Below are 72,089 nucleotides of genomic sequence, written 5' to 3'. Positions count from 1 at the left end.
AGAATTTATCCAGTAAGAAAAGCTGCCAATGGTGTGGGGAAAAAGGAACCCTTCTCCATTGTTGGTGGGAGGGCAGGCTGGTGCAACCACTGTGGAAATTGGTATGGAGATACTCAAAGAACTAGGCTTAGAGGTCCCATTCGACCCAGCTATCCCCCGGCTGGGTATCTTCCCCAAAGAATTAAAAGAATCATACTACAGCAATATATGTGTACCCATGTTTATAGCGGCACAGTTTGTAATAGCTAAAGCTTGGAAACAGCCCTAGTGCCCATCAACTGGAGACTGGATAAAGAAGATGTGTTTTTTTGTGTGTGTGTTTAAAATGGAGTACTATTTCTCCATAGAGAATGAGAAACTAGAGACATTTATAGCTAAATGGATGCATATTGAGGCCATTCTCTTGTGAAATAAATAGGACACACATGTGTAAATACCAAGTAGTTTCTCTAGTGTGAGAAACTGAAAGTGTAATTAAGGATTAAAATGATTAAAATGAATAATTGATAATTTGAAATAGGAAGAAAAGGCTCAAAGTGGTAGGGGTGGCAGGAGGGGAAGGGGAGAGATCAGACTTACAGGCTGGAATCTGGAAAGAATCCATATATAGATTGTGTTTAAAACTATAGGAAGAGATGTGGATAGAGACTAGGCTGGAGCTCATCAGTGGATTGGGAAGGAAAAATCACTGAGATCAATGGAGAGAAGGGTATGTTTCCAGGAGAAGCACATACATCTATGTACAGGACACAGTACTCGATAGTGTGATTAATGACTCTTACTGTTTTAGGTACTTATCACAACATGCTGTGCTTTTCACCCTTTAGAGCCTAATCCTACCTATATAAAAGAGTTTACTGTAAAACAGTGTGCTGCTATGCCAGTGGTAGTCTCATGTATCTCGTGTTTAACTGTGTATTTGGATAATATCAAGGGGCCATCACAGATGATTAACATATACCTTTTCTGTTTGCACTTAGAAGTTGGCACTCTGTGCGGTACTCTGTGATACACACGGATGAAATTGCCTAGTAACATATTTCTCAGATTATATTTCTATCACGTGTCATATGGCTGTATTGAAATTTAAGTTTTAAAAAAATTGGCCTATATGGAGTCTACTAGCTAATTAGAATTATTTTTCAGACCACTATTTGTTCAATATTAGTTTTGAAAATCATTCTAAAACAAATCACATCCTCTAAAGTCTTGTTAATGCTTGAGATTTTACAAAAATTATATGGAAAAATGTTTAGGTACTTTTCAGATTTGCTTTGGTTGAGTTCTACTATATTTGAATTTTTTTTTTTTTTTTTTTTTTTTGGTACCGGGGATCGAACTCGGGTTCTTGCGCTTGCGCAGCAGGCGGCGAAACCACTGAGCTAAATCCCCGGCCCCCGCTATTTGAATATTATTACAGATTTTTTCCCTTGCATTGTTTTTCCTTGAATAATTTTCATTTTTGTATATGTGTGTTTGATAATAAAGTTATACATTTAAAGTAAAAAAGAATGAGAAACTAGAGACATTTATAGCTAAATGGATCCACACTGAGGCGATACTCTTAAGTGAAATAAATAGGACACACGTGTAAATACTGAATAGTTTCTCTAGTGTGAAAAACCGAAAGTGTAAATAAGGACTAAAAGGTATAATACATAATGTGAAATAGGAAGAAAAGGTGCAAAGGGGAATGGGAAGAGGGAGGGGTAGGGGTAAGGAAAGAAGGGAATGGAATTAATGTGAGAAAAAGAAAAAATGGAAACAAAGTCTTTGTAAATATGGAGGGATAGAGGGGTTGAAGGGAGGGCAGGAGAATGGGGAAAAAATAAGAACCAAGATGAATTATGTAAATGTGCAGATTTTCAATGATGAATGTCATTATATTGTATACCTTAAATGTACCAACAAAATCAATTTAAAAACTCAAAAAAAGTATAGTGTATTACATTTATTGATTTACCAATGTTGAACTATCCTTGCATCCCTGGTATAAATCTGACTTGGTCAGGGTGTATGATCTTCTTGATGACCCTCTGTATTCTGTTTGCCAGTATTTTGTGGAGGATTTTTGCATCTATGTGCATTAGGGAGATAGTAGTTCTCTTTTTGGGTTGGGTCTTTCCCTGGTTTTGGAATCAAAGTAACACTTGCTTCCAGGAATGAATTTGGAAGCCTTGCTTCTCTTTCAATTTCCTTGATGAGTTTAAAGAATAATGGCGATAGTTCTTGTTTAAATGTCTTGTAGAATTCAGCAGTGAAGCCATCAGGACCTGGGCTTTCGTTTGTTGGTAAATTTTTTATTACACTTTCAATTTCACTCATTGTAATTGGGGTGTTTAGAATATCTATATCTTCTTCATTTAACTTGGCAATTCATATGTATCTAGGAATCTGTCCATTTCTTCTGTGTTTTCCATTTTATTAGAGTACAGGTTCTTAAAGTAGGTATTGATGATGCTCTGGATTTCTGCTGGGTCTGCTCACCTTTTTATTCTTAATTGCATGGATTTGAGCCTTTTCTTTCCTTTTTTGATAAGGTTGACTAAAGGTTTATCGATTTTATTTATTCTTTCAAAAAACTAATTCTTTGATTCATTGATTTTTTTGTATCATTCTCTTAGTCTCCATTGCATTGATTTCTGCTCTGATCTTTATAATTTCCTCTCTTGTACAAACTCTGGGTTTGTTATGGTCTTCTTTTCCTAGGAGCTTGAGGTCCAGCATTAGGTTATTTATCTGAGTTCTCTCTGTTTTCCTAATATGGGCATTCACTGCTATGAATTTCCCATGTAGAACTGCTTTAATTGTGTCCCATAGATTCCTATATGTTGTACTGGCATTATCATTTACTTGTAGAAGCTGTCTAATTTCTTCTTTAATTTCCTTTGTGACCCATTGGTTGTTCAGGAGGGTGTTATTCAATTTCCATGTGTTTGTGGGGGTTTTGTGGTTTCTTATGCTATTGATCTCCAATTTTATTGCACTATGGTCTGATAATATACAGGGGGTAACTTCAATTCTTTTACATTTACTTAGACATGTCCTATGAGCTAGCATGTGGTCTATTTTGGAGAATGACCCATGTGCAGCAGAAAAGAATGTGTATTCTGATTTTGTGGGGTGGAACACTCTGTAAACATCTATTAAATCTATTTGTTCAATGGCTTGGTTCAGTTCTCAAATTTTGTTGCTAATTTTTTGTCTAGATGATCTGTCTATTTGTGATAGTGGGGTTTTGAGTTCCCCCACTACAACTGTGTTAGTGCTTATTTGGTTTTTCATGTCCATTAATATTTGTTGTGTATAGTTGGGGGCATTTGTATTTGATGGATATATATTTAGGATTGTCATCTCTTACTCTCGGACTGTTCCCTTCACAAGGATGTAGTGACAATCTTTGTCTCTCTTAATTAGTTTTGGTTTGAAATCTACTTTGCCTGCAAATAAGATTGATACCCCTGCTTTTTTTTTCTGGGTTCCTGTGGCATGGAGAATTGTTTTCCAATCCTTTTACTTTTAGTCTATGAATTTCTTTTTGAGTTAGGTTTGTTTCTTGTATATAGCATATTGCTCGATTTTGCTTCTTAATCCATTCTATCAGTCTATTTCTTTTTATTGGTGAATTGAGGCCATTAACATTGAGAATTATAATTGATAGATATTGGCTCATTCTTGTCATGATGTTTTGCTGTTGTTGGCTCTTTTATTTCTTATTTTTCCCCCTTTCCCTTTAGTTTTTTTCCTTGCCTGGTGGCTTCCCTCTGTTGAGCCTCATGGAGTTGTGACCTTCATTGTCTTTTTCTAGGATATTGCTTAGGATTGTTTGGAGTGATGGTTTGGTTTTCATGAAATTTCTCAGGTGTTCTGTGTTGTGGAAGTATCTAATTTCCCCATTGATTTTGAAAGATAATTTTGCAGAACACAACAGTCTAGGTTGGAAGTTATCTTCTTTTAGGGCTTGAAATCCTTCACTCCAGGCTCTCCTTGATTTGAGGGTTTGTGTTGAGAAATCTAATGTGATTCTGATGAGCTTTCCTTTGTAGGTGATTTGTTCCTTTTCTCTGACTGCTTGTAGGATTTTGTTCTTCTGTTGGGTTTCTGGGATCTTGACTATTATATGTCTAAGTGTATATATTTTTTTGATCATGATCATGACTAGTTGGAGTTCTATATGCCTCACTTCTCTGTGTGTCAAATTCTCTACCTCTGTCTGGGCAGTTTTCTACTATTACTTCTGTGAACAGTTTGTTAATGTCAATTGTACTGTCTCCTGTTTTTTTGTGGAGTCCTATCAGTCTTATGTTATTCTTCTTTGCATCATCTAGCAGCTGCTGGATTGATTTCTCATGGTCCCTTACTATTTTTAAGAAATCTCTGTTTTCATGGTCCTTCACCATAATCCTGTCTTCTATAGCTGATATTCTATCTTCAGATTCCCTTAATCTGCTCTGCATGCTTTCAATGGAGTTTTTAATCTCCTGAATATCTGTTTGAATCTGTTTCATGGATTCCACTTCTTTCTGACATTGGGCAATCATGGTTTCCATTTCTTTCTTATGCTTGGCATTCATGGCTTCCAGTATGTTTCTGAGCTCATCTATTTTTTTATGTTTCTGTTCTAGAGCCTCTAATCATGTCTTTCACTCTGCTCACTATCTCTGAAGTTATCTGGGAGATTATTTCTGCTTTGAATTTTTCTAGAGCCTCATTCATCTGTTTTGTTACTTCCTGTGCTATCAGTTCAGGGTGTTCAGGTGGTTGATTATCAGACCTCCACCTTGTTTCCCCCAGATTTTGCCTTTTGTTGGTTGGAAGTCTGAGTTTTTGCCTTGCTCAAATGTCTTCTCATTTTTGCTTTTGGTACTGTCCTTGGTTTAGTTATGGGGTTGATACTTTGAAGTTGCTTATTTTAAGTATCTTTGTTGATGTATTTAGAACCCTTATGGAATGATTGCTTCTCAGATGTGTCTTCCAGATATAGCCGGTCTTTGGGTTTTGAGTCTCCAATGGCTCTGAGGCTGTCTCATTTTCATTATACCAGGAAAGACAACTGATTAGATCAATCACAACACCTTAGCCCAAGTGATACAATCAGCAACAGAATAGCATCAAGTACCTCTTAGAAAATGACAATTCATGGTAGTTATTAATCTATCACCTTTAACTGTGTGAATTAAGTAAAAATCAAGGACCAATGCAACATATGTTTATCGTGAATAAACTCTTCAATATAGCAAATTTACTCTTTGGGACAGGGAGTTAGAAGGGGTTGGGGAGGGAGGAATATGTAGGTAGAAAGATAGGGGAAGGTTAGCAGTGAGGCAGGAGGCACAGGTGAGAGAAGGAAATAGAAGAAAAGAAAAATAAAGAAGAAATATGAATTAGGGGCAGAACAGGAACACATAAGGAGATGAAGAACAATTTTGGACAGCAAGGGAGTGAGGGAGAGAGAGGGAGAGAAAGAAAAGAGAAAAGAAAGAAAAAATAAAAAAAATAAAAATAAGAGTAAAAAATAGTGGTAATTTTGAAAATAACAAATAAAAGATACAAATGAAGGGCCTCCTTCAGGGTATGTCTCTGCTGTCACAATAGACAATGTGGGCAGCAGTGTGCAGTTATAAGTAATGAGTCTGAGTAAGCCAGTCTGTAATCTCACAGACCTGTGAGATTCAGGCAGATTTCTGGCTGCAAGTCCCAAGTTGAGCTCCCTGTCCTCCTGCAGGATTGAACTCTGTAAGACTGTACTGAAGGTTACAGCTGCCTCTCCTCTGAAGATAGTCCAGGTTCCGATGCGATGTGATGATCCCTCCAACTTACCAAGTATGGTGGTCTGGTGTGCCTTTATTGCAGAGATTCTCTTCACTTTTCCACTGGGGTTCAGTTTTCATCAAGGAGCCTGAGAGAGGCCCTTTCTCTGTTGTTCACTTCTGCAGCACAGGACAATGGCCTTTATGTCCCCCTGTGCCTCTGTAATGTGGAACCAAGTAGCTGCACAGCTAAGAGGCCAGAGGTGGGGGGGGGCGCTGTTGTTGCAGGTGCCCATGCGGCTATGCTGGTGGCTGGTGGGCATGCCCGGGGGAGTCTTCACCATCTCCTGGTTGCAAGTGGGCATAGCGAGCCAGACTGAGCAGGTCTCAGTCAGCCCGGGACCGCTCTGCTGGTGGGCATGCCTGGGGGGTCCTCACCTTCTCCTCAACCTTAGGATAGTTTTAAAGTATTCTCCCGAAAGAAAAAGCACCTATGAGAGGTGATAGAGACTTGCATATGGTAATCAGCTTGGTTGTGTTGGTCAGTTTAAAATGTATGCATATATCAAAGCATCACATTGTATACCTTAAATATAAACAGTTGTTATTGGTCAGTTATACTGCAACAAAAATGGAAAAAAGAACAAAAACAAAAGTAAGCAAATATTATAAGCAACAAAATTCCAATAAATTTGAAAACCTACATGCATGGTACCCTCTACCCCCCAAAATGAAAATGTTCAAAATTAATTTAAGAATAAATAAAAATCTAAATATAATAACTATCTGCTTTTTTCCCCAACTTTCACCAAAAGGGACCAGTTTAGGTACTTTTGTGGAGAGGTTCTATCATGTCTGTAATGAAAATACAATGACCAGATCATATCAATTTCTCCAAGCATTAAAAAATGAAGTATCTTCAGTTTAATTTTTTCACTTTGATAATTAAACTTAACAAAGTATCCCTGATTAAAAATACAGTACAATTTCACTTTAATAGAGATGTAAAAATTCTGAAAAATATTAACATTAAAAATATGCCATAGCCAAAGAGGTTTCCTTCCAAGAATGAGAATGATAGTGGCTCAACATTAGAAAATTTATTAATGTGATTTTAAAATGTTATATAATTCACTCCATTCATAAGTTAAAAGAGGAAAAATATATATGGTCTTCTTGTTCAGATTCCTACCTTCAGTTTACACAATTAAATAAAAAATAGTAATTTAGAAAATTTTATACAATAGGGTCATTCAGTGTTATTATTGGGGACTAGCCAATGAAATAAAAGTAAATATAAGATAAATATTGGAAAGAGCCCAAACATTTCGTTGTTGATTACAATATTTGTATAAACTTAGAAAATCTAAGTTAATAAAAAAAACCACTAGATATGATTCTAGTAAACTGGCTAATGTAAGACAAAAAACAATTTTCTTATGCATTAACAACTACCAACTGGTGGCTGAGAATGGAAAGAAATCCTGTTCATAAATGTGACTAATTTCTTGAAATGAACAGTGAGAGATCTAAGAACATTACAAAATACTATGGAAAGAGTGATGAAAATAACTGAAAACCTTCAGAATTATACCATGTTCTTGCAGTGAATATTCATTTTTGTAAATGTGTCTTTTTTATTTTCCCATGATTACAGTACATAATGATTTCATTCATCAGGATGGGTAGGTACACGTAAATAATATAGTCTTAATTCATTCTATTCTTCTTCCCCTCCTCTCCTTTTCCCACTCTCCCCATCTCTAGATACATTGCCCCTTCTTCTTTGCAAAAGATCTATCTCCCTGTTTCCTTTTGTTTGTCTTTTATCTATGCAGCACACTCTAAAATTATAGTAATCAAATGATATTTTATTGGCACAAGAACTGATAAATTAACTAATTTAACAAGTTGATTATTTGGATGTAAATGCTATTATAAAATATCAGTAAACATTCTTTAACCTTAGGCCAGGAGCAGATCTTTCTAAAGATCTTTGAAGAATTACATCAAGGCTGAAAATCTTTTTAAAAATGAGCAGATTGCTTTACATAATAATTGTACGTTTTTCCACATCAAAATACATTACAAAAAAAGTTAATAGATGAGCAACAAAATGGAAAAACATGTATTATATATAATGGGCAAAGAGTCAATAAGCATAATATATAAAGAACTTATACAAATAAATAAGAATAAGGTAAATAACAAAATGATGCTAATGTATAAGCCACAGGAAAAGAAACACTCATTTCCAAAAAGCTTAAGAAAAAAAACTTCCACAAGAGAAAAGAAATTCATATTAAATCTGTGAGTTCCAGCTTCTCACATCTTAGAAACAGTGGTAATACATGTTTTGAGAGTGTGTAGAAATATATTTTATTAGTGGGGATACAAATTGGTACAATTTAAACTGGGAATGGTAACTTACCCATTTGAATCAAATTTTAAATAAATATTTCTTATGACCTAGCAAACATAGATGATAATATAATTTATAATAGCAAAGAATTTTAACTGTCCTAATGGTTTACCAGTTAGGGATTCAGTTTAATACTTTATGACTGATTCAAATTTGACCAGTTAGGATCAAAGATTACCAAGCCTTTGCCTAATGTTTTAAGGAGGAAGGGAAGAGCACAAATGGAGAGTTACATATCTTAATATATAAAAGTAGAGATTAATGAATTCTAAAGTAATAATATTCTATTTCTATACCTTGATAAATATATCTTGAAACATGGGTGAAACTGCTTCATTTGGCTAAAGGTTAACAAATATCAAAGACAACCATATTTAATTATCATATTTAGCAACAATGTTTAGTTTATAGCTCAGTAATATTTGGATGAGTGATAAAACAAAAAGAGAACTCATTATTGTTATTTATTATTATCATTTTTTTTTTGAGACAGGGTTTCTCTATGTGGTTCAGACTGGCCTTAAACTCATGGCAATCTTCCTGTTGTCAGATGGCACTATGCCTGGTGATTCCAGGCTCTTTCTGTCCCACTCAAAGAATTGGCAGGAACAATTGAGGAACAGTTAAACAAAACTTTTAGTTAAAGTAAAGGAAGAAAAGGGGAAAGTGAAGAAAAGAGAAGAAAGAAAGAAAAGAGCAAGAAGAGATACATCTTGCAAGTAGGATGGGCTGGTGCAGACACAGGACAGCAGAACAGCAAGATTGCAGTGGTGGCTTATTCAAGGGTCACTGCCTTCTATATCCTCCTAGATCTGGTCAATTGGAAGTTGGGTCTGTCCCCCTCCCCCACAGCCTGGCCATGATTGACAGGTCACATCCAATCTAGATCAGGTTACATGGTTACATCTTGTCCCCAGGCTCTGCTCTGGATCTTTGTGATTGACAGATTAATCCTGTCTTCTAGCCACCCTGCCATATCCTAATCTCCTACTTCACTCCTGCCTCTACTTACCCAGTGTTGGGGCAACAGGTGTGTACTACCACACCCAGCGAAAACTCTAATTCTTGGGGTTTTTTCGGTACTAGGAATCAAACTCAGGTCCTTGAGCTTTTGAGGCAGGTGGTGGAACCATTGAGCTAAATCCCTGGCCCTAAAACTCTAATTCTTAATTACTATATATCTATTCCTTAAAATTTACTTTTAAAATTTTAAGTGAATTACTAATATGTTGTTGAGATTTTCATGCAATTTGTGTTTTATTTTTATCTATGATAAAACAGACAAATTCTCTGGAATAATTATAGTTCTTTCACATGGGAATTTAAATTTGGAGAAATTTTGCTTAGGTGAGGCAACAGCAAGTGGAACTGTCAATATTAACCTTAAAGAAGTACGTAGATTCAGAAATGCATATGAATTTTATATATGGTATTTGAACACTAAAATGGGTCAAATATGATAAATTATTCTTAGTTCAGAAAATACTAGAGCATATCAGTTTCATCACATACATTTCTATCACTTATATCTTAATGTTCACCGACTTTTAAAATAGTATCTCAATCCATATACAAATGTGAAGAGTTAGAAAGCTTTACCCATACATATTCACATACACACAAATAAAGTGTGGTCAGGAGTTGCATAATGATGTTTCAGCTGAAAATGGATTATGTGTTAGTTTTCTGTCACTGTGACAAAATACTTGAGAAAATCAACTTATAAGAAGCAAAGGTTTATTTTGGCTTAAGGTTTCAGAAGTTTCAGTCCATGGTTGGTTGGCCCTGTTGCATTGGGCCTGTTGTGAGGTAAATTGTCATGGTGGGGGAGCATATTGTGGAGGAAGTGGGTTCAATTCATGGTGACCAGGAAGCAGAGTGTGTGTGTGTGTGTGTGTGTGTGTGTGTGTGTGTGTGTGAGAGAGAGAGAGAGAGAGAGAGAGAGAGAGAGAGAGAAAGAGAGAGACAGAGAGAGACAGAGAGAGAGACAGAGAGAGAGAGAGAAATCCCCTTTGAGGGCACCCCTCCAGTAACCTAACTTTCTTCTACTAGGCCCTGTCTGCTAAAGATCCCATCACCTCTCAACCAACCCTTTAATGCATGGTGTTTGGGGACATTTAAATTCCAAACCATAATGGACTGCATTATTTATGACAGTGGTCTCATAATATTATAAAGAAGCTAAAAATTCCTTTCTCCTAATGGTGTCACAGTCCTCATAACATCATGGTGCCACATGGTACTCATACATTTGTGGTGATAGAGGTGTAAATACACCTACTACACTGCTAGTCGTGTAAAAGCATAGCACATGCAACCAACCATGCATGGTACAAAATACTTGATAATGATCCTAAGTGACCATGTTACTGGTTTATATATTTACAACACTATATTTTATAGTTTTTTAAATTGTAGTCCAATGCATAAAACAAAGTTTTCTATAAAATCATATGCTACGTGAATACTGGCAGCAGTTATTATCTTGTGTTTATCAGATTTCTTCATTGCATCATTTACTCTTGTGCTTGACTTAATTTTACATTTAAGTTCACTCTGATCTCATGAGAAATCACCTAATGAGGCATTTCTTACAAAATATCTCATCGTTAAGTGACACATGACTGTAATGTGAATTGTTTAATAACACAAAATACACCTCACCCACTATGTGAAGCTCTTATACTTCTTGAACACTCGAGTTAGAATGTGAAAAGTAGCAAGTGGCCACTTGTCTCAACTGGGAAAGAGTCCTTGACTGTTCAAGACTATAGCATTCAAACTACTGAGAGAAAAGACCACGCTGGTTACCTGTTCCCTCCTGGCTCAATCCCTCTTTTACTGTAGCCACTTCTACTCTTTAGGGCAGTGGTAGCTTGTGACATTAGCAGCTGCACAACCTGCAAACTTCCTGACATTTGGCCCCAACTTTGTAGCATTTAGAGGACAAGAGATAAAGAGAAACTTACATGGAGCCAGAGTCAGGCTGGTCGTGAGCATGAATGCTCAGGGTGATGGGTCAGTTTCTGTCAGCGTCAAAGACTGGTTTCTGAGACACATGCTGTTTAACAAATTGAAATTTCTTGTGTATTTATGACATATGGAGCCTTTAAGTCAGTTAAGCTGTCTCTAGTGGCTAGGGCAGGGCTGATAGTTGTTAGGCCCTGGGCAGGGGTTCTGCCAGTAGTTGGGGTTCAGCAATGGGCCAGATTCAGGGAAGGTGAGGAGCAGTGACTAGACAATATGTGAAATGGCACCCAGGAAAGAAGTGCGGTCATGGGAATGGGGTGGCAGATGAGGATTTGGGTAAAGGGGGCAGCCTGGTGAGCTTATGGCTTAAGAGCTCCAGACTCACCCTGCTGAAGGTGAAGCTTCTAGAACCTTCTCATCTAGAGTAAGGGTGAGCCTGAAGATACCTGGACACTATCCAGGGAGGATTTGTCCATAGAGAGACTTTAGTGGGCTCCTGAAGATGAGAGCATCCAATGGGACTGTGCACATGGGAATGAAGATATTATCTACACACCAAAAACATGATTTGCCCTCTTTACACATTAGTATGGAAACTTGATTAGGTAATCAAAACACTGGGTGATAATAAAACAGCCACTATAATTTATTTGGAGTCTACTGTGCGAGTTGGTACACCAGACACTAAGTCCAGTGGACAAGCTGAACAGGATGTCTGACTGAAATGCTTTCCAAGATGTTTTGGGGAGCACAGATTCATACAGAGCCGGCCTATGCAGGGCTGGCTTCATGACATGGGGCACAAAGAGACCTGTGCTTGGTTTCATGTGCTGTTGTCACTGTTGTAAAATTCTGAATAAGTATTGGGTGAGGAGACTCACACTTTTGATTGGCACTGGGCTCCACAAATTACGTAGCTGGTTCTAGGTGTGGTCGTTTAGCCCTGCTCAGCTTCACCACTTGTGACCTCAAGGGTGAGAGTTCTGCATGTTTTCTCTGAGCTACTCAAATAGCACAGGTACACTTCAGCAGAGTTCTCCCTTTCCCAGAGCCTCCCATTAGGCAGCCTGATCTGTAGTGTTCTCAGGCTTCTTGCTTGGTTTCCAGTGGGAGTAGCAAGGGGAGAGAGATGGGTACTGCTTGTATATCTAGTATGGAGCACATCTCTCTATGGAAGGGTCAGCACCCAAGTGGCAAGCAGAGTTGAGATATAGTTATGTTAGGGTCACTTACATTTGTTAGTAAGCCAAATGCTCCTGGGAAATGGGCTTCATGTTGATCTGCCATTATATTCTCAGTGCCTGGCACATAGTAGGTATTGACAGATGTATGTTCTTTAAAGAACACTTCATCGGTAGAGGTAGGAAGTGACTGTGAGTGGTGGAGGTAAAAAGACTGCTTTTGTATTTTTGAGGGGAGTGAGGCTCAGAAGAAACATCTAGAAATTAGAAGTCTGGAGAGCCCTGCGCCTCCCACATTCTGACTTCTTGCAGGTGAAGTCAGGTTGCAGTGTATTTAGACATGGGGAGATGGATAAACAGTGGTGGGGCAACTTCTGGGAAAGAGGGACCCATAGAGTTTCCCACTGGCAAACAGGCTAGAATCTCTCCTGTGCCCTCACTTTGAGGGACTCAGGAGGTTCTCCTGACCCATCCCACAATGCAGTCTCATAGACTTGATGTGTCCATTTGAAGTAGGCTGGCTGTGGGGATCATTAAATCCACTTTATGGAAAGAAAAACTAAAGCAGATGATGAAGTAGCAACTTGCTTAGGACATCTGCACTTAGGCAGGGTCTCACATCTCTGGCCTCCTAGGGAGGTTAATTCAACATGAGGAGCACACTGCTAGCCACCTCTGTTTCTGACTCGAGGCATCTCAGTGAGTCTCCTTCACTGTGCAGAGCCTTCAGGAACATGTATGAAACAGGGATTTCATGTCTTGACAAAGACCTGCAGCAGGCCACCCCTTACCACATTCTTGATGACAAGGTGCATCCTCCACCTCCCATCTACCAAGCATTTGGCTTTGAACATGGTGGAGCTTGCAGAGGGCTCAGAGATTCCTGAGGGTGGCAGGTGCTGGATATTAATGTAACATTGACTTTTGTCAAGCAGATCATTTGCTCATACTGCTGATGTTCAGAGCTCCCCAAAGTTTTGAAAATATGCAAAACTGACTCACATCTTTACACCTGGCCGAACCTCTTAATGGCATCTCTCCCCCTCGCTCTGCCCAAAAGCAGGCCTGCTGCACATGCACAAGCATCCTCACTCTTCCCTCCTTCCCTGCTCCTCTTTTCCTGTCAGTTCCTTCCTCCCAGGCTTTCGGCACTGACTCATTTTTCTAGAGTTGTCATGCACTGCTCCGCCTAACTGCTACATCTAAGCATAGCTGAACTAATGATGTGGCAATTAAGAGTGATTAGGGTTATTGATAATAAAGAGACTGCATAAACTTGATTAAGTGCATTCATTAATGAACATGTTGTGGGTGCTCATGTGGGGGTGTGGCAAAATGAAAAGTGGGAGAAGGAGGAAAAAGAAATTCACTCCATAACTGTCCCTGTGTGGCTCTGAGAATTACTAGGGGGCCTGAGATATTTGGCATGAAGATCAGGAGTCCACAAGGGCTTGGGCTCTGAAGAAACTGTGGCAAATTGCTAGCCAGGCCACTTCATTTACTTCAAAGTGGGAGAGGGACAAAGTCTAGGAGATGGTGTAAGGGAAAAGCACCTAGAATCACCTGAAACACCCCAAGCTGAACATCCTGCGATCTCACTTTTTCTGGGAGTAAGTGGTGAGGTTGTTATTGATGAACACAAGCAAAGCTTTTCTCTTGAGTGCCTTGCCAGCTCTGTCCATGGGGACAGGATGGCTGCTCACTCATGTGCTTTGATCTTCTTTGTGCTGAAGACAACAGCACCACACGAATAGCAGCTGATTCCCTGGCTCATTCTTTCAGCAAGACTTTTGAGTGCTGGGGGACCTAGCTTAGGGACTCTGTTCCCAGTGCCACACTTGGAAACTGGGAAGGGAAGACCTTCCAATACATTTCCTTCAGAAGCTTAGAAAAACCTCATTAACTCTGACCTCATCTCAGAGCTATGATAATTCAGAGAGGAGCACTTTGAAGTTTACCTTCATGCAGTGCATGCAAATTGCAGGTGGCACAAACAAACTTGAGTTTAAAAAGATTGAAAGGGGGGGTTAAAAAATAAGAGGCTTTAGAGCAATGGTGGTGAAACTATGGCATGTGTGCTGCAGAGGGGTGTTTGTATGTTTGAAAGCTCTAAAAGGGTTGCCATCACTGATCTAGGGGTATAGCTTAGTGGCCATCACTGATCTAGGGGTGTAGCTCAGAGGCCCTGGATTCAACTCCACACCAAATATGTCTTTAAAAAGGAATTAACCTCGACCACCACCCCAGAGGGCCAAGGAGGTGAGCTGCATGGACACCAATCCCCTTCCCCCAACCCTCGGCTGTGCCGAGCCATTACCTGGATCTATACCGAAGAGTTGCAGAGGTTGTAAAGGACATTGTTCTGAGCTTGAGAAGACAGAGTAGAAGTGAAAAACAGAAAGAGGGCCTTTCTGAGGCCCCTTAATGAAAATTAAAGCCCACTGGAAAAGTGAAGAAAATCTGCAATAAAGGCACACCAGACCACCTTAGTTGAGGGAGCAGTGGTATGGACAAGAGTAGCATGGCTGCAAGCAGATCCCAGCCAGGGCTCCACCCGACCCCAGAGGCTGGGGCATACTGGCCCAAGCCAAGGGCCTTCCTGGAAAAGAGCTGCACAGGCACACAAGCAACAGCCAGAGATTCGCCTCAATACTATAAGTAAGTGCATGAGACTCTAGCCAGAAGCTTGCTCACACAACAGGAACTGGGGTGCACAGCCCCTAGCCAAAGGCTCTCACAAACAACAGTTACATAGGGCCCTAGCCAGTGGCACACCTAGATATCATCCCAAGTGTGCACAGGCCCCAGCTGGAAGCCCACCCAGAAAACAGGTCAGCTCAGGGATCCAGAAGGCCACCTTTCTGAACCCAGGAATTAGTGTACTGGTGAGCAGCAGAGAAAAGGCAGCTCTGTGGCTTGCTGAGAATTGAAGACCATTGGGAGAGCAAAAAGTCGCCTCAACAAAGGCACAGCAGGTTGCATCTGTTGAAATGAGAAGACAAGTAAACAAGTCTCATAACCAGACTTCCAGATCACCTAAGGCAACTCCAAAGGGAAACAAGATGGAATAACCTGATACTCAATCACCTGGACTCCCTGAACTGGCAACAAAAGAGGATCTGGAAAAAATGAAATCAGAAACAATTTCTCAGATAACAGCAGAGATTGTACCCACAGTGCAAGACATGATTAATAAATTTAGAGAGGACACAGATTAAAAAAAAATAGAGGAGCTGAGGAACATGATGGAATCCCAATATAGGAAACAAATGGAATCCATAAAACACATGCAAACAGATTTCCAGGAGATTAAAAACTCCATTGGAAGTTTATGCAGCAGAATGACTGAATTTCAGATATAGAAGATAAGATTGCAATTAGTGACCAGGAAAAGAAAAATTTCTTTAAAATAGTAAGGGACCACAAGAAATCAATCAAGCAGCTGTTAGATGACGCAAAGAAGATTAATATAAGACTGATCAGAGTCAATGAAGAAAGAGGAGAGAGTTCAGGTGACATAAAAAAACTGTTCAGAGAAGTGATGGCAGAATACTTCCCAATCAGGGGGAAAGAAGTTGACATACAGATAACTGAGACATATAGGACTCCAACTAGCCATGATCAAAAATAATCTACACCTAGGTATATAATAGTTAAGATTCCAGAAACTCAACAGAAGAACAAAATTCTACAAGCAGTTAGAGAAAAGAAACAAATCACATACAAAGGAAAGCCCATCAGAATCACAGCAGACTTCTCAACACAAACCCTCAAGACAAGAAGACCTTGGAGTGATGTACTCCAAGCCCTAAAGGAAAACAGCCTCCAACCCAGATTGATGTATCCTGCAAAATTATCTTTCAAAATTGATGGAGAAATAAGAAATATTCATGACAAACCGCACCTTAGGAACTTCATGAACAATAAACCAGCACTCCAAAAAATTTTAGACAATATCCTAGGAAAAGACAACGAGGATCACAACCCCAGGAAGCACAGCAGAATGAATCCATTTGGCACGACAAGAAATTAAATGCAAAGAGGGAGAATCCAACAAAAAGAAAAAGTCATGACAATGATAAGTCAATATGTATCAGTTATAACGATCAATGTTAATAGTCTCAATTCACCAATCAAAAGAAATAGACTGGCAGAATGTGTCAAGAAGCAAGATCCAACAATATGCTGCATACAGGAAACACACTTAATTAAAAAAGAAACTCACTGACTGAAATTAAAGGGTGGAAAAGAATGCTCCAGGTGACAGGAACCTGAAAAAAGAGTTCTTTATATATTCTGGTCATAGGTTATGTTATATTTATTATAAATATGTTCTGGTTAAGGACTACTTTTCATTTTCTTAACAGTGTCTTTTAAAGTTCTAAATTTTGATGGAATCTCATTTATCAATTCTTTTCTTTTATACATCATGTTTTTTGTATCCTAGGAAATTCTTGCCTACCCTAAATTGATGAACATTTTCCCTTATAATTTCTTCTTAAAGTTTTATAGTTTTAGTCTTTCATATTTAGGTTCATAGATGCTTTCAAGTTATTTTATGTACGGAAATAAAGGGCTGAGGTTAATTTTTTACATACGGATACCAGGTGTTCTAGTACCATTTGTTGAAAACATTATCTTTTTCTCTGCTCTTGAATTGAGTTTATGTTCTATAAAATGTTAATGTTAAATAATCTTTGAAAACTCAGTGGACCATATATGTGTGGTTCTATTTCTAGATTCTCTGTTTTATTCCATTGATCTATATGTCTTTCCTTAGGCCAACATTGCCTTTATTACTGTAGCTTTAGAAGAAGTCTTAAAATTAGGTAATAAATGTCTTCCAACACTGTTATTTTTTTTTCTTTTTACTCTTCGAGGTCTTTTGTACTCCTACATAACGTTTAAATTTCAATGTCCAATTCTTCATTTATAGGAAGTATACACAGATCTGAATTTTTATATATACCTTGTGTTTTCTAATCCTGCTAAATTCAAATACAAGTTCTAGGGGCTCCTAGAGATTTCTTAGTATTTTCTCTGTAGATGACCATTTCATCTACATATAAAGATTTTACTTCTACCTTGCCAATCCTTTGCTATTTGTTTATTTTTATTGCCAGACTATTTTTAGTTTGGGCCTATGTTTCAAAGTTTAATGGGCAGACGAAGAGTGGGCATATCTGCCCTTGTTCTCCACCTTAGGGAGAAAGCATTGTATCTTTTGCATTCATATAAGGTGTTTTTGCTGGAACTATGGAGTACATGTTTTTTATCTGTTGAGAAGGTTCTGTTCTACTTCTAGTCCCCTGATAGCTTTTACCATTAACAGCTGTAGAATTTAGTCCAATACTTTTTCTGCAACTAGTGACAGGATCATATGGCTTTTTCCTTTCCTCTGTTAAAATGATGACTTATGGTGGTGGATCTTCCAATGCTGAACCAACACTGCCATCCCTATAATAAAACCACTTACTACATACTGCCAGATCTGACTTCTAATAGTTTGTTTTTATTTATGTTCATACTTTTCTCTTCTATTATCTTTATCCAGTTTTAGTATTAGCACGATGTTGATTTCCTAAAATGAGGGGAGATGTGTTCCTTCTTTTTTCTGCTTTAAATGTTTGATACAATTTATCAGTTAAAATGTATATAAGCCTGTTGTTGTCATATAGATAGGTTTTCAAGCTAGAAATATACTTTCTTTAATAGGTGCTATTCAAATTTTATATTTCTTCCAGAGTCAGTTTTATTAATTTGTCTTCTAAGGTACTTCATAGAAGTTGTCAAATATATTTCAAAAAAGATTTTTGTAATATGCTTTCTATATCCTCTAAAATTCTGTAAAATCTGTGGTAATGTCCTCAAATCTTGATAGTGTAATTTAAAAAATGTATAGTATTGTGTAATAGGAAGAAAAGGTCTAAAGGAGTAGGGGAAGTGGGAGGGGTAGGAGAAAGGCAAGAAGGGAAAAGAAAAAATATGAGAAAAGGAAAACAATGAAAACAAAGTCTTTGTAAATAGGGAAGGGTGGACGAGTTGAAGGGAGGGCTGGGTAATGGGGAAAAAATAAGAACCAAGATACTCATGTAAAGGTACAAGATCCCAATGATGAATGTAACTGTATTTTATACCTAAAATGTACCAAAAAATTAATGGAAAAAAAGGAATTAACCTCTTTAGCTCTTCCTTAGAGGAATCCTGAACACACTTCCAAAGCACCTCCTTAGCTAAGGGTGGTGTATTGCTTGTAATACACTTCTACTTCCCATCCCCCAGCAGGCTCCCTTGGGACCTCCCAGTCAAGTAAGCTGTTAACTTGGCTCTTATTACTGGTCCCTCTGAGTAGGCAGTCTGAGCTTCTTTTCAGTCAGTCAATGAGTTTCAAACAATAAATTGATAGTATCTGCTCATTTTGGCTTTAGGTAGCCTGAGTTAGCGAGAGGACTGTGATAACTGCTGTAAATCCCTTGTTCGCCTTACCAGAGGAAGCATCGGCCCCAAACTGCCCTCTGTGCCACGTTGCCTGCCCCTTTGGGCAGTGAGGGCTCCCAAGGAGGGATTCCAGCAGGTGGAGGGATACTGTACAGCACTCACTTGTTTGGGCAGCTGCTCCTCGGCTGAAATAAAATATTGGAACTGTGCAAAGAGATTTACATGCCTATCATGTACTTGATGCTGAGCAGGAAGATTCAGTCTGCCCTTTAGGTTTGTGAACACCACTGATTTTGTCCTCAAACCGCTTCTACTGGTTGTTGAGTTGGTCAGAGGGGCTGGCATTAGTCAGCAGTGTTTATTGGGTGAGCCCTTGGTGTGGCCTCATCTAGGGGTTAGGACAGTCATCAGTCATGGAAAGAATCCCTGGATCTTGGATTGGATGGTGCTTAAGTGTTATCTCCTACTGAATCCCTTCAGGAGCATCCCTGCCACAAGGTCCTCACTCATCACCTTTCAGGAAAGCCCGTTTTATTTTGGAGAAACTTAGGAAGGTTTGCTTTAGGCCTGAGATGAAATCACCAGGACCTAAATGTTTTGTTGTGAGATTCTTTTGTAGGAGAGACCAAGTCATAGAAAGGTCTGTGGCACTCATGCAGCTATACTTTCTGGGCTGGATATCAAAGGGAACCCTGTGTGATGTTGTACTCTGCTGATAGCAAAGTGACTTGCCTAGATCTAGTGGTACTAATTGGTTCTGCTCATCACTCAAGGTGCCTCTGGGATAACTAGCCTTGCTTTAGAGGAGCTCAAGGTCTGGCTGGAGAAATAGAACACATTCTCATGAAGGGTAGTGTAACATTAGCAATGTCATATGAGCAAGTTGGTGAACTGGAGAAGAATGCAGTATCTATTAGTAGCCTTAGATTATATAGGCATTATGACCAGAGTCCATTTCTAAGACTTTGTCTTAGTTACTTTTCTCTCATTGCTGAGACAAAATATCCAACACCCAAAGTTAAAGGGGGGGAAAGGTTTATTTAGCTCACAGTTCATAGAGGTTTCAGTCCATAATCAGCTGGCTCCAAGGCAGGGAGGCATGGCAGACAGATTTTGCAGAGGAGAAACAGTCCATGGTAGGCAAAAGGTAACAAAGCAAGAAAGCAAGCAAGCAAGAGACCTGACAAGCCTCTTTCTGTCCCTTATATTCTATCTAGGCTACCAGGATTAGGGCGATGCCAAACCTATCAGTGGATTGATTAAATAATGACACACCCTTAATTCTAGAATTGAACCAGGAATCAGTCACACACTCTAGATCCAGCCACTTCTGAAAAAACCCCATTTACAACCACATGAGGCTTTGGGGAGGCATCTAGACACAACCATAACAAATTTCAACCTTAGAAGAGAACCTTATGAAAAGGTGTATGTACAAAGTGTTCATTGTATTTATTATAGTGAAGAATTGGAAATAGCCTTAATGCCTATTAATAGGGGAATGTTTAGATCATTTATGGTTAAATCCTTTTAATAGAATATTATATAGTTATTAAAAACTATGCTTTCAACTAATATTTTCAGGGCACAGGAAAACACTCATGATGAGATCTTAAGTGAAATCAAAATGCGAAGCTGTATATTTGGATTTGAGTATATATATAGCTATATCAACATTATCTATATGTATACCAGTCTATGCAATCCTGGGAAAGGAACCCAGGGCCTTCACACTGAACTACATCCCCACTCCTTTTATATTTCGAGACAGGGTCTTGCTAAATTGCCCAGTCTGGGTTTGAATCTTCAATCCTACCTGAGCTTCCCAGAGTGCTGGGATTATAGGTTTGCCCTATGATGCCTGGCTTCAGGTTTTAGTTCTGATTTCCATCACCTCTAAAGCAAGGACCCACCGCTAGGTAGTGACAAAGCCAGAAATCTGAAATTCTTGCAAGAGAAAAAGAACCTTCACAAGAAAAACACAGACCTAATCACCATAGACACAATGCTTAAAGCCTCCATGACCCATTATCTTTAAGCCTTATTTTTACCAGCAGACAAGGCAAACACAGTTTCCCACTTTCATAAGTTAAGCAGTCTAGCTTCCTGCGTTTGTACTTGCAAAATTATAGGGGTCAGCAATCCAGAGTACCATGGATGCACCTCACCCTGGGAGACAACCTGCCTGACTATGGCATCTCCCTCCATGTAGGTGTCTCATTGTATTTAACACTGATAAGTATTACTCTTTTTTTAAAACTGTATATCCTTTTATTGGTACATTTTAGGTGTTCAATATAATGACATTCATCATTGGAAATTTGCACCTTTACACACTCTTTCTTGGTTCTTCTTTTTTCCCCCTTCCCCTGCCCTCCCTTCAAGCCCTCCATCCCTCCCTATTTACAAAGACTTTGTTTCCATTTTTCCATTTTCTCATATTAATTCCATTCCCTTCTTTCCTTTCCCCTACCCCTCCTACTTCCCCTTCCCCTTTGCCCCTATTCTTTCTATTTCACATTATCTATTATACCTTTTAGTCCTTATTTGCACTTTCAGTTTCTCACACTAGAGAAACTGTTCAGTATTTACACATGTGTGTCCTATTTATTTCACTTAAGAGAATCACCTCAATGTGTATCCATTTAGCAATAAATGTCTCTAATAGGTATTACTTTTTTAAAAAAAAATACTGTTTATATATCTCCAAATGTACAATGAATACCAAACAGTTTTTACAACCAGAAAAACTCAATTTATCTATTTTGCTTGTTGATTTTATGGGAGAAAGGGTAAGGTGACACCTGCTTCTAAACACCACGCTGGATGGAAAGAGGTGGAATTTGTGATCTGAGCAGGAAGTAAGACTGGAGAGAACCCACCTGGTACTTATGGTTGTCTGGGGCTGGAGGAGAAGCTGGGCAGCAGAAAGACTCACATTGGCAGGGACTTCAGAAAGGCTCCATGAAGAAGAGGGAAGAGTTCAGTAGGGAAGTCAGAGGGGCAGGCTGTTGCTGAATTTCAGGTGCTGTCCTGGCAGGATGAGGGCTGCAGGAGGCCTGCTAGGATGCCCATGTCAGGCGGGGAAAGCATACCGCGCAGGTCTGCTCCCAATACGTGGACTAATATCCTATGATTTGACTTCTAACTTGCCTGAATTTAACTGGAATTTCAGGGAATTGAATCATTTTAGCTAGAGCTGTATGTCAGTGTACCTCATCAGAATACTACTGCCTTGCCTCCTGCACCTGTATGACCCATCTTTCCCCACTTCCTCAAATGATCATCCAGCGTGCTCTTTTGCTTCTAAACACCTGTGCACCTGCCCCTTCCTTGACTCTTCACACACTGCCTTTGGTTACTCCCTGCCTTCCTGCAGGCATATCTGACATCTTTCATTAGCTCTGTGTTAAGACTTTGGAGAGCTAGAACTCTGGCTTGTACCTCTTTCTGCTTGGCTCTTTCAGCAAAAAGTAGCAAAAACAAAGTATCACCTATCTTTATTCCTGCTTTCATCCCCTCACATAGGTTTAAGTTTAATTTCAAGGAGGAGAAGGGGAAAGCTGAGGAGGCTTAGTAATTGGAGTGTGATGGCACAGATAGAAGGTAATAGACCTAGAATTCGAATCCAGGGCTTCTTGCTGCACATTCCATGTTCTTATGGCCTCCTGAAATCCCTGAGTGTCTCAGATCTGGGGATCAGGTTGCAAGTAAAGTCTCCCATGGCAACTCTGCTTTCAAGGTCAAAGACTATCTTTAGTTATCCAGTATAGCTGTGGCCAATTTAATGTCTTCTTATGAGCTGCCTTTAACATCATTTTCTTTTCACACAAGGAGCTGTGACATTTGATTTGGTGTAGAAACTGGGTGGGGCTTGTTCTTCTAGGGTGGCTTTGCACCTTTGGCAATTAGGTCTGCAATCTCAAAAACAACGGCAGTCAGGCTGCAGAGGGAGAGAGAAAGAGAGAACATTCTATCATGTCAGAATAATGAGATCTGTGATTTCAGCACTTACTGGGTCAAAGACACACACAGTGTGTTATCTGTAATGCTTTCCTCCTGACATTTGGGGAAATTGCATTTATGCAGAGGACACTGGACGCTGGCACGTGCTACTCCACTGATGCCACTCAGAGTTGACAGACTGCAGTCTCTCCTGCCAGAGCCTGGACCTTGCTATTCCTCAGGGAAGATGAACCATGGCTGAGGCAGGGACACAGTGGGGGTCCCAAGGACCTGCTTTGTCCACCCCTGGTCCAGTTAAGGGAACAGCCCAGCATCCACACACAGAGTACTTGGTCAGTTTTCGAACAGGTACAGTCATGCATTGCTTAATGACGGGGACACAGTCTCAGAAATACATGATTGGGTGATTTCATTGGAGAGTGTGCTCACAGACAGATGACTATAACATTGCCAGACCATATATTCTTAGGGGACCACCTTCCTGTCATCTTTGACCAACCACTGTTGCAAAGTGCACGGTTGAACCTACAGGGACCTTTTTGGGGCTCCCTATGCATGCAGAATGAAATTCTCTACCAGTTCAGCATCTCTCAGACCTTCTTTCCCTTTTGTTCTCTCCTGGGTACTGCCTTTTTGGGAAGGGCTTGGCCTGCTTCTTTTGGAATACATTTGAGGTAGGGAGTTTATCATCTCCTCTATGTGCTTCTCCATCCTTTCCCTTTCTCCTGTCTTGCCACTCTCTAGCTATAGTGGGAGTGTATCAATCAGTGTTTACTAGAGAAACACATATAATACAAGATATACAAATATATAAGAAATTACAAGATTGGCTTACAATGGCCACCCACAGAGTCAGATGAGGAATAGTGCAGAAAGTCTGCACACTGAAGGCTAAAGGATCCGGTGTGTCAGTATCAGCAGGCTGTGATGGAAGGCCGAAGCATCTTCGCTGGAAGCCAGGAGATAACATCCAAGATGAAGGTGAAGACTGGAGCTGCTCTGAAGAAACAGAAGCAGATCCTTCCTTCTTCATTTCCCCTTTATACCATCCAGGCTACAAAGCTGCCCTAGGGTGGGTCTTCTACACTCTAGGGTGTGGAATTGCTGAGCCAATTTAGTTGAGCTTCTCTTACTCAAATTGACACAATCACAAGCAGTGATGAAGGGATTGATTATCCTGCCTCAGATGTCGTGTGGAGTCTTGAATTTAACCCTGCCACGTAACACATAGACAGATGGAGGGGAGACACTTGTGTGCACCTGCTCACTCCCACACAAGCACTCACACACACAGAGAAAAGCAAAGCAGGGAGTGATTCTCCTGGATGATGATAGTGGCCAAATCTCTCCTTTGGAGATAACATTTCAAAAGTTCCTTCTCTGCTCTCCACCTAGGAACTGAGACTCTCAGAGAGACTTGAATTTGTTGAATGGGTCTGACACAGCACCCCACATCCCTGCCCCAGGAGTCTGTAAACACTCATTTGGAAGCCTGCTGGACAGGTGGTGAGCTCTTACCAACCTTAATCAGAGACACCAAATGATTACACACAGCAAATTAGAAGCTGAGTTGGATAGTAAGCTGAGTTTTCTACACTCACATCCATGAAACATATTTATGTCTCTGTAAAGAAAGTGGAGTAGAAATTTGCTTATTGTTTTAGAATCAGTGATCATAGCCCACAGCTGAGTAGAGGAGGCACTAACCACCGTAATTTAGAGAGAGTCACTAGCAATTGGGCCAGCATTTTCTCCCAGGCTTCCTGTGCAGTGGTAGCATTGCCACTACATCACAAAACCCTCTCCACCACTGACTCTCAGGCTATCTAAAGAGAAAACTGTGGGCTTGGAGGTGCCATCATTGGGTTGTATGCTTGATGGGGGTGCAGTGTTTGTGGTGAAGGAGGGAAGAAGGGGGCTTCCACTCCTCCTCCCACCAAAGAGGGATAGGAGGGAGGTCCCCTTGTGTCATGTGTGATGGTTAATCTGTCAATCTGATCAGATTTGGAGATGCTTGAAGAGGTGACTGGATTCTGAGGGTGCCAACCTACTCAATGGATTAACCTATTGATGAATTTTAACTCCTTAGGCTATTAGGAGGTGGGGACTAATTGGAGGAAGTGGTCATAGGCATATGATCTTGAGGACTACATCTGGTCCCTGGCCCCTTTCTCTACAGCTTTTGCTCATTCTTCTTCCTAGTTGCTGTGAGGTGAGCAACTTTCTTCCACCACACATTTCTGCTGAGATGCTTCTACTCGCTACAGGCCTAGAAGCAATAGAGCCAACTGAAAGTTCTGAAACTATGAGCCAAAATAAACTGCTCCTCCTTTAAATTGTGTTTGTCAGGTATATTTTCCACAGCAATGGAAAGGTGACTAATACAACTTATAAAGATGGAAAATTTAATAATGACTTCTTTGGCTGGATGTCTAATCAGAGTGACTCACAGATGGCCACAGAGCCAGAAGAAAAGAATTGGAGATGGTGGGGCCTAGATAATGGCAGCCATGAGCAGTCTGCCCTACCACTGGCTTTGCAAGTTTTTGGATTAAGGAGGCACTGTGGAGAGAGCTGGCCTGGCCATCTTGCTGCATCTCACTAAGAGAGTTACTCCTTAAGAAAGAGATCACTGCAGGAGGCCAGAGCTGAGGGGCTGGTGTGGAGGAAGAGATTTAGAGGTGGGTCTGGCCTATCAGAGTCTCCATGGTGGGGAAGACCCACATGGTCCTGGAAAACTCCCAACAAGTGCTGCACAGAGAACAATATGGACTGGTTGGTGCTATCTGGAGAAGGAGTAAAACCCCAAAATGGGCTTAGTTATAATCACACACATCTAGGCAAAGGGATACTTCCTCCTCCAGCACTGTATATGAAACACATCAACTCCCCATCCTCTTGCAAGTCCCAAATCCCCAAGTGGAGTCAGTGATTGGGGAGAAGAATAACTTAAAAATGCATATAAAATGAAAGTTATAAGGTGAACTGAATTTCTTCTTCAACTTTTTATTGTGGAAAATTTAAAATATATAGAAATATTGGACAACTAGAACAATGAACATCCATTTAATCACTTCCTAGTTTCACTAATTATTAAGGTCTAGTTTCCTCTGTTCCTTCCTTCCTTCTTTCCTTCCTGCCTCCCTCCCTTCCTTCCTCCCCTTCCTCCATTCCTCTGTCCCTTCCTCCCTTCTTTATATCATCTACCTGTCTCATAGTAAATTGTCATGCCACAACACTTCATCTCTGAACAACTTTGTCTATTATCTTAAAATTAATTATATTTTTCATAATAACAAAGTCATAATCACGTCTAAAAAATTTCCTAAAACCATCTAATGTACTGTATCAAACTATTTTAATCAATAAATATCATCAGAAAGTTGCACTGTCTGCCTGAGATGTCACTAATAGAAGGTAATTAAACCTATTACAATTGAGGCTATGATTGGAAGAAATAAAACTGCTTTGTACTTGTGCAATGAGTTGAGACTCCCCAAGAAACCTGTTACTTCCATTGAGTCCCAGGATGTATACAAGGCCTGGACTCAACAATTGCTCATCACACATGGGGGAAACCCTTGCTTGGCTTGACTTTAGCTCCATCTTTTGCAATGGTGTTGAGAAAAAAGGGAGCAGAAGAGTGATAGAGGAATTCCTCCTTCATTTTTTCCTATTAAAAGAGTTGCATTTTGTGAACATCTAGGTACAGCCAGATGCCCTATGGCAGAGCAAAGAAGAGAGGCTAAAAGCTAGGAATTAGACTCGGGGGGACTTGGGCTGCTCAACTTTAGGCAGGGATGGGGCCCAGCTATGTGGGCCAGATGTTCCACCTGAACATGTGACAATATGTGCAGCCATCAACAAGGGATCTAACTACATTCAACAGAGTTCTGAGGACAGGCAGAATATAATGCGGAGAATCCAGGACAAGAAGACTTTGGAAAGATGGGCAAGCAGAGATGGGTCCAGAGGCAGCAGGGATGGTCTGGCTCTTGGTGCCTGGGTCTTTGCCATAGGACTGCAGTTCCTGGCTTGACTGGCTTACTGATTTTAAAGAAATGGAATTGAAAGTTGATTCTTTGGATAAAACTCAGGCTAATGAGCAGGATAAATAATAAATAACAGTTGCAAGGATGGGTGTCAACATGGTGCTAAAAATCAGAGCACAAACCAGAATTCTGTAATAATGGACAGGGGGCTGGGTCCCACAACATCAGGCCAGGGCTTCTCAGGCTCTGTCTGTGGTCATGTCCCACTGGAGAACGGAAGGGTCTGGACCTATGTTGGAGGGTAGATCAGGTCTCCAGAGAATGGAATCTGGACTGAGCTGGGCAGAGGGCAGAAAGTTGTTCTATGGATGAATTTATGAGAAATATGAGTCTTTAACTTTTCCTTCAGAAGCTTTATAAAGACCCAGCAAGCATCATCGTTTGTCTTGCACGGGACAGGAGCTGTGAGGGTAAGGGGAGGCACATCAGACAAGGACATCAAATGCTATGGAACTTGCCATCTGCCTGGTTGGGAGAAAGAACACACCTCAGAGATAGAGCATAGAGCTGAGAGCAAAAACGTATGGACACACTCATCCCCAATGATTTAGAGAGTGGACACTCTCCTATTTCCATTAGGGAGATCACAGTTGCAATCTTTCACAAAGGCTGTGTGGCTTCCTGCTTCCCCCTTTCCATCTTTCCAATTCAGGGTTGGCCGCCAAAAGTGACCCCAAGGGACCTCATCTCCTGGTGTTTACACCCTCGTCTGCTTCCCATTCACGTGCTCATCTGACCTGGCTTTTCCAAATAAACAGTGTGCAGGTGGAAACGGGATGGCAAAGCATCCTGTTTAACCCCAGTGATTTACATCTTCCTGTTCCCCCATCCTCTAAGCTAACGACCCAACTTCCATGACACAGGAATGTATGCCCATCACTTAGCTTCAGATAACAAGTATGACACACAAGCCTGCAGATAATGATGTTTATAACCTGATGAATGCAGAAGAGTGAAGTTTGGTGGTGCCAGCAATGACAGGTTGTGTTGTCTCTCTGTAGACAATGTTCCATCTTACTTGTGGCTTCCTTGTGCAATGATGACAACAGCTTTTTCTCCACAGCCAGGAGACCAATGAGGAGGCAGCAACTGAGGCCTGAGGCTGCCCCAGGCTGAAACCAGCCCCCGGGGCTCCTTTGATGATGATGAAATTGACTCATGCTGATGTGAAGTGGGCTGCCCTGTCCAGCAGCCGATCTTTTCTGGCAATTATTTGGAAGTAATGAAAGTGAATGCATGACATTTAAAAAGAAACTTCTCTGTCAGCAGGAAAGCTGCCACATTCTCCTGCACCTTTGAGAATAGGCTTAGCTTGAAATAATGTTCATTTTAGCCAAGTTGTAAATTACGAGTGTGTTGGGGTCCAAGGGGATTTATTACCATTTGGAAGGAGGTTATTGGGCCTTGTACGTGGCTGCTGCATATGGTGCGTGTTACAAAGTGGCTGTGTCGTGAAGTTTGTAGCAAGGGATAAAGTACCTTTCTAGTTTGCTTTTTTGCTGTCCTTTTTTTTCTTTTACCGCTTCTCTCCGGAGGCTTCTGATTGCTAATGTTCCACAGAAACACCAGCAATAAAGAGTACAAAGTCGCAATCTGTTTTTGCAATTGTTGCTTGGATTTGATCTGACATTACTATGACAAATGACAATGGGTCTGTTGATGAGTGATTTGGCTGGACTCAGTCCCCTTGGGTCAGGGAAGGTCAGGAAAGTTTGGCTCTCACCAGAGGCTCAGCCAGGGGCCCCTGGCAAGGTGCATGGGCAAAGGGTCCACAACAGACCTAGAGCCTGCCATTGGGCTGGCTTCTCACTTGCGAACTCTGCCCACTGTGCAGCTGAAAGGTGGACTTGGGAAGACAGCTGTGTGTAGAGAAGGTAGGCCTGCTGCAGTGGTCATTTTCATGTTATTATAAGGAAGTGCTTGTGGCAATTAACTTATTCTGAGGAAAAGATTACTTAGCTCACAGCCCTACTGGTTTGGCTTCTGCAGTGGCAGGAGCACAAGTCCCAGCAGCAGCCAGGGAGGACGCAGAAGCTGTCGGGGTCCCACCATCTCCTTTGGAAGTATGTACCCACTAGCCCCTGGGCTCCACCTCCTAGAGGTCCTCAGCACCTCCCATAGGGGCACTCTGGGGACCAAGCCCTTACATGGGGACCTTGGGGGACAGTACCTATAACCACAGCAGGAAGGCATGGTGCACTCCTCTCTCCTCTTTCAACCACTCTCATTCTCCTTCTGTGCTTTGAAAATAGCATGGTCTTCCAGACCCCTGGGACTTAAAATTCAAAACGATTCTCTTTACTTGGAGAGGATGGTGCTGGGGCAGTGACACAGAGGACAGTACCCTGGCCCGGAGTCCGAAGGCTTGAGCTTGAGTCCGGGTTCTGCAATGGACTCTATATGACCTTGGAGAAGTTTATTGGCTTTCAATGTCCTTATCTGTGAAGCAGACATTTAGAAAAAACAAAACTGCCAGATGTGGTGGTGGACCCCTATAATCCCAGCACTCTTGAAGGCTGAGGCAAGAAGATTCAAGTTCAGGTTTACCCTGGCCAACTTACTGAGACCCTGTCTTAGTTGCTTTTCTCATTGCTTAGACAAAATACCCAACACTCACAGTTAAGGAGGAAAAGCTCACAGTTTATAGAGGTTTCAGCCTGTAATCTGCTGGTTCCAAGGCAGGGGGGCAATGCAAACAAGCATCACGAAGGAGAAACAATTCGTAGCAGGCAGAAGACAGCAAAAGCAAGCAGGTGAAGCAATAAGCCTCTTTCTGTCCCTTATATTTTATCCAGGCTACCTACCCTAGGGTGGGTAGCACTCACCCTTAATCCTAGTGCCCTTAATCCTAGCACTGCACCGAGAATCAATCCCAGCATCACACTCCAGATCCAGCCACCTACGACCTCATGATTTGGGGGGACATCTAGATATAAGCCATAACAGACCCTGTCTCAAAATTTAAAAAATTTAAAAAGGGGACTTGGGGATGTAGCTCACTGTGAAGGCCCTGGGTTCAACTTCCCCAATAACACAGAAAAAGAAAAGATGAAGGGAAATCAAAATTGACTGCCTGCCCCACCCCTTATTGCTTATGAAGCTTCATTTGTGGAATATTTTCCTGAGCATAGAGTGTGGAGACAAACCCTTGGCCTGCCAAGATGGTAAGATTCAGGCTTGGTAAGTGCTCTGTGAACTGTAGTGGGCAGGCACGTGGCATTGCCTTAATTTTATTGTATGTTACACTGGTTTTCTATTGTTGCCTAACAAGTCAACATGGTTTAGTATCATAAAACAGCACCCATTTATTCTTTCATAGTTTCTGTGAATCAGGAGCCCATGCATGGGTTATCTGGTCCTTAGCTTAGCCTCTTCCCAGGCTAAATGAATGGGTCAGTGGGACTGTAATTCCATCTGAGGCTCAGAGTCCTCTGTCATGCCTGTTAGATACTGGCAGATGCCATTTCCTTATGGCTGGAGGATTGATGTCCCTTTTCTTGCTGGCTGTTGGCTAGGGGTCAGTCTGAGCAACCAGAGGCCAAGCTCAGGTTTTAGACACATGGACTCCATCATGAATCCACCCAGGATTCTTTCCTTTTGGATTACCATAGTCCCCTTTTACTGCTGTTTCCTATTCCCCAGTTTCAGTTACTTGAGCTGTGGTTCAAACATGCTAAATAGAAAGTCCCGGGAATAAACAATGTGTAAGTTTTAAATTGCACACCATTCTGAGTGGCAGGAAGAAATCTCACGGTATCCTGCCCTAGCCCATGTAGGGTATGAATCATCCCTCTGTCCAATGTATCCATGCTGTATACACTACCCACCCACTGTCACTTAGTAGTTATCTTGGTGATCACATTGACTGTCCTGGCATTTCAGTTTTTGTACTAGTCATGGTTTTAGGATCTGGTGGGGAATCTTAGAATGTATTCACAGGAGAAAAGTGCAACTACTGTACATGAAAGTTAACTGATGAGTAATCTAATCATAGGAATAAGATACCATGATATTCATCATTCCAGTTGAAACCTAGGGTCTAGCGAATCACACAGGGTGTGTATACTACAGGTAGGAATCTGGGACCACCTCTGGATCCTTCCTACCACACACATCCATTTCAAGAGGGTCTAGAAATTGCAGTGTGGGGGTCTGTCTTCTTTTTGGAGGCAATGAGACCTAGGTCCTCCCACTGAGCCTCTAGATATCAGTTGGCCGTGTAGTTCCCACCACACTGGGCCTAAGGGTTGCCTGGGAACTTGTTGAAGACACAAATCCAGAAAAGCTCCTAATTCCGTAAATCTGGGTTGGGTCTACAAAGCTGTCTTTTAACAAATGTATGAGATGAACTTGACAAACAGCTAAGTTTAAAACAAAACAAAATGAACACAATCCTTAACCTCCAGATGGGCTGGGCACAGTAGTGTGTATATGCAGTGCCAGCACTCCCGAATGGAAGAACCCAAGTTCCAGCCTAGGCAACTTAGAAAGATCTTGTTGCAAAATAAAAAATTAAAAGAAGGCTGGGGATGTAGCTTAGTGTGAAGCTCCTGGGCTCACATTGCAGTGGTGATGGTGGGGGATCTGAGGTGGGAGAGTTGGCTTTGGGGTTCCCTGGCCTGTATTCCCCTTGTTCCCCAGCAGTCCAACTCCAAATCACAGCTCTCTCTTAGATGTGTGTGAGAGTCTGCACCTCTCCAGCCCAGGTGGCATCTGTGCCCTGGCTGCGCCCTCTCCCTGGCGTGGACTGAGCTGCGGCATGAATTATTTAGCAGCCGCGGAAGGCTGTGCACGGGTAACAGACTATCACTCCGTGGCCTTGGGGCAGCCCGGCGCGCGCTTCATCACTGTTTGTGCTCATGAATAATGGAGGAGCCACCTTACTCCGCGGGTGGGGGATTCATACCCCCAGAAAACAAGGTTGCTCTGAAATTAATTTTCTGTGCTAAAAGAGTGACAGAAAATCAATTAACCGCATATTATTCTACGCGGACACAGAGGAAAGGGAACAGGGAACAGGGTTGGGCCCTGGCTCTGTCTGGGGCTTCCCTAGAAGGGTGGCACAGGGGTGGGGTACATCCATCCTGTCCGGCCACGGGGGTCCCCAGGCCTGCCTCTGTGTCCTGGCGACCTCACTGTCACCCATTGCCTCCCTGATTCCTGCCTCCTTCTCCTCTTTCAGGGTGCCTTGGAAGCCTCAGGATGTCTCTCTTCTCCAAAGCAGAGGCCTCAGCACCTTGTCCTCAGAGCCTGCTGGATCTCCCCTAGGCGGTGCAGCCACCAGAGAGCAAGGTCAGCTTTTCCCACCTGCACCACTGCCTGGGTCCTCCCACCCTGCCCTTCAAGTTCACTGTCTCTGCTTTCACCAGTGTTTCATCTCCAGGAAAGATCTTCGGGATTTATTTTCTCTGATGTTTAAACACACTGATGACCCAAGGTACCATCACTCCTGGATATCAGGAGCTCTGAGCAAAAGAATAAGGCCTTCCAGGCTGGGTGTGGTGGCATAGATCTGTAATCCCAGCACTCTGGGAGACTGCAGCAGGAGGATGGCAAGTTCAAGCCCAGCCTGGGCAAACTAGCAATTTAGGGAGAACCTGTTCCGAAACAGAAAAAAAGAAGAAAGGGCTAGGATGCAGCTTCTTATGGAAGCATCTCAAGAGTCATTCCATGAGGAAGACAGGGTGCTTTTTTGTGTCACTTGTGCAAATAGCTGTGGAACAGAGTTGGACCTCTCTTCCTACATACCATGTAGATGACAAGGAAGAGAAAGAGGTTCAGAGCTGTTTCCTCCTCTGAGGAGAACAGGGTTAGCTGGTGACACTGTTATTTAAAGTGGGCATCCAGCAGTCTACCAACTCGTCTTCACATCTCTCAGCAGCTGTGTGGTGTTTCCTGGTGAGCTCAACCCAGACATCTTTTCTGGGCCCAGGCAGGGGGAACAGAGGCAGGAAAGCCACAGGCTGTGGCGACCATGTGACTGGTCCCCTGCCCAGTCTGCCTCCTCAGCCCAGGGTAACAGAGCCCCCTGAATCCAGGGCTCAATGAGTGGCAACCACACAAGTCCCCTCTGGAATATGAGAGGGGACCAGAAAGGGCCAGCAGCCACATCAACTTTCAGAGGGCAACCCAAAAAACTCTACCAAAAGACTTCTAGCCTTAATTGACAGATTCAGTAGAGTAGCTGGATATTAGGTCAAGAATCAAAAAACAATAGCCTTCTTGTACACAAATAGCAGACTCACTGAGAGAGAAATTAGGGAAACAATTCCTTTTACAAGAGCATCCAAAAAAATGAAATATCCAAGAATCAATCTAACAAAGAAAGCAAAAGACCTCTACACTGAAAACTATAGCACCCTGAAAAAGGAGATTGAGGAGGATATAAGAAAATGGAAAGACATCCCTTCTTCCTGGGTACGAAGAACCAATATAGTGAAAATGGCCATACTTCCAAAACTGCTATATACATTTAATGCAATGACCATTGAAATTCCAACAATATGCTTCACAGAACTAGAGAAAACAATTCAAAAATTCATTTGGAACCAGAAGAGACCTAGAAGAGCAAAAGAAATTCTGGGCAACAGAGACATGGCTGGGGGTATCACAATCCCCAACTTGAAGCTATACTACAAAGCTATTGTGATAAAAACAGCATGATACTGGCAAAGAAACAGACTCAAGGATCAGTGGAATAGATTAGAAGATGCAGAAACAACTTCAGACATACTCAGTCACCTCATCTTTGACAAAGGAGCCAACAACCCTCATTGGAGGAAAGATATCCTATTTAATAAATGGTGTTGGAAAAACTAGATTTCAACCTGCCAAAGATTAAAACTAGACCCATATTTATCACCATGCACTAAACTAAGATCGAAGTGGATTAAAGATCTAAATATTAAGACAGAAACACTAAACTCGCTGGAAGATAAGTTAGGTAGGACTCTTGAAGTTATTGGCATAGGAAATGACTTTATGAACAAAACCTCAATAGCATAGGAACTAGCACAAAGAATCAACAACTAGGATTTCATCTTATTAAAAAGCTTCTGGACTGCAAGAGAAACCACCAACAGAGCCAAGAGACAACTTACATTGTGGGAAAAAATCTTTAGCAGCTGTAACTCAGACAAAGGACTACTATCTAGAATATATAAAGAACTGAGAAAAATCAGACTCCCAAATTCAAAGACCCATTTCAAAAATGGGCATCTGAAATGAACAGACATTTCTCAGACAAAGAAGTAAAAGCAGCAAATAAATATATGAAAAAATGTTCCACATCACTGGTCATTCAAGAGATGCAGATGAAAACAACACTGAGATTCCACCTCACCCCAGAAAGAGTGGCTGCTATCAAGAAATCAACCAATAACAAATGCTGGCAGGGGTGTGGAGAGAAAGGAACCTGTCTCCATTGTTGGGGGGAGTGCAGACTGGTGCGATCACTGTGGAAATCAGTGTGGAAATATCTCAAAGAACTAGGGCTGGAGGTCCCATTTGACTCAGCTATTCCCCTCTTGGATATTTTCCCAAAAGAATTAAAAGAATCCTACCACAGCAATATATGTGCACCCATGTTTATTGCGGCACAGTTTGTAATAGTTGAAGCTTGGAAACAGCCCAAATGCCCATCAACTGGAAACTGGGTTAAGAAGATGTGGGGTTTTTATAAAATGGAGTACTACTCAGCCATAAAGAATGAGAAACTAGAGTCATTTATAGCTAAATGGATGCATATTGAGACCATACACTTAAGTGAAATAAATAGGACACACGTGTAAATACTGAGTAGTTTCTCTAGTGTGAGAAACTGAGAGTGTAAATAAGGATTAAAAGGATTAATAACTAATAATTGATACTTTGAAATAGGAAAAGGTCCAAAGGGGTAGGGGTGGTTGGAGGAGATGTGGAAAGGAAAGAAGGGAAAGGAAAAATTATGGGAAAAGAAAAAGTGGAAACCAAGTCTATGTAAATAGGGAAGGGTGGAGGGTGTGAAGGGCACACAGGTAATGGGGAAAAATTAAGAACCAAGATACATCATGTACAGGTACAAGCACCCAATGATAAATGTAAATGTATTGTATACCTAAAGTGTACCAATAAAAGAATTTAAGCAAAAAAACCCACAAAACTTTAAGAGGGCAAGAGGAGTTTTAGAACTCCAGCAAAAATGATTTCTTTCCCTCACGCACTCTTTTTGTTTTTTCCACTGGCTTTGACATTATGCTGAATTGATGGGTTTGGAGACTGCAAAGGTTTTGAGGAAGGACTTGCTGGCTTGTACTTTTGCTGCTGTTAGGCTACATCCCCCTTGTCCATTATAAAGGAACAAATGGCCTGCTCATCAGTTGCTTGTCTTTCCTGCTGCTGATGCACAGGAAGATGTGTTGCACCCTGGGATTCTGATGCATGGGGAGCTGACACCTCAGCTTGGCTCCAGTGACTCAGGTCCTGCTCTGTGGTACAGTATGTGGGGTGTCCTTCTGCCCTGCCCCAAGAAATAGCGACCCTCCACATGCAGTAGAGTGGCAGCCAGCCCTGATGGGGAAAGGCAGGGCTGGAGGAGGAGCAGTTGGGTATCTTTTACCCTGAGTCAAAAGCACCTGAGTGCAGATTGCTTAGAAATCCAATTTTGTTTCACAAAAATTCATTTTAATTGCACCATGGAGTTCCCATTTAAAGAAACTGGATAGGGATTTAATTTTTGGCAAGGGAAAAATATTTTTAAGGATATGGATTTTACTTCCTCCCAAGACTTGCTTAAATTATCCAACTCTTGTTTTCTGAGTGTGCTTTTCACTGAGATCATAGGTGCAGCCTGCAGGGGCTCCGACATTGTCTTTTCCTTTTCTAGGGAGCAGGCACCTCTGCACTTCAAGGCTGTTGGCAACTGCCCTACCTCTCAGAGCAAGAACCACTGCCCCAGCTCTCCCAGCCTTGGAGCAGGCTCTGAACTCAGCCAGGGTGGGGGCCAGTACCCCTGTACTGTTCCTGACGGAGGAGGAGTCCTTGCCTGGAGGCTGGGGCGCTTTGCTGTGGGCTTCGTGGTGAGAAGCTCGAGTCTCTTCCTCTTCTCTGTGTCCAGTTGGACAGAGTTACCTGCTGTAGTTTCCCCATCTACCAAGTGACAGTGTGAGCCTTGAGCCGGCAGGAACAGCCAGACCCTCACTGTGGACACTAACAGGGATGAACTCACAAGGCTGGGGGTGAAGTTCCAGCATCTGCATGTGGTGCCCCTGCCGCACAAGTCCACCCTCTTAGGAGAGGGGGAGCCAGGTCAGGTGTCAGGCCCAGCTTCTGTAGTCAACCTGCAGTCTCATTGGCCTGTGCTTATAAACTTATAAGTCTACTCTTGTGACCCCCAAAAGGCTCATGTATTCCAACATGGGGCTTTTTGAGGTGATAACATAATGGAAGGTGCTAATCTCATCAGTGGAGGAATACATTAGTGAGTTCACAGTTGGATGTGCTATTATGAGGTGAGGCCTGGTTGGAGGATGTAGGTCACTGGGGACATGACCTGGAAGGGTATATTCTTTTTTTTAATATTTTATTTTATTGGTACATTTTAGGTATACAATATAATGACATTCATCATTGGAAATTTGCACCTTTATGTAATCTCTCTTGGTTCTTATTTTTCCCCCCTTCCCCTGCCCTCCCTTCAACCCCTCCATTCCTCCCTATTAACAAAGACTTTGTTTCCATTTTTTCATTTTCTCATATTAATTCCATTCCCTTCTTTCCTTTCTCGTACCCCTCCCACTATCCCTTACCCTTTGCCCCTTTTCTTCCTATTTCACATTACCTATTATACCTTTCAGTCCTTATTTACACTTTCAGTTTCTCACACTAGAGAAACTACAGATATTTACTCATGTGTGTCCTGTTTGTTTCACTTAAGAGTATCTTCTCAATGTGCATTCATTTAGCTATAAATGTCTCTAATTTCTCATTTTTTGTGACTGAGTAGTATTCCATTTTAATAAAAAAAAAAACCCCACATTTTCTTTATCTAGGCTCTAGTTGATGGACATTTGGGCTACTTCCAAGTTTTAGCTATTACAAACTGTGCTGCTCTGAACATGGATACACATATATCACTGTGGTATGATTCTTTTAATTCTTTGGGGAAGATACCCAGCAGGGGAATAGCTGGATCAAATGGGACTTCCACTCCTAGTTCTTTGAGGTATCTCCATACTGATTTCCACAGTGCTTGCACCAGTCTACACTCCCACCAGCAGGGGAGCAGTGTTCCTCTTTCTCCACAGCCCCACCAGCATTTGTTATTTGTTGATTTCATGATAGCAGCCATTCTTTCAGGAGTGAGGTGCAATCTTAGCATTGTTTTCATTTGCATCTCTCAAATGACCAGAGAGAACATTTTTTCATATGTTTAATTGCTATTTGTACTTCTTTGTCTGAGAAATGCCTGTTCATTTCAGATGCCCATTTCCAGATTGGATCTTTAAATTTGGGAGGTCTAATTTTTTTAAGTTCTTTATAGATTCTAAATAGTAGACCTTTGTCTGAGAAACAGCAGGTGAATATTTTTTCCCACATTTTGGGTTGTCTCTTCACACTGCTGGTGGTTTCTCTTGCTGTGCAGAAGCTTTTTAATAAGAAGAGGTCCCACTTGTTGATTGTTTGTGCTAGTTCATGGGCAACTGAGATTTTGTTCAAAAAATCTTTTCCTACACCAATGTCTTCAAGAGATCTACCTAACCTCTGTTCCAGCCGATTCACCGTTTCTATTTTAATAATTAGATCCTTAATCCATTTGGATTTTAATTCAGTGCATGGTGAGAGATTAATCTTTGGCAACTTGAAACCCAATTTTTCCAGCACCATTTATTAAAGAGGCTATCTTTCCTCCAGTGAGGGTGTTTGGCTCCTTTATCAAAGATGAGATGTCTGAGTGTGTCTGGAGTTGTTTTTGCATCTTCTAATCTGTTCCACTGGTCCTCAGGTCTTTTTCTTTGCCAGTACCATGCTGTTTTTTATCACAGTAGCCTTGTAGTGCAGTTTCAAGTTGGGGATTGTGATACCCCCGGCCATGTCTTTGTTACCTAGAATTGCTTTTACTCTTCTGCACCTCTTCTTGTTCCAAATGAATTTTTGGATTGTTTTCTCAAGGTCCGTGAAGTATGCTGCTGGGATTTCAATTGGGATTGCATTGAACCTATATAGCAGTTTTGGAAGTATTGCCATTTTCACTATATTAATCCTTCCTACCCAGGAGCAGGGGATGTCTGTCCATTTTCTGATATCATCTTCAATTTCTCTTTTCAGAGTGCTACAGTTTTCAGAGAAGAGGTCTTTGATTTCTTTCATTAGGCTGATTCCCAGGTATCTCAGTTTTTTGGATGCTATTGTGAAAGGAATTCTTTGCCCTTTTTCTGTCTCAGTGAGTTTATTGTTTGTGTAGAGGAAAGCTATTGATTTTTGTGTGTTGACCTTGTATCCAGCTACTGTACTGAATTTGGTTATTAGGTCTAGAAGACTTTTGGTGGAGTTCTTGGGGTCTTCTATATAGAATATCACGTCATCTGCAAATAGTGACAATTTGACTTCTTCATTTCCTATCTTTATTCCTTTTATTTCTTTTTTTGCCTAATCGCCGTGTCTAATGTTTCCAAGACTATATTGAACAAGAGTAGTGATAGTGGACATCCTTGCCTTGTTCCTGATTTTAGTGTGAAGGATTTCAGTTTTTCACCATTTAGTATGATATTGGCCATTGGTTTTTCATAGATGGCTTTTATCAGATTTCAGTAGAGACCATCTATTACAATTTTTTGTAGAGTTTTTGTCATAAATGTGTGTTGGATTTTGTCAGATGCTTCTTCTGTGTCTATGGAGATAATCATATGGTTTTTGTCCTTGGCTCTATTGATATAGTATATTACATTGATTGATTTGCGTATGTTGAACCATTCCTACATCCCTGAGATAAATCCCACTTGGCCAGGGTGTATGATCTTCTTGATGATCTTCAGCATTCTATTTGCCAGTATCTTATTAAGGATTTTTGCATCTATGTTCATTAGTGAAATTGGCCTATAGTTCTCTTCTTTGGTTAGGTCTTTCTCTGCTTTGGGGATCAAGGTGATGCTTGCTTCCAGGAATGAATTTGGGAGTATTGCTTCCCTTTCAATTTCATTGAGGAGTTTAAACAGTAGTGGCAGCAGTTCCTCTCTAAATGTCTTGTAGAATTCAGCAGTGAAGCCATCAGGACCCGAGGTTGTCTTAGTTGGTAAGTTTTTAATTATGTTTTCAATTTCATTGGTTGATATTGGGTTGTTTAGAATTTTTAGAATTCTTTGTTCGACTTGTTAATTCACATGTATCTAGGAATCTGTCCATTTCTTCTCTTTTCCATCCTATTGGTGTATAGGTTCTGGAAGTAGGTATTGATGATCCTCTGTATTTCTGCTGGGTCTGTTGTAATTTCACCCTTTTCATTCCTAATTGCACGGACTTGGGCCTTTTCTTTCCTTTTTCTGATAAAGTTGGCTAAGGGTTTGTCAATTTTGTTTATTCTTTTGAAGAACCAACTCTTGGCTTCATTGACTTTTTTGTATTGTTTTCTTAGTCTCCATTGCATTGATATCTGCTCTGATCTTTATAATTTCCTCCCTTGTATGAGCTTTTGGTTTGTCCCACTCTTCTCATTCTAGAAGCTTGAGGTTCCACATCAGGTTGTTTAATTGGGCTTGTTCTCTTTTCCTAATATGATTATTCACTGCTATGAATTTCCCTTGTAAGACCGCTTTCATTGTATCCCAATGATTCCAATATGTTGTATTGTCTTTGTCATTTATTTGAATGAACTGTCTGATTTCTTCAATTTCCTCTGTTACCCATTGGTTATTCAGAAGTGTGTTGTTCAATTTCCACGTGTTTATGAAATTTTTCCAGTTTCTTTTGTTATTGATCTCCAATTTCATCACACTATTGTCTGATAATATACAGGGGATAACTTCAATTCCTTTGCACTTACTTAAACACATTCTATGAGTGAGTATGTGATCTATTTTGGAGAATGACCCATGTACAGCTGAAAAGTATGTGTATTCTGATTTTGTGGGATGGTAGACTCTGTAAACATCTGTTAAGTTCATTTGTTGAAGAGTTTGATTGTGTTCTAGTAATTCATTACTTATTTTTTGTCTAGTTGATCTATCTATTTGTGGCAGTGATGTATTAAGGTCTCCCCCAATATTGTATTAGTGCATATATGACTTTTCACGTCCATTAGTATTTGTTTTATATAGTTAGGTGCACTAGTGTTTGATGCATAGATATTTATGATTGTCATCTCTTCCTGTTGGATTTTTCCCTTTATAAGGATGTAGTGTCCTTCTTCGTCTCTCATAATTAGTGTTGGTTTGAAATCTACTTGATCTGCCAAGAGGATAGCTACTCCTGCTTTTTTTCAGTTTCAGTGCCATGCAGTATTGTTTTCCACCCTTTAACTTTCAGTCTGAGTTTCTTTTGAATTAAGTGTGTTTCTTGTATGCAGCATATTGTTGTATTTTGCTTCTTGACTCATTCTGGCAGTCTATGTCTTTTGATTGGTGAATTGAGACTATTAACATCGTTGGTCATAACTCATACATATTGACTTATTATTGTCATGACTTTTTCTTTTTGTTGGATTCTCCCCTTTTACATTTAATTTCTTGTTGCACCCAATGGATTCATTCTGCTGTGCTTTCTGGGGTTGCTATCCTCATTGTCTGGTCCTAGGATATCATCTAAAATTTTTTGGACTGCTGGTTTGGTATTTATGACGTTCCTAAAGTGCCCTTTGTCCTCAGAGTGTCTTATTTCTCCATCAATTTTGAAAGATAAATTTGTAGGGTACATCAATCTAGGTTGGAGGCTCTTTTCCTTTAGGGCTTGAAATACGTCACTCCAAGCTCTTCTTGCCTTGAGGGTTTGCATTGAGAAGTCTGCTGTGATTCTGATGGTTTTTCTTTGTATGTGATTTGTTTCTTTTCTCTAACTGCTTGTAGAACTTTGTTCTTTTGTTGGGTTTCTGGAATCTTAGCAATTATATGCCTTTGTATAGATTGTATTTTTGATCAAGGCTAGTTGGAGTCCTATATGCTTCACTTAACTCTATGTCAAGTTCTTTTTCCCTGCTGGGAAGTTTTCTGCCATTACTTCTGTGAACAGTTTTTTTTATGTCATCTACACTCTCTCCTGTTTTTTCTTTGACTCCAATCAGTCTTATGTTATTCTTCTTTGCATCATCTAGCAGCTGCTGGATTGATTTCTCATGGTCCCTTACAATTTTGAAGCAGTTTTTCTTTTCCTGGTCACTAATTGCAATCTTATCTTCTATATCTGAAATTCTGTCCTCACATTGGCTCATTCTGCTGTGTAGACTTTCATTGGAGTTTTTCATCTCCTGGAAATCTGTTTGTATCTGTTTTATGGATTCCATTTGTTTTCTATGTTAGGATTCCATCATGTTCCTCAGCTCCTGTATTTTTTTATCTGTGTCCTCTCTAGATTTATTAATCATGTCTTGCTCTATGAGCACAATCTCTGCTGTTATCTGAGAAATTATTTCTGATTTCATTTTTTCCAGATCCTCTTTTGTTGCTAGTTCAGGAAGTCCAGGTGGTTGAGTTTCAGAGTGTTCCATCTTGTTTCCCTTTGGGGTTGCCTTAGGTGATCTGGAAATCTGGTTTTGAGACTTGTTTAAGTGTCTTCTCATTAAGATGGGCACGGGGGTTTGGGTTGTGTTGTTGGCACACATGCAGCTCCCCTCCTATGTTCTGGGAGTGGTGCAACAGCAACCTGTAAGCCCCCTCCTCTTGGCTGGGAGTGGTGGAATGGCGGCCCGTAAGCCCCTAGAATGGTTTATTCTTATCCCTATTCTCTCTCTCTCTCTCTGTCTCTCTCTCTCTCTGTCTCTCTCTCTCTGTCTCTCTCTGTCCAGGCCTCTCTGCTTCCTGGTTGCCATGAGCTGAGCAGCTTTTTCCTTCATGCCCTCTGTCACAATGTTTCTGCCTTGTCACAGGCCTAAAAGCAATGGCACCCACAGACTATGGACTCAGACTGAAACTCTGAGCCAAAGCAAGTCTTCCTCCTTCCCTCTAAGTTGTTTTTCAGGGGTATTTGGTCACACTGATGAAAAGCTAACACAACTGTATTTAGAAGGTCTTGGAAGGTGCAGTTCTCTGACTGTGGGCTCCTCATCCTCCTCCTGGCAGGCTTCAGAGCTCCTTGTCACTTGGACACAGTGAGTCCCAGTTTCCTTACCTTCCTCCCTTTGGAGAGTGTGGATGAAGTCAGTTGTGTGGGATGGGAAATGCATGGTCAGTGTGACACTAGTATGATAACAAGGCTGGCTCTGTTCACAGTATCCTGCTGTGGCCTGATGTGCACTTCCCTCTCCCTGGGTAGCTCTTGGCTCTGGGAAGCTGTTTGGGAAAAACCTTGGAGCTAACACAAAAAGTTAGAAAGTATATGATCCCATTTTAAGCACCATCTATGCTCTGGGATGACACTTAATGCTTCATATCTATAATTTTCTGAAACATCACTGTATATTTTTTTGTTATGGGAAAATTTTATTTTTTTTCCCTTAAATTCTTTTATTGGTACATTTTAGATATATAATACAGTTACATTTATCATTGAGTACTTGTACCTTTACATGATATATCTTGGTGCTTATTTTTTCCCATTTCCTGTCCTCCCTTCCCTATTTACAAAGACGTTGTTTCCATTTTTTCCTTTTCTCAAAATTTTTCTTTTCCCTTCTTTCCTTTTCCCTACCCCTCCCACTTCCCCTACTCCTTTGGACCTTTTCTTCTTATTTAAAATTATCAATTATTCATTTTAATCATTTTAATCCTTCATTATACTTTCAGTTTCTCACACCAGAGAAACCATTTGGTATTTACACATGTGTGTCCAGTTTATTTCACTTGTAAGTACAGCCTCAATATGCATACATTTAGCTATAAATGTCTCTAGTTTCTTATTCTTTATGGCTGAGTACTACTCCATTTTATTAAAAAAACCCACAACTTCTTTATCCAGTTTCCAGTTGATGGGCACTTGGGCTGTTTCCAAGCTTTAGCTATTACAGACTGTGCTGCAATAAACAGGGGTGCACATATATTGCTGTGGTATGATTCTTTTAATTCTTTTGGGAAGATATCAAGCAGGAAATAGCTGCGTCAAATGGAACCTCTAGCCCTAGTTCTTTAAGGTATCTCCAAAGTGATTTCCATAGTGGTTGCACCAGTCTTCACTCCCACCAACAGTGGAGAAGGGTTCCTTTCTCCCCACCCTGCTGTCAGCATTTGTTATTGGAAGATTTTTGATAGCAGCCATTCTTTCTGGGGTGAGGTGGAATCTCAGTGTTGTTTTCATCTGCATCTCTCGAATGACCAGTGATGTGGAACATTTTTTCATATGTTTATTTGCTGGTTTTACTTCTTTGTCTGAGAAATGTCTGTTCATTTCAGATGTCCATTTTTGAACAGGGTCTTTACATTTGAGGGGTCTGATTTTTTAAAGTTCTTTATATAGTCTAGATAGTAGCCCTTTGTCTGAGTTACAGCTGCTAAAGATTTTTTCCCACATTGTAGGTTGTCTCTTAGCTCTGTCGGTGGGTTCTCTTGCAGTGCAGAAGCTTTTTAATAAAATGAGATCCCAGTTGTTGATTCTTTGTGCTAATTCCCATGGTACTGAGGTTTTGTTCATAAAGTTTCTTCCCATGCCAAGGTCTTCAAGAGTTCTATCTAACTTATTTTCCAGCAAGTTTAGTGTTTCTGTTTTAATATTTAGATCTTTAATCCACTTCAATCTTAGTTTAGTGCATGGTGATAGATATGGTCTAGTTTTAATCTTTGGCAGGTTGAAATCCAGTTTTTCCAACACCATTTATTAAAGAGACTATCTTTTCTCCAGTGAGGATAGTTGGCTCCTTTGTCAAAGATGAAGTGACTAAGTGTGACTGTGGTTATTTCTACATCTTCTAATCTATTCCACTGATCCTTGAGTCTGTTTCTTTGCCAGTACCATGCTGTTTTTATCACAGTAGCTTTGTAGTATAGTTTCAAGTTGGGATTGTGAAACCCCCTACCATGTCTCTGTTGCCTAGAATTGGTTTTGCTGTTCTAGATCTTTTCTGGGTCCAAATGAGTTTTCTGATTGTTTTCTCCAGTTTTGTGAAATATATTTTTGGAATTTCAATTGGCATTGTATTAAATCTATATAGGAGTTTTGGAAGTATGGCCATTTTCACTATATTTGTTCTTCCTACCCAGGAGCAAGGGATGTCTTTCCATTTTCTTTTATCCTCTTCGATCTCTTTTTACAGAGTGCTGCAGTTTTTGTGTAGCAGTCTTTTGCTTCCTTTGTTAGATTAATTCCTAGATATTTCATTTTTTTGGATGATATTGTGAAAGGAATTGTTTCCCCAATTTCTCTTTTAGTGAGTATGTTATTTGTGTACAAGAAGGCTATTTTTAGCCTTGATCAAAAAAAATCTACACATAGGCATATAATTGTTAGGATTCCAGAAAAACAACAGAAGAACAAAGTTCTACAAGCAGTCAGAGAAAAGAAACAAATCACATACAAAGGAAAGCACATCAGAATCACAGCAGACTTCTCAACACAAACCATCAAGGCAAGAAGAGCTTGGAGTGACATATTCCAAACCATAAAAAGAAAACAGGCTCCAACCCAGATTGATGTACCCTGCAAAACTATCTTTCAAATGAATGGAGAAATAAGATACTTTCATGACAAAGAGCACCTTAGGAACTTCATGAATACCAAACCAGCACTCCAAAGAATTTTACACAATAGCCTAGGAACAGACATTGAGGATCACAACCCCAGGAAGCAAAGCAGAATGAACCCATCTGACATGACAAGAAATGAAATGTAAAGGGGGAGAACCCAACCAAAAGAAAAAGTCATGGCAATGACAAGTCAATGAGTTTCAGTTATAATCATCAATGTTAATGGTCTCCATTCACCAATCAAAAGAAACAGACTGACAGAATGGGTCAAGAAGCAAAATCCAACAATATGCTGCATACAAGAAACACACTTAATTCAAAATGAAACTCATAGACTGAAAGTTAAAGGGTGGAAAACAATACTCCATGAGACAGGAATCCCCCAAAAAAGCAGGAGTAGCTATCCTCTTTGCAGATCAAGTAGATTTCAAACTAACACTGATTAAGAGAGATGAAGAAGGACACTACATCCTTGTAAAGGGAAGACTCCAAGAGGAAGAGATGACAATCATAAATATCTATGCACCAAACACTAGTGCACCCAACTATATAAAACAAATACTAATGGACATGAAAAGTCATATATGCACTAATACAATTGTAGTGGGGGACCTCAACACCCCACTGTCACAAATAGATAGATCAACTAGACAAAAAATAAGTAATGAAATACTAGAACTCAATCGAACTCTTGAACAAGTGAACTTAACAGATGGTAACAGAGTCTTCCACCCCACAAAATCAGAATACACATTCTTCTCAGCTGCACATGGGTCATTCTCCAAAATAGACCACATACTCACACATAGAACATGTTTAAGTAAGTGCAAAGGAATTGAAGTTATCCCCTGTATATTCTCAGACCATAGTGGGAGGAAATCGGAGATCCATAGCAAAAGAAACTCAAGAAATTTCATAAACACCGTGGAAATTGAGCAACACACTTCTGAATAACCAATGGGTCACAGAGGAAATTAAAGAAGAAATCGGACAGTTCCTTCAATTAAATGACACTGACAATACACCATATCAGAATGTATGGGACACAATGAAAGCAGTCTTATGAGGGAAATTCATAGCAGTGAATACGCATATTAGGAAAACAGAACGAGGCCAATTAAACAACCTGATGCTGAACCTTAAGCTTCTAGAAAAAGAAGAGCAGGACAACCCCAAAGCTCGTACAAGGGGGGAAATTATAAAGATCAGAGGAGAAATCAATGCAATGGAGACTAAGAGAACGATACAAAAAAATCAATGAAGCCAAGAGTTGGTTCTTGGAAAGAATCAACAAAATTGACAAACCTTTAGCCAACCTTGTCAGAAAAAGGAAACAAAGGCCCAAATCCATGCAATTAGGAATGAAAAGGGTGAAATTACAACAGATCCAGCAGAAATCCAGAGGATCATCAATACCTACTTCCAGAACCTATGCACCAATAAGATGGACAACACAGAAGAAATGGACAGATTCCTAGATACATATGAATTACCAAAGTTGAATGAAGAAGACCTAAAAATTCTGAACAACCCAATATCAACCAATGAAACTGAAAATGTAATTAAAAACTTATCATCTAAGAAAAGCTTAGATGATAAGCTGATGGCTTCACTGCTGAATTCTATAAGACATTTAGAGAGGAACTACTGCCACTACTGTTTAAACTCTTCAATGAAATTGAAAGGGAAGCAGCCCTCCCAAATTCATTCCTGGAAGCAAGCATCACCTTGATCCCCAAAGCAGAGAAGGACCCAACTGAAAAAGAGAACTATAGGTCAATCTCACCAATGAACATTGATGCAAAAATCCTTCATAAGATACTGGCAAAGAGAATGCAGAAGATCATCAAGAAGATCATACACCCTGATCAAGTGGGATTCATCCCAGGGATGCAGGGATGGTTCAATATATGCAAATCAATCAATGTAATACATTATATCAATAGACCCAAGGACCAAAACCATATGATTATCTTCATAGACACAGAAAAAGCATTTGACAAAATCCAACATGCATTTATGATAAAACCCCTATAAAAAATTGGAATAGATGGTCTCTACCTCAAACTGATAGAAGCCATCTATGAAAAACCAACAGCCAATATCATACTAAATGGTCAAAAACTGAAATCCTTCACACTAAAATCAGGAACAAGACAAGGATGTCGACTATCTCCACTCCTGTTCAATATAGTTCTGGAAACATTAGCCATGGCAATTAGACAAGAGAAAGAAATAAAAGGAATAAAGATAGGTAATGAAGAAGTCAAATTGTCATTATTTGCAGATGACATGATATTCTATATAGAAGACCCCAAGAACTCCACCAAAACTCTTCTAGACTTAATAACCAAATTCAGTCAAGTAGCTGGTTACAAAGTCAACAAACAAAAATCAATAGCTTTCCTCTACACCAATGACAGACTCACTGAGAGAGAAATAGGCAAATAATTCCTTTCACAATAGAATCCAAAAAACTGAAATACCTAGGAATCAACCTAACGAAAAAAATCAATGACCTCTTCTCTGAAAACTATGGCACTCTGAAAAGAGAGATTGAAGATGATATCAGAAAATGGACAGACATCCCCTGCTCCTGGGTAGGAAGGATTAATATAGTGAAAATGGCCATACTTCCAAAACTGCTATATAGATTTAATGCAATTCCAATTGAGATCCCAGAAGCATACTTCATAGACCTTGAGAACACAATCCAAAAATTCATTTGGAACAAGAAAAGACCCAGAATAGCAAAAGCAATTCTAGGTAACAGAGACATGGCAGGGGGTATCACAATCCCCAACCTGCAACTATACTGCAAAGCTACTGTGATAAAAACAGCATGGTACTGGCAAAGAAACAGACTTGAGGACCAGTGGAACAGATTAGAGGATGCAAAAACAATGCCGGACACACTGAGCCGTCTCATCTTCGATAAAGGAGCCAAACACCCTCACTGAAGGAAAGATAGCCTCTTTAATAAATGGTGCTGGAAAAATTGGGCTTCAACTTGCCAAAGATTAAAACTAGACCTGTATCTCTCACCATGCACTAAACTAAAATCAAAATGGATTAAAGATCTAAATATTAAAATAGAAACTCTGAACCAGTTGGAACAGAGGTTAGGTAGAACCCTTGAAGACATCGGTGTACGAAAAGATTTTATGAACAAAACCTCAGTTGCCCATGAACTAGCACAAACAATCAATCAAGTGGGATCTCTTCTTATTAAAAGGCTTCTGCACAGCAAGAGAAACCACCAGCAGTGTGAAGAGACAATCCACAATGTGGGAAAAAATCTTCACCTGCTCTTCCTCAGACAAAGGTCTACTATCTCGAATCTATAAAGAACTTAAAAAGGTCAGACCTCCCAAATTTAAAGACCCAATCCAAAAATGGGCCTCTGAAATGAACAGACATTTCTCAGACAAAGGAGTAGAAATAGCAAATAAATACATGAAGAAATGTTCAACATCACTGGCCATTCGAGAGATGCAAATGAAAACAATGCTGAGATTCCACTTCACTCCAGAAAGAATGGCTGCTATCATGAAATCAACCAATAACAAATGCTGGCAGGGCTGTGGGGAAAGAGGAACCCTGCTCCACTGCTGATGGGAGTGTAGACTGATGCAAGCACTGTGGAAATCAGTATGGAGATACCTCAAAGAACTAGGACTGGAAGTCCCATTTGACCCTGCTATTCCCCTTCTGAGTATCTTCCCCAAAGAATTAAAAGAATCATACCACAGTGATATATGTGCACCCATGTTCATAGCAGCACAGTTTGTAATAGCTAAAACTTGGAAACAACCCAAATGTTCATCAACTGGAGACTGGATAAAGAAAATGTGGTTTTTTAATAAAATGGAGTACTACTCAGCCATAAAAAATGAGAAATTAGAGATATTTATAGCTAAGTGGATGCACATTGAGGCGATACTCTTAAGTGAAATAAATAGGACACACATGAATAAATACCAAATAGTTTCTCTGGTGTGAGAAACTGAAAGTGTAAATAAGGACTAAATGTATAATAGGTAATGTGAAATTTGAAGAAAAGGGGTAAAGGGGAAGGAAGTGGGAGGGCTAGAAGAAAGGATAGAAGGGAATGGGATTAATATGAGAAAATGGGAAAATAGGTACAAAATCTTTGTAAATAAGGAGTACTGGAGGGGTTGAAGGGAGGGCTGGGGAAGGGTGAAAAATAAGAACCAAGAGAGACTATGTAAAGGTGCAAATTTCCAATGATGAATGTCATTATATTGTATACCTAAAATGTACCAATGATTAGAATGAATAATCGATAATGCAAAATAGGAAGAAAAGGTCCAAAGGGGTAGGGGTAGTGGGAGGGGCAGGGGAAAGGAAAGAGGCAAAAGGAAAAATGCTGAGAAATGGAAAAAATGGCAATAAAGTCTTTGTAAATAGGGAAGGGTGGAGGGTGTGAAGGGAGGGCTAGGAATGGGGAAAAAATAAGAACCAAGATGCATTATGTAAAGGTACAATTCCCAATGAGAAATATAATTGTGTTGTATACCTACAATGTACCAATAAATGAATTTAATAAAAAAAAAAGAAATTAAAAAAAAAGAAGGTTTTTGTTTTTTTGAGTGTTGACCTTGTATCCAGCTGCTCTACTGAATCTGTTCACCTTTTATGCTTCTACTCTACTGAATCTGTCAATTAAATCTAGAAGTCTTTTGGCAGATATTTTGGTCTTCTATTTAGAGTATCATATTGTCAGCAAAGAATGGCAGTTTAATTCTTCTTTTCTTATCTTTATTTCTTTTATTTCTTTTTTTTGTCTAATTGCTGTGGCTGTTTCCAGAATTATATTGAATAAGAATGGTGATAGTGGGCATCCTTGTCTTGTTCCTGATTTTAGCATAAAGGTTTTCAGTTTTTGACCATTTAGTATGATGTTGGCTGTTGGTTTTTTATATACAGTCTTAATCTGGTTGAGATAAAGTCCTTCTATTCCTATTTTCTGTAGGGTTTTTATCATGAATGGGTGTTAGATTTTGTCAAATTCTTTTTCTGCATCTATTGAGATGATCATATGGTTTTGTCCTTAGCTCTGTTAATATAGTGTATTACATTTATTGATTTTCAAATGTTGAACCATCCTTGCATCCCTGGGATATTTCTGACTTGGTCAGGGTGTATCATTTTCTTGATGACCCTCTGTATTGTGTTTGCCAGTATCTTGTTGAGGATTTTTGCATCTATGTTCATTAGGGAGATAGGCCTGTAGTTCTCTTTTTGGGTTGGGTCTTTCCCTGATTTTGGAATCAAAGTAATACTTGATTCTAGGAATAAATTTGCAAGTATTGCTTTCCTTTCAATTTCCTTGATGAGTTTAAAGAATAATGGCGATAGTTCTTGTTTAAATGTCTTGTAGAATTCAGCAGTGAAGCCATCAGGACCTGAGCTTTTCTTTGTTGGTAAATTTTTTATCACATTTTCAATTTCAGTCATTGTAATTGGGATGTTTAGAATTATTATATCTTCTTCATTTAATTTTGACAATTCATATGTATCTAGGAATCTGTCCATTTCTTCTGTGTTTTCCATTTTATTAAAGTACAGTTTCTCGAAGTAGGTATTAATGATCTTCTGGATTTCTACTTGATCTGATGTGACTTCACTTTTTTCATTCTTAATTGTATGGATTTGAACCTTTTCTTTCCTTTTTTGATAAGGTTGGCCAAGGGTTTATCGATTTTATTTATTGTTTTAAAATACCAATTCTTCAGTTAATTGATTTTTTGTATCATTCTCTTAGTCTCCATTGCATTAATTTCTGCTCTGATCTTTATAATTTCCTCTCTTGTAAAAGCTTTGGGTTTGTCATACTCTTCTTTTTCTAGGAGCGTGAGGTTCAGCATTAGGTTGTTTATTTGAGCTCTCTCTGTTTTCCTAATATGGGCATTCACTGCTATGAATTTCCCACATAGAACTGCTTTCATTGTGTCCCATAGATTCCTGTATGTTGTACTGGCATTATCATTTACTTGTAAAAACTGCCTAATTTCTTCTTTAATTTCCTATGTGACCCATTGGTTGTTCAGGAGGGTGTTATTCAATTTCCATGTGTTTGTGGGGGTTTTTTGTTTCTTATTCTATTGATCTTCAATTTTATTGCACTATGGTCTGATAATATACAGGGGGTAACTTCAATTCTTTTGCATTTTCTTAAACATGCCCTATGAGCTAGCATGTGGTTTATTTTGGAGAATGACCTGTGTGCAGCCAAAAAGAATGTGCATTCTGATTTTGTGCAGTGGAATACTCTGCAGACATCTGTTTGTGGGGTGGAACACTGCAGACATCTATTATGCCCATTTGTTCAAAAGCTTGGCTCAGTTCTAGAGTTTCTTTGTTGATTTTTTGTCTAGACGATCTGTCTATTTGTGACAGTGGGGTATTGAGGTCCCCCACTACAATTGTATTAGTGCTTATTTGGTTTTTCATGTCCATTAATATTTGTTGTGTATAGTTGGGGGCATTCGTATTGGTGCATATATATTTAGGATTGTCATCTGTTCCTCTTGGATTGTTCCCTTTACAAGGATGTAGTGGCCATCTTTGTCTCTCTTAATTAGTTTTGGTTTGAAATCTATTTTTTCTGCTAATAAGATTGCTACCCCTACTTTTTTCTGGGTTCCTGTGGCATGGAGAACTGTTTTCCATTCTTTTACTTTCAGTCTACGTATGCCTTTTTGAATTAGGCATGTTTCTTAGTGTATTGTTGGATTTTGCCTCTGAATCCATTCTGCCAGTCTATTTCCTTTGATTTGTGAATTGAGGCAATTAACATTGATGGTTAAAATTGATAAATATTGACTCACCCTTGACATGATGTTTTACTGTTGTTGACTCTTTTATTTTTTATTTTTCCCCCTTTCCCATTGGTTTCTTAACTTGCCTGGTGGCTTTGCTCTGTTGGGCCTCATGGAGTTGTGACCTTTATTGTCTTTTTCTAGGATATTTTTTGGAGTGCTGGTTTGGTGTTTATGAGATTTCTCAGGTGTTTTTGTTGTGGACATATCTAATTTTCCCTTCAATTTTGAAAGATAATTTTGCAGGACACAGCAGTCTATGTTGGAAGTTATTTTCTTTTAGGGCCTGAAATACTTCACTCAATGTTCTCCTTAACTTGAGGGTTTGTGTTGAGAAGTCTGCTGTGATTCTGATGGGTTTTCATTTGTATGTGATTTGTTTCTTTTCACTCACTGCTTGTAGGATTTTGTTCTTCTGTTGGGTTTCTGAGATCTTGACTATTATATGTGTAGGTGTAGCTTGTTTTTGATCATGGCTAGTTGGAGTTCTATATGCCTCATTTATCTGTATGTCAAATTCCCTATCTCTGTCTGGGAAGTTTTCTATTATTACTTCTGTGAACATTTGTTTTTATGTCATTTGTACTTTCTCCTGCTTTTTTGTGGACTTCTATCAGTATTATGTTATTATTCTTTGCATCATCTAGCAGCTGCTGGATTGATTTCTCATGGTCCCTTACTATTTTTAAGAAAATTGTGTTTTATGGTCACTAACCACAATCCTGTCTTCTATGTCTGATATTCTATCTTCACATTCATTCAATCTGCTGTGCATGCTTTCAATGGAGTTTTTAATCTCCTGGATATCTGTTTGAATCTGTTCCATGGATTCCATTTCTTTCCTATGTTGGGCAGTCATGGTTTCCATTTCTTTCTTATGCTAGGCATTCATGGCCTCCAGCATGGTTCTGAGATCATCTATTTTTTTCTTGTCTGTTCCTGTTCTATAGCCTCCAATCATGTCTTTCACTCTGCTCACCATTTCTGTAGTTATCTGGGAAACTATTTATGTTTTGAATTTTTCTAGAGCCTCATCCATCTGTTTTATTACTTTCTGTGCTATCAGTTCAGGGTGTCCAGGTGGTTGATTGTCATATTTTTCTACCTCACGTCCCCCAGAATTTGCCTTTGGTGAGCTGGAAGTCTGTGTTTGTGTCCTGCCAAGGTGTCTTCTCATTTTTAATTCTGTTGTTGGTGGTGTTTTTTGCTTTAATTCCTGGGCTGATACTCTAATATTTCTCATTTTGAGTATCTTTATTACTGGTGTTTAGAGTCCCTAAGGAGTGAATGCTTCTCAGAGGTATCTTCCAGGTATAGTTGGACTTTTTAAGCTTTGAATCTCTAATGACTCTTAGGCAATCTCGTTTTCAGTATATCAGGGAGGACAACTGATTATATCAATCACAACACCTTAGTCCAATTGCCACAATCAGCATCAAACACAGCTTAGAAAATGACAGTTTGTGGTAGCAGTTAATCGGTCACCTTCAACCATGCAAGCTAGATCAAAATCTAGGCCCAGTCCAAAATATGTTTGTAGTAAGTAAACCCTTCAATATGGCAAATTTACCCTTCGGGATTAGGATTTAGCAGGGGTTGGGGAGGGAGGGATAGAGAGAGGGAGAGATAGAGAGAGGGAGAGGGAAAGGTTAGAGGTCAGGCTAGAGGACACAGGCAGACCACACAAATTGTGGGGTTCTGTTGAAGACAGGAGGAAAAAACAGAGCAAAAGAAAAGAGACAAGTACAGAACAAACTGACAACAATAGGGAGGCTAGAAATTGTATTCACCTTCCTAGAAAAGTGACAGTCAAGAGGACAGAGAGAGAGAGAGAGAGAGAGAGAGAGAGAGAGAAGAAATTCAGGATGGGACAGGAACAGGAGCAAAGAAGGAGAGGAATATAGAGCCAGAAGGGATAGAGAGAGAAAAAAAGAAAATAAAAAATAAAAAAATAAAAAATATATATAAAACAAAACAAATAAACAATAAAAGGTCTCCCTCAGGATATGTCTCTGCTGTCCTGGTAGGCAATGTGGGCAGCAGTGTATGGGTCTAAGTTGATTAGTCTCAGCAAGCCAGCTGTAGTCTGCTGAGATTCAGGCTGATTTCTGGCTGCAAGGTCCAAGTTGAGGCCCCTGACCTCCTGCAGTATTAAACTTGCAATGTTCTACTGCAAGTTCCAGCTGTCCTCCCTCCTATTCAAGTCCAGGTTTCCAGGGGAGGTGCTGATCCCACCAACTTACCAACCATGACGGTCCAGTGTGCTTTTATTGAAGAGTTTTTCTTCGCTTTCCCAGGGGGCTTCAGTTTTCATTGAGGAGCATCAGAAAGGCCCTCTCTATTGTTCACTTCTGCTCTATCTTCTGGGGCTCATGACCATGGCCTTTATGTTCCCTGTGGTACCTCTGCTGTGCGGATTCAGATGCTGCAGGGCACGGCATCTGCAGGACCCGGTTCTGGCAGGGCGGGGCCCACTGTAACTTTCGAGGCAGGTCAAATAATATTCCATTTTACAGTTGAGCAAACTGAAGCTCAGGGGAAGTTAGACAGTTTGCTTGTGGTCCGACAGCTCACAACTGACAAGTGTGGTCCGTCGTGGGCCAGCCTGATCCTGGGTCTTCGGGGGGACAGTCTGTCCCAGTGTCCAGCGTTGTCCCTCCATTGGCTTCATTAGCTCTTTTGATGCTGTTGATTTTGCAGTGGTGCTGAGGCCTCTTTTCCTATTCCTCAAGTCCTTTTCTGCAAGATGGAGAGACCAACTCTGCAAAGAAGGGAGAAATCAGGCCTTGTCACCAGCCTTATCTGGTGAGAAGTCTATCTGGTTAGTTTGATACTGGGAATTTACATCTAAATTCTGCAGGCTTGTAGCTCATGCTCCATCTCCATCATGTTGTTAAAGACCATTTTATAATACATTTAAGCAGAAAACACATTGTCTTAAAGTCAGGTTGGATGCAGAAAGAACAATGTACTTCACATTTCAAGATCCAGGTTTAAGTCTTGGTTTGCAATGCATTCTCTTATGGCTTGTGTTTAGATATCCCCCCAAAGCCTCATGGAGTCATAGGTGGGGCTTTTGCAGAGGTGGCTGGATCTAGAGTGTGTGACACTGCAATTGATTCATAGTGCAATGCTAGAATCAAGGGCACTGGAATTAAGGGTGTGAGTGCTACCCACCTTAAGTAGCCTAGATAACATAAAAAGGGCAGAAAGTTGCTGTTAAGGTCTTTTGTTGCTTTTCCTGTCTTCTGCGTGCAATAAACTGTTTCTCCTCTGTGACCCCCTCTGCCATGTGCCTCTCTGCCTTGGAGCCAACTATGGACTGAAACCTCTACAAACTGTAAGCCAAAGAAGCCTTTCCTCCTTTAACTTGTGAATGTCTGGTATTTTATCTCAGCAAGGAGAGAAAAGTAACTAAGACACAATCTAACCAAATGTATGAATGCAAACAAATTAGTTATTGCCCTTGAGCCTCAGTTTGCTTACATATAAGATGGGTATAGTTAAATATCTTCCTACCTTAGCTAGTATGAATATCAAATAAAACAATGCACATAGAAAGTGCCTCATGATTTATGGAGTGATACTGCAAAAGGATGGGTAGTTAGTATATACTTCTATCTCTAGAGAAACTTAATTGACTGGAGAGAAAACTTCTTTGCTAATGTGAAATGGCATCTTGGAAACCATGCTGCCCAACAGCCATATAGGTGGAGGAATTCTTTTAAACATACAGCTACATGATGCCACCAGAGTATGTAAAACACAAAGGCCATGAAAGCTGGGAAGAATCCCTTACCCGTGAGTGTTGTGAGCTCACTAAGCAGAAACCATTGCTGTGTTAGACTACCTTGAAATTGCCTCCTGAAATTCTGGTCAGCATAGTCCATGACCTGGATGGAGGTAGAGATCTGACATCCTTTGGTGCAGATCAAAAGGTCTGATTTATCCCGAATCAGTCCACCCCCATTTCTTTTTCCTGGCAGCATACGCCCTGCAATCTATAAGATATTGATATTGATTTTCCACTATCTGTTTCCTGGGAAAGTGATGAGCCTTTGCCTATTTTGCTGGATGGTTTGGCAAATGTCTGATACTTCTGGTACTTGACACATACTTTTGTTGAGGAGGTGATTTAGAGTCTGCTTAATAAACTAATCGAAGGGGAGACTGTGCTGTGAGCTTAGTGCCTCTCAGCCTTGCTGCCACAGCACAAAATTGCCCAGGTATTCAGAAACTTCTTCTAGGGTCTAAAGATGTTCCAGATTTTCTGTTTGGGTTGGAGGTTGTGATGGAGTTGAATTTCTGAGATGGGAATGAAGGGGAAGAAACTAATGCATTGAGTTAAAATGAGACATTCTGAGCCAAACTTGAGAAAGGATTTCAGGGAATCAGGACAGGGATTATATGTGTTGGCAAATGTGCAGAGTTCCTGAACTTTTAAGTTCTCCCATCTGAGGCAAAAGTGCTAACTTCTATGTTATGAAAAACTCATCAAAAATGTAGAATATCACTATTTTTCAATTAAAAATAATAGAATTTCCTCAGTGCTTATGAACAGTCCCCTTTCTCTTTCCCTGTGTTCCTCCTATACTGGCTATAGTTTGGATTAGCCTGTGAGGCAGTGTTATCCCAGGGACATGCAGAAATGATTTCCAGATTGTTGCCTCTTAGAATTTCATTCTTTCACTCATCCATTAATTCAATAACTATTTGTTGAGTGACTGATATATAATAGGCATTTTTGTAGGAACTAAGATATAGCAGTGAATAGAAATTTTTAAAAACCTCTACTTTCTTAGAGCTTCTCTTCTAGTGCAGAGAGACATATAATAAGTATAAATAGTGAATATATATAAATAGTGACTAGTGAGGACACATGATACAGCTATGGAAAAATAAATCAGGGAAAGGAAAAGAGGGAGTATAGGTTAATACTGTACTTTTTAAAGATGGCCATGGGAAGACTAATAAACTAACACTTGAATGGACACCCATCTGAAGAAAGAAGGAATGAAGCCAGATCAATGGTTGGTCAGGAATGTGTCCAGCAGGTTGGAAAGTCAGTGAGAAGCCTCCATGGGAGCATGCAAGACTGAACACTAGTGGAGGCCAGTAGCTGTGGTGGAGTGGACAAAGGAAAGGGCAGCAGCCAGGTTAGAGAACCAAGCAACAGGTGGTGAAGGCAGGTAGGTCTTTCTAGCTGATGGTTAGGAGTGTGGCTTTCTATTCTTAGGTAAGAAGCTCCCAGAGCATTTTTTAGGTGAGCAGTGACACAATATGACTTCTGTTTAAAATGATCCCTCTCCTATCTGATAGATGGTAACACAGAAAAGAACTGTTTAAAAATCCAGAGAAAGTGCCTAGGGCAGCAGAGGGGAGTCAGATGGTGGCTACTTGTTGAAGGTAGAACTGGCAGAACCCAACCATGGAATGGGCCAGAGTATGGCAGAAAGATGGAAGTCAAAGATGACCCAAAGCTTTCAGCTTCAGGGACTGGATCATGCAGTTGTGATTTACTGGAAAGAGGAAAAAGAGAGGGCTGCTTGCTCAACATTCTCACCATGCCTCCTTTATCCATCATTTGATGCACCTGACTGTACATCACTAGTGTCCTGCGAACTGGAGAATAATATGAATATCAGCAAGGCATTTGTAAAACCTATGGTTTTGTGCTGATATTGATTAATTCTTTTCAGAGCTATTGTTTAATGAGTGAAGGTTTCTTTTTTGGCAGGTGGAAATGGTTCTGGGGATAAATGATGGTGATGGTTGTACAATAATGTGACTGTGGTTAAAAATGGTTAAAATGGTAAGCTTTATGCTATGAATTGAAATTTAAAACATAAGTTTTAAACATATGTTTTACTGTAATTTAAAAAAGACAAATTTTCAGACTGGGTTTCAAAAGATCAACCATATGCTATCTGTAAAAGAGACACACATAATTGATACAGGAGAGACGGAAATAATAGATGGAAAAAGATATTCCAGAAAAATGTAAACAAAATAAAAGCTGAGATGGCAAACTTGGACTTTGACATATCAGAATTCATGACAAAGGTGTCACAAATAGGAAAGGAAACATTATTATATTGTTGACAGGAGTGATAGAATAAGAAGACAGAGCCAAAGGTGAGCGTACAGTACAGGATGGAACTGATTTGTGGCCTAAGGAAAGAAATGTGGAGGAAGATTTCTGGGTCCAGAAACTGACCCTAACTTGAAGCTTGGAATCCAACTGATCACTTTAGCCTGAAATTGAAGTTTGAGCCTCAAGATTAAGTCAGAAAAGGCCTTATCTGTTTGAGGGCCTAGAGGACCCTGCTGGCAACTGGGAAAGAATAGAATAGAACCAAGGTGAGCACCCTGCCCAATGTGGTGAGCCAGTCCCCACTGTCCCTGTGAGTGTGCCACATGCCCACTCTTTGTGCTTTGGAAATCTAACCACTAAAATCAAGTGAGCCCAACTATTATAATTGGTAAATCCATCCTAGAGGAGAAAATGGAATTATCATGTATCAAGCAACTACTGCTGGGCATGTAATAGATGAGAGTTCAGATGACAGCCAGAGGGTGGGGTATGGGGCAGAGGTAGATATGAAGACCTTGCACGAATGACCCTGACTTTTTCATCAAACGATGCACTGATTAGGAAAAGATCTCTAAGTAAAAGATTACCTTTGTCTCAATGAAGAAGTTGTTAACCACTGGCCAGGGGGCATAGCATGACATTGAAACTCATGGGCATTTTTTTCTGGGCAGTATCTGGAATAGCAGGACATATATAAGAGGGTACCCAAGATCAGAATGAGGTGAGAGAACTTTCTAAGGAGCAAAGAGTACAGCCCTCCTTGCCGCTATTGGGCTTGGGGCTCTGACTGTGTGTGCAATTAGAAAGTAGCTAAGTAATGATGAAGGGACAGACATAGATCAGGAGAGTCCATTTTGATGTTATAAGAGATAATATGAGAATTTGGGCTATCTAGATTTTTGTAGGTTCTCTTGCAGTGCTTGATCTGGTGGTGTAAGAAAGTCACCAATCAGTAGATGCAGTGAGGGTGTGTTAACTGTGGAAAAAATAAGAAGTATTTATATGAAGCAGGGGACCCTGCAGTTGACAGTACCACGAAACCCAGAGGTCCCTTGGATGCCTCTCGTGGTCCCCAGCAGGGAAGATCCAAATATAATGACTGAAGGATTTATTTTGTAAACTAACAAAATAGGACACATATTACATCAGTTTTTTTTTTCCGTGTTAGATATTTACTTTCAAGGAAAAATTCCTGTAGAGGAATAAACATGAAGTCACAACTACTTGTGCATTTAATGAGGTATCTTTGTTATGTGGTATAAAATTGCATTAAACTAGGTTGAATTGAGTAACCTAGCGAGTTCACTGCCGCTCTAGGAGATAATGATGACTCAAATGACATCAGATAGCAGCCACTGGAGAAAAACCCTCTAACTCCAGATCTGGCAAATAAGGGCTTGCCCTTGATGGGACAGGTGAGGTGATTTGCCTAAGGTCATATATCTGGCAAGGGTGAGATATAGTTTCACTTTTGCTGCCTTGTTGGGCTCCCTGAAAGCTCTTATTTTCTATTCCACTACTTAACTCATCATCATACATCAGATCATTTAATGCCTCTACTTCTATATAATAAATGCTGGTAACTTCTTGTTTACATGGAGAAGAGGAGTAACCTCTAAGATACACTGTGATATGTTCTGAGTTGGATAATGGGTTGTATGAGGACAAATGTGACAGGAAGCAGGCTGGCCTTGGATGGCCCTGCTCTCAAAGACAAGTCCTGTGTGTCTAAGCCATGGAGCCTCCAGATCCTCTCTGACACTTGCTAATTACAATGACTAATTAATATGTCACTGGACTCTAATAATGAATCCAGACAAGATTAGCAATGAAAAAAACATGAAAATTGCTTTTCCATGACCTGGCTGGCTTCATTCTTCTCTTTGGGCCAAAGGAGAAGGAGATGTCCTTGGAGCTGCGGGGAGGAATCCCTTCATCAAGCAAGTGGCCCCATGAAATGTGGTGACTTGAGGGAGTTAGAATTGCAAAACTTAAGTCCTTTAGCAGATCAACAGACTGCCCCATTTCCAATCTGGTTGAAATGCATACTTGGTTTTCAAACAAAATTAAAACTTGCATGATGTCACTCAAGGCTGGTGTATAAGAGAGAAAGGTACCAGGAGTCAGGTACTGGAGTGGGGTTTCTGTTCTGCTTCTGGCTAGCTTTTTGCTGTCATTTAAACTGCCTAACACTCTGAGCTTCAGGCCTGTCCACATGGGGCAAAGGCTGTGGATAGAAATTTGAAGAGGCATCCTCTACTCTTCTTTTTCCTCTCTCCCTCATTTCTGCCCTAAATCCCATAGATTTCGTTTCTTCCCCTCTCCTGAAGTCCTCCTCTTCCTCTGCTCCGGGCCCTACATCAGACCCTTGCTGTTTCTGATCTGGGTTCTTGTAACAGCTGCTCAGTGATCTTTATGCCTGTAGCTTCTCTTGAAGTCAACCAGTTCTCACCACTAAAATAAAAGCAGCAGCATCTACAGTAGCAGTCAAATGCACTGCACTCTCCAGTGGTTCAAACTCTCTAGCAGGGCTAATGGCTCCTTCACACTCAAAGTCTTAGGCTGCCTAGGCCTTCCGTTCCTCCAAGTCTATTCCTTCCATGTCCCCACCAAGCCCACACTTGTCTCTTCCAGGTCATGTGTTTCCCTCTCTTCTCCCCTCCACATGTTTTCTCTTGACGAAATGTATAATATAAAATTTTCCATTTTATCATTTTTATGTGAATATATTAATTACAACATGTGCAAATGTATTAATTACATTTGCCATGTAATGCAATCACCATCACTATCTATTTCTGAAACATTTGCATTACCCCAGCCAGAACCCATGAAGCAATAAGCCCATGTTCCCCTTCCCCTCCCCAAAGATGACCTCTGCTTTTATTCTGTATGAGTTTGCCTACTCTGGGTATTTCCAATAATGGCAATCATAACAATATTTGTCCTTTTGTGTCTGGATTATTTCACTTGCAGTAATGTTTTCGAGATTCATTCATGTTGTAGCATGTCCTTAATATACTTTGTATATTCTTCTTTTTAAATTATACCATTCTAGTAGGTGTGAAATGGTATCTAGATACCTCAAAGAACTAGGACTGGAAGTCCCAATTGACCCTGCTATTCCACTGCTGGGGATCTTCCCCAAAGAATTAAAAGAATCATACCACAGTGATATATGTGCACCCATGTTCATAGCAGCATAGTTTGTGATAGCTAAAACTTGGAAACAGCCCAAATGTCCATCAACTGGAGACTGGATAAAGAAAATGTGTTTTTTTTTTTTATAAAATGGAGTACTACTCAACCATAAAAAATGAGAAATTATAGACATTTATAGCTAAGTGGGTGCACATTGAGGCGATACGCTTAAGTGAAATAAATAGGACACACATGTATAAATATCGAATAGTTTCTCTGGTGTGGGAAACTGAAAGTGTAAATAAGGACTAAACTGTATCACAGGTAATGTGAAATAGGAAGAAAAGGGGCAAAGGGGAAGGAAGTGGGAGGGCTAGGGGAAAGGATAGAAGGGAATGGGATTAATATGAGAAAATGGAAAAATAGGAACAAAATCTTTGTAAATAGGGAGGAATGGAGGGGTTGAAGGGAGGCCTGGGCAAGGGTGAAAAACAAGAACCAAGAGAGACTATGTAAAGGTGCAAGTTTCCAATGATGCATGTCATTATATTGTATACCTAAAATGTACCAATGATTAGAATGAATAATCGATAATGCAAAATAGGAAGAAAAGGTCCAAAGAGGTAGGGGTAGTGGGAGGGGCAGGGGAAAGGAAAGAAGGGAAGGGAAAAAATGCTGAGAAATGGAAAAAATGGCAATAAAGTCTTTGTAAATAGGGAAGGGTGGAGGACATGAAGAGAGGGCTAGGAATGGGGAAAAAATAAGAACCAAGATGCATTATGTAAAGGTACAGTTCCCAATGAGAAATGTAATTGTGTTTATGCCTACAATGTACCAATAAAAGAATTTAATAAAGTGCAAAAAAAAGAATTAATTTTCTACATCAATGGAAACAACAATGAGGGCATATTTTATAAATAATAGCTGGGTGCCCTGTTATAAAATTTGATTTCTCAGCTTCCTTTATGGCTATGTAGATCTATGTGACCAACTTCTAGCAAATTGGACAGAACCAAGGATCGACTGTATAGGCTTCTGGAATTCCTACTGTTTCCTTGATTTATGGAAATAAAGGGCCGAATTAGCTGCATTGTACCCTTAAAAAAAGAAAAAGAAAAAGAAAAAAAGAAATGGTATCTAGATCCTTGTGAATTTGGTTTTCATTTTCCTAGCGACTAAGGATGTTGAGTTATTGGACATTCTTATATCTTCTTTGAAAAAAGTTTATTCAAGTCATTCGCCCATTTTTCAACACTTTTTGTTTTTGTTACTGTTATTGAGATGTGGGAATTCTTTATATATTTGGAGTATTGAACCCTTATTAGGTATATGATTTACAAATATTTTCTCCCATTTTGTAGGCTGTCTTTTTACTTTCTTGATAGTGTCCTTTGATGCATACAAGTTTTAAATTTTGATAAAATCTATTTTTTGTTGCTTTTGGAGTTTTAAATTTTGATAAAATTATATTTATCTATTTTTCTTTTTGGTGTCATATCTAAGAAGCTATCAACAAATCTCATGTCATTAGGATGTCCCTTACATTTTTTTCTAAATGTTTTATAGTTTTAGCCCTTCTATTTAGATGGCTCATCTATTTTAATTTTTGTGTATGGAATGAAATATGGTTCCATCTTATTCTTCTGCCTGTGAAAATTCAGTTGTGCTGGTGCCATTTGTTGAAGAGATAACTTTCCCCATTGAATAAACTTGGCACCCTTGCCAAAATTCAGTTGAACATAGATGAATGCATTTATCTCTGGACTTTCAAAGCCATTCCATTGCTACATATGTACATTTTCATATATATCAGAGTCATATTTTCTATTTTGTAAGTTAGTTTTAATTATTAAAGCTTTGTAGTAGTTTTTGGGATCAGGAAGCATGAGTCTACCAAATTTATTCTTCTTTTAAAGTTTTGAGTATTCAGGGCCTTTTGTGATGTCATATGAATTTGAGGATTTTTTCCCATTTATGTGAAAAACAACTGACTCTTGCTAGCTATTGTATTGAGTAGATCAATTGGAATAGTATTAACATCAACAATATTTTTTTATTTTCTGAATATGAGGAATATTTCCAATTATTTAAGTTTTTAACTTCAGCAGTAATTCAGTGTACACATCTTCTACTTTCCTTGTTAAATTTATTTTTGTGTTTTATATTCTTTTAGATTTCCTTTTTTTTTTGTACCAGGGATCGAACTCTGAACCTTGTGCTTGTGAGGCAGGTAGGGCTCCACTGAACTAAATCCCCAGTCCCCTTTTAGATGTTATTTTAAATTAAATTGCTTTCTTAATGTTCTTTTCAGCGTGCCCGTTATCAATGCAGAGAAACACAACTCCTTTTTGTGCGTTCATCTTGTATCCTACAACTTTGCTGAATTTATTTATTAGCTCTCCTGTAGGTTCTTTGAATTTTCCACATACAGGTTCATATCATCTGTGAAGAGAGATAGCTTTATTTCTTTCTTTCCAATGTAGATGCCTTTTATTTCTTTTTCTTGTCCAATTATCTTGACTAGAACTTCCAGTACAATGTTCAATAGCAGTGATGAAAACAGGTGTGCTTATTATGTTCTTGATCTTAGGAGGAAGGAATTCAGTCTCTCGTTGTTAAGTATGATGCTTGCTGTTGCTTTTTTTTTTTTCATAAATGTCCTTTGTGATGTTGAGGAAATTCCCTTATATTCCTAGTTTTCTGAATGTCCCAGTGTACTTTTACACTGCTAATTAATGATTGACTTATAAATTCCTTCTGTCTGGAAATTTATTTGCCCTGATGCTTTGGATATAGAAATACCTCTTCAAGCCCAATCCAAACATCACTTTCTGTTACTCCCCTAAGCTCATTGCATTTAAAAATCTTATCCTGTAATTATTTGCTTTAATGACTGTGTATTCTGATGGTCACTTTTCTTGAGTATAGGGATTGTCTTACTCATTTTGCTGTGCCCAGAATCTAGCACAGGGCTCATAAAATGTTGCTGAAAGAATGTTGTTTGAGGGATGCTCTCTGATTTCTCAATTTCTCACTGCTCCTGAAATCCCTGGCTTAACTCCCACTCCCTTGTCTGATGCTTAGACAGTCACTCTTTCTCACATGTGACATTGCCAATGGTGCTCTGAAAGCCAAGGTCAGCAGAGGTGGCCTTGGGTGCTTCCTGTACGCTGTGATACACCAAGACTGCAAAAAGCCTTCCTGCTGCACAATTAGCACACCAACCAAGTAGGTATTCATCACTGGATTACCTCTCAGCTGGAGTCACTCCTACACTTGCTCAAGAGTTTTGGCAGTGCCAGGCCATCAAGCTGTTTTCTTTCCTCATTGCCTAATCCAATCAAACCAGTGAGTACTCACTGAATGACTTCTCCAAGCCCAACGTGTTGCTAAGATCTCTGGATGGACACAGAGAAGTACACCTGACTTGCACATTTCTTCTCCACAGCATTTATATAAGGCCAGGAAAGAGGGGTTTCAGCCCAGATTATGTTGCAGGGGACCGTGTTAGTTTCTTATTGCTGCTCTAATCACAAACAGTGGCCTAACACAACCCAGCTCTTGGAATTCTGGAGGGTAGAAGCCTGATGCACGTACCCCTGGGCTAAGACCACAGTGCTTGCAGGACTGAGCTACTTCTAGAGACTCTAGAGGAGTCTGCTTCCCTGTCTTTCAGCTTTTCTGGCTGTCTGGTTCCTCTGCTCATGGCCCCAGTACTCTCATTATTCTGACCTCTGTTTCCATCATTACATCTTGTCTGGCTTTGCTTTTCCTGCTTCTTTCTTTCATCAGTAAAGACCTCATGATTACATTGGCCTTGCCTGGATAAAGCAGGATAATCTTCTCATTACAATCATTTAATCATACCTGCAAGTCCCTTTTTGGCATGCCAGGTTCTGGGGATTAGGATGAGCACATCTTTGGGGTGCAGGGCATTATTCAGTCCCACATTTATATGGACAGGCCAATCCTTCATGGACCAGAGAGGATCTCTTGCCTCTACCCCCAAGGCCAAGTTCATGGGGCAAGTCATACCCCCATCTCAAGGCTTCTTCACTTTCCAGAGGAGGGAGCAGAGGCTCAGGGAGAGCATGTGACTTACCCCAGATGGCAGTCACCAGTGGTTGGCAGGCTAGAAAGAATGGAATCCCATAGAATTCCAAGATTCAGTAACAATGATTGCTCAGGAAAGCAGGAGAGAAGAAGAAACTGTGGAGGGGCTGTTACCCCAACTTTCTTTTCCTGGATGCACAACTCCCCAGCCATTCATATGAGTATGAACCTGTTTTCAGAGTCAGGATAAAATTAGTTCCCTCTGTCAGAGAGAGACACATGCATCTTTGATTGATTCTGTGCCCTGTCCTTGGAGAAGCTTATGTTTTCCCCTTCTATAGCCAATTCCACTCCATAAGAACCTCAACTCATATTGCTTCATAAATTTTGAACTAAAAGGGATTTTCTTCTGAACCCCTAAAGGACCCTCAGAGGTCTTAGAAGGTTCCAGGGCTCAGGAAACCCTGATTCCCTAGCTTGCTCAAGCTGACAGATTGCATTTCCCGTTAGCTCAGCCATTAGCTCTTGCCTTCTGTCACTTTGTGCCCACACGTGGTCTCCCCACAGACTTCCAGAAACCTGCCTCCTGCCCACCCTTGCCACTTTGGTGCTTCTTGGTGCCAGGAGTGACACCCCTTTCTGCCTGCCACTTCCCCGCCCCTTGTCGTCTGACACTAACTCAGAGACTTGTGTCTGGGGCTGGAATTTTGTCGTTGCTATGGAAGTGGGAACCAGCTCAGCCTTCCAGACTCACAGAGTGTCCAAAAACACACATGGCATCTCGCGCTGACACACCACTGACAACCTGTGATGACAGGGATGTACTTTTGAGTGTCATCTTGACAAGGAGCAGGAGCCTCTATCTGCCGGCCCATCCGCCTGGCCATCTGTCTCCCAAGATTGTCTGCACTCGCCTGGCTCCCGTCCTGATCCTGAGCCTCTCTTGCTGGGGGCTAGTCCTTGACTGGCCTGGCTACCTGCAGGAGGCTAGACAGAAAGACCCCTGGTCCATGAGGCTCTTCTGGTGGGAGGAGGATGAGCTGGGGAGGGTTTGGAGAACCTCAGGGCTGCTCCTTGGCTTCGGCAGCTTCAAGGCCAAGGGTGGGCATTGCAGTGGGTGGCAGAGGGAGGAGAGCCAGATTTGCCTTGTTTGTGGCCTGAAGCCACAGCTTTTGGGATTTCCTCAGCTCTTGGAAAGGCAGCCCTTTGGGGAGGTGCCAGCATTTCCAGGTGGTATGGGGAGGGCTGCTCAAGACACGTGGATTCCTTTGCTTCCTGTTTCCAGCTCCCCCTGTGAGAAAGGATGGAGGAATTCCTGGCTTTGGTGGAAGTCCCAGTCAGTGAATGTCAGCAGCTACTCAAGGTGAAAACCAGGGACCTATGCCTGAGGAAGGAAGTATGACAGTCTGGTGGGAAAAAGGCATGGTGGGAAAGGGAAGAGAGGATGAAGATCCTCACCCAGGTCAGCCTGGCACCTGGGTCCTGTTTCACTCTCCCATCGGGTCACAGAGAATGGCTTTCCATCTCTATGGTGCTTCCCACATTGCTTTAGCTGCGAAGGGACAGACAAGCACATGGTCAGAATTGGTTCCCTCCCTAGCCAGGGATCGCTTGTTCTCTACTTTGTTCTCACTCCCCAGCCTGCCAAGAAAATTCTAGCACAACCTATCTGTGAATGACATTGTGAGACCCTGTAAACTTCTGTATTCTAGCCACACTGTGCTAATTTGTCCAGGATAAATCCATCTTTGCTCCTCTTTACTCTTCAACCTCCTGTAAATGAGGTGCTAGGCTTTGTGCCTCTAGTTCTCTCACAGTCCTGAGGACTGTATCAGGGGTTCAGGTTGGCCAGTGCCAGCACTTCTACTGCTGTGGCTTCTGACCACTAGCCTGCAGGTAAGGTGCTGCTTCTGTCTGTCCCCAGTCACAGCCCAGAAACCCAGCCATCAGCCTGGCATCTTCAGCACACAGCTTTCCCCATGGTGCTAAAGGACACCAGCCCAGCAACTATTGGCTGATAACTATCAGGCTTGTGTCTCCCCCTAAAAACAGCCTCACAGAAGATGATGGCTGTCAACTCTGGCTCTGAGATCTAATTTGAAACTCCTTGTCTATATTTGGTTTCAAGCTGTCATGTGACTGGTGGCCTCTCATGGAGGATGTGTCACTTATGTTAATCAGCTGATGGAACTTTAATGCTGGGGGAGGTGGTAAAAGATAGAAAATATGGATCTGAGTAAAGTATTGCTTGGGCACAGGTTATTACTTGATTATAAAGGCTTTCTGGCCTTTTCAGCCAGAATTTGGATGATACAGGTTCATTTTTGTAACATGATTGGGTAAAACCTATGCCTAGGTTGGAGGTTCTCAATGTCCACCCACAACAACCCTATGGCAGCTGTTTGCAGAATCTCTAGGTATAGCATGATGGTGCTATAAAGCTCCTCTACTGAGGAAAAAACAGTTATGCAGCAAAGGTTTAGCAAGACAGCTTAAGTCATAGAAAGTTGGTTGTAAGAACAGGGAAAAAGCTAATTCAGCAGGAGCTTCTGAGTGAGTCTTTTTTGTTTTTAAAATTTCCCATCCAGACTTTGGGGAGCAGGAGAAAACATCAAAGTTTTGCTGGTTTAAGCCCCCAAAATGGAACTTATTGGAAATTAACATATCTTATAATTGAAAGAAGATTTTAGCACTAGATTGGGTACTTGTTACACTATTCCAGAGGACTCCTAACCAAATGGCTTTATAAAATGACTCTATTTTAGCATTTATGTCTCTCTCCTTAATTTCACATTTTTGTTGGAAGAGAGAATTGTATTGGGTCTGGCTAAGTCTGATGGTACCTCTTACTTAGAAGTAACAACTTGGGGTTTGCAATATTCCCAGAGAAAAGGGAGAAGGGAGGTCATTGTGGGCCAAGTTACTGTCCTGATAGGATCCAGTGGGAGGTCTGTAATCCTTTTCACCTGAGACAGAGGAGCATCCCACAGGGAAGAGAGAGGCACAAACATTTGGGGACAGGCAGTTTGGCAGGAGGTATTTTCTACTTCTGAGGAAGTTTCTTCATCTTCAGAGGTGCAGATGGAGCAGAGAAAGCTAGAAGTAGCTGGAATTCTACATGTATTTATCAAGTACCTATTCTCAGCCAGGCATTCTTTTGGAGAGGGAGGGAGAGAGAGAGAGAGAGAGAGAGAGAGAGAGAGAGAGAGAGAGAGAGAGAGAGAGAGAGAGAGAGAGAGTTCTCAGCCCTCATGAGCTTGCATTCAGAATAGTAGGATTGTGTTATTTGAAGACTTTAATAAAGGTCTTGAGACTTTCCTAGTGTCTATTTGAGGAGATATGACTGAATAACAACACCTTTCTAATTGGCTTCTGTTGTGACACCCCTTTCTCTTACTACATGTGCCCAAACTTGTCACCAAGTCCTATTATGTTTTCCCTACCCATGAACTCTTAAATCTGCCTACTGCTGTCAGCAGTCTCTACCACAACTACTCAAGCCTGAGCCGCTGTGACTCTCCGCCAACTGCTACACACCCTCCTAACTGGTCTCTGGGAGTCCTCTCTGTCTGCCCTGTGTTCCTTGTTCACACTGCAGCCAGTGATTTTTCTTTATTCAAAATGGAAATCTGCTTACATCAGCACTCTTACTTTAAAGCTTTTCTGATGCAGTGGTCTAAGAAGGTCCTTTGGAATCCAGTCCCTGCTCAGCTGTCCAACCTCATCTAGTGCCACTGTTCCTGGTTCTCCAGGCTGCATGCATGTCATCTTAGGGTACTTGCTCAAGCTCTCTCAGCTATCTGGGATGCTTCTCCTTCTCTTTGCATATTGGACATCACTCAGTTCTTCATAGAACTGATTACTTCTTAGCTAAAGGGAAAAAAAGGTTCTGATGCTGTCTTTCTCCTGTTTTCTCTCTTTGCCACATGCTTCCATAGGATAGAAATTATTTGCAATTATCTCTTCACTAGTGTGATCATTGGGTTCATTTAAGGAGGAAGTTCCCTAAATTAAAGGACCTTGGTGAGTTTCCCTCATGATTAAATTTCCAATGCTCCACACAGGGCCTGAGCACCATGTGGATGAACAAATGGAAAGGGAATAAATTATTCCCTATGAGAGGCTCTACTATTATCTACTCCAAAGATTGCTGCTATTTCTTCCAGGAAGAATTTCAGACAAACCCACAAGCCTGGAGTATTGGCACATTCCCCAACGATAGCTGTGAACTTTCTATCCACCAGGAGAAAACCAAGGATTTTAGAAGATGTGATCCCAGACACCCAGTGGGTAGCGAACAAATGCTTGTTGAATTGAATTTTATATTAAATTTAATTCTAACAGAAGTGTTTGCTGAGGCTGAAAGTCTAATGAGGACTACATCTGCCTTAGATGTTGGGGTCTCTATAGGGAGACAGAGTGAAAAGAATTCCAACCATAGTCAACCATTCAGCAGCTTTCAAGTTAAAGGGCTTCTGTTTGCTCTGTGAAGCCACCCAGTCAGCTGGTTGTTGGACTTGTGCAGAGGAGACCTCTTGGTGAGGAGAGATGCACTACCTTGCATTTGGAGCTGCTCTGGCAGGATGGCCTGTCATGGGGCTCTGCTGTCTCAGGGGACGATGGAAGAAAGGGTTGAAGGAATGGGGTGAGTGGGCTGCAGAACTCAGGGTTCTGTGGTCTCAGATGATCCCTAGGATCTCTAAGCTTCAGGATCCAGGCCTTCAAAATGAAGCAAAAAGCAGGAACTATTATGATCAACTCGATCATGTGAAATACAATATTCAGCTCTAAAACTAAGCAGCTATTAGGAAATTTATTTATTTTCGAGGCTTCAAATCAGCTGTGGATTCAGTGTCCAATCTTCTGGAAGAATTTTGCCAGTAACTCTAATGAGACCCACAGTGACCTCCAATCAGGGGTCTCCCATCCGCAGGGCCATGGGCCTGGTTGTCCCACATACCTGCCTCTGGCAGCCCTGGGCTGTCTCCTCACCTCCATTTAGCATTTTGATTTGTGCAGTTTTGCTGAGAATCTCTATTGCAGTATGTTGACTTATCACTCATCCCAATAAGTTCCCATTTTCTCTCCTCCTGACAGCACTGCCTAATGTACTTATTCATTCAATTTAAATAAATCGAACATGGGCCTATGACAGCCGATAAGTGAGTCACACAAGAACAAACAGAAGAGAAAGCTCTGCAAATAGTCAAATGTCAAGTAAGAATGGAAAACTGTCCCCACAGCTTCAACGAACCTTGGATGTCTAATATTTATGGCCAATTGATGTCATTAGAAAGTAAATAAGCCCTCTTATGCTGCATTACATAAGATTAACTGCAAGCAATGGAGTTTAAATAGCAGAGATAAGTGCAGATGGAAATAAACCTGTTTAAAGCGAGAAATATTTGATGGGCCTCCTTGCTGCTTTTAAGATAATTGATCTGTATATCTGTATTGAATCTCACCATAAAAGCTTTGAAGAGACTTGTGGCAAAGCCTTTTCAGACCCAAATCACATTTCTCTGGGCCACCCAGCTGGGGTTAGAACCTCTCCAAAGAGAAACTCCAGGGCTGAGGAGCTGAAGAAGGCTGAGAGGAAACAGGAGTCTTCTGGCTATAGGGTACCCATTTCAATTCCAGCTTCCTGGAGCACAGCTGGAACAAAGTGACCAGGCTGTTAGGAATGTGAAGCTGCTGTGGGTAGGATAACTGCAGGAACTACAGACATTTCTTTGGAGAAGAAATGAGTGGGGTGCTCTGGGAGGGTCTAAGCCACTCTCGTGCAGTATTTTCAGCAATATTGTATAAAATTCAGTGCCCCTTACATGTGGTTTCACTTTGCTGCACTTCAGTCACCTATGGTTAATGGTGGTCCAAAAATACTGAATGGAAATTCCAGAAATAAACAATAAATTTTAAATTGTGCACCATTATGAATAGCATGATGAAATTTCCTATTCTTCTTTGTCCTGCCTAGGATGTGAATCATCCCTTCATCCAGAATATCCAGGTTCTGCACACTACGAGCCCATTGGTAACCTAGTAGCCATCAGAATTAGCATATTGACTGTCCCAGTGTCATAGTGTTATGTTCAAGTGACCCCAAAGAGCAAGAGTACTGATGTTGGCAATTCAGATATGTTGAAAAGAAGCTATAAAGCGCTTCCTTTAAATGAAAAGGTAAAAGTAAAATAAGATATTGGGGAGTTAAAGGGGAGAGAGGAAGAGAGAAAAAGAAGGGAAGAGAGCATATTCACATAACTTTTAAGACAGTACATTGTTATAATTGTTCTATTTTTGTTAGTTATTGTGAATCTTTTACTGTGCCTAATTTATAAATTAAACTTTATTATAGGTATGTATATAGAAGAAAAAGCATAGAACATACAGGGCTTGGTACTCTCTATAATTCCAGGGATCCTCTGGGGTTTTGGAATGTATCCCTTGCAGATAAAGATTGAGTATGGCAGTGCTTCTTGATTCTCAAATTATTCATAGCAAAGTGTCAGTTTTTTTAAACCTTTAGTCCTTTAGAACAGAGTGTTTTTGTTTGTTTGTTTGTTTTTGGTATGGGGGATAAAACTCAGGACCTTGTGCTTTTGAGGCAAGAGGCAGCACCACTGAGCTAAATCCCCGACCCAAGAGTGCAGTTGTCATACTGACACAGATCTCCCATCACATCCTGCTTATCATGAAAGTATGACACTTTCTTGTGCCCAACAAGTGAGTTCACTGGTCCTGTGCTCTATGACATGTCAGAGTCCAATTGCTGTGACCATTTGTAAACTCTTACTTTCATGTTGGCACTCGTTAAGGCCAGATAACAGTTTTGGACCCAGCACCAACCTGCTCACCACTCTGAATAAGGCTGTTGGAGCAGCTTTGCTCTATTTGCACTCAGGCAGTGGGAGAAGAATTAGGGGTAGTAGATGGAGTTACGAGGAGGCCTTTTTATCCCAGTAAGACAAAAGGTTTCCTAACAGTTGTTGCATTTACAAATGTCCGTGTATAGACTTGGGTAGGTAAAACATATCCTTTTAAAACCATTTGAATAGTAGAACCCGTTGTGGCACCACACTGATTAGGCTGAAGAAGTTAAATCTCTGTTGGAAGCCCCACATATACCCCTTCCCCTGGACAGTGTGTACATTGTGGAAAGCTTCAGAGAGAAGAGGCTGGAGTGGGGCTGGGGGCTCTGTCTAGCTTGCTATCATCTGTTCACCTTGCCAGCTTACAGGTGTCCTCATCTCTATCTGGCCCTCGGTCTACGGTCCAGGAAGCTCTCTGTAGTGTCTTCCTTGTCCCCACTGTGAAGCCTCATTGCATGTGCTGGCTCCCTTGGCCACATTCATGCTGTGCATGGCTGTTTAGAGAACCCCCAT

Source organism: Heterocephalus glaber, unplaced genomic scaffold (assembly GCF_053883595.1).
Source record: "Heterocephalus glaber isolate CG9 unplaced genomic scaffold, H.glaber_assembly_v1.0 deba00001461, whole genome shotgun sequence".
In the NCBI taxonomy this organism is placed as follows: domain Eukaryota; kingdom Metazoa; phylum Chordata; class Mammalia; order Rodentia; family Bathyergidae; genus Heterocephalus; species Heterocephalus glaber.
This window is presented reverse-complemented; position numbering follows the sequence as displayed.